The sequence below is a fragment of the Triticum aestivum genome, chromosome 4A (assembly GCF_018294505.1).
Source record: "Triticum aestivum cultivar Chinese Spring chromosome 4A, IWGSC CS RefSeq v2.1, whole genome shotgun sequence".
Classification (NCBI taxonomy): Eukaryota; Viridiplantae; Streptophyta; class Magnoliopsida; order Poales; family Poaceae; genus Triticum; species Triticum aestivum.
This window is the reverse complement of record NC_057803.1, coordinates 160,000,315-160,072,403: the sequence shown is the minus strand read 5'-3', so window position 1 is coordinate 160,072,403 and position 72,089 is coordinate 160,000,315.

The following is a 72,089-nucleotide window of genomic DNA, read 5'->3' as shown; positions in this document are numbered from 1 at the left end:
AGAGCCCCGACTTCGGTCGTCTCCCCTGGCGCAAACAATGAAACATATGTTATCATACTGAGAATTTGTTCGCACTAATCGCGAACAAGACTTGCGCATACCTTGTTTATCCTCCAACTGCCTTTTCAACTGGCCAAGTTCTTCTTCGGCCCGCTCTAGACTTTTACTCAGTCCGGAGACCTCCGCAGCATGAGAGGCAACAGGCGCTGCAGACACCTGCTTATACAAGAAGAGAGATAGATGTCATCAAGTGAGTTTCCTGCGAAAATAAAATTTGATCCTCTATCTGGTCCTTTCTTGACCGAACAGTGTATCAGGGGCTACTATCCATACTATGACACTCTTCGAAACCTCATAAATCATACCTCAAAGCCTCTTATAAGGCTGATGCAGGCTTCATTCAGTCCACTCTCAGCATACTGAATCTCCTTAATCACTGCACCCATCAGGGCACGGTGTTCATCGATGATGGAGGCGCTCTTCAGCGTCGCCAGCAAAACATCCGGCACCTCTGGCTGGACAGAGATCGCCGGTGGAACACGCACACCCCCTCCAGCTGAGGGAGGCCGCCTGCTTGATTTTGGAGCCGTATTGGTCTCCGGAACTGCGTATGGATGGGAGCCGAATTCAAGATGGCCCTCGTCGTTGACTTCCATGGGAATCTTCCCCCCCCCCATGTCTCCGGCCCCCGAAGTTTGGCCTCTAGGCGCTGCTTCACGGTCTCTTCCCCCCCTCCTTGGCCGGGGTCCCTCTAGGACGAAGCCTCAGTGTTATGCACATATTTGGGGGAAGGGGCCTTCAGGGGCGTCCCGCTCTCTACAGTATCCGAGCTCAGTGAATCCTCTGATGAGCATCGTTCGGTGAGGGACCTCGCCAGACTACAGAAAACATATCTCAGGTTAAAATATTATGCCATGATAAGTCTGGAGGCATAAGCGTGTTCGGATCTTATTGAGGGAGTCCTAGATTAGGGGGTCTCCGGACAGCCGGACTATATCCTTTGGCCAGACTGTTGGACTATGAAGATACAAGATTGAAGACTTTGTACCGTGTCCAGATGGGACTCTCCTTGGCATGGAAGGCAAGCTTGGCAATACGGATATGTAGATCTCCTCCCTTGTAACCGACTCTGTGTAACCCTAGCCCCCTCCAGTGTCTATATAAACCGGAGGGTTCAGTCCGTAGGACAACAACAATCATACCTTAGGCTAGCTTCTAGGGTTTAGCCTCTACGATCTTGTGGTAGATCAACTCTTGTAATACTCATATCATCAAGATCAATCAAGCAGGACGTAGGGTATTACCTCCATCAAGAGGGCCCGAACCTGGGTAAACATCGTGTCCCCTGCCTCCTGTTACCATCTGCCTTAGACGCACAGTTCAGGACCCCTACCCGAGATCCCCCGGTTTTGACACCGACATTGGTGCTTTCATTGAGAGTTCCACTATGTCGTCACTGTAAGGCTCGATGGCCCCTTCGATCATCGATAATGATGCGGTCCAGGGTGAGGTTTCCCTCCCCGGACAGATCTTCATATTCGGTGGCTTCGCACTGCGGGCCAACTCGCTTGGCCATCTGGAGTAGATCAAGAGCTACGCCCCTGGCCATCAGGTCAGGTTCGGAAACCTAAACTATACTGCCGACATCCGCGGAGACTTGATCTTCGACGGATTCGAGCCCATGTCAAGTAGGCCGCACGATCACGACGAGCGTGATTTAGCTCTGTCGTTGGACAGTGTTCGGGAGATCCCACCTACAACTACTCCGGCCTTCAATCCGGAGCAAATTGCGCCATCCGAAGACGGAGGGATAGACCCTGCCATGGAGGCCGCACTCTCAGTGGCGATAGAGCCGAATACTGACTTCACCCCTTACGAGAGTCGTGTTGCCGAACTGTTGGATTCGTCTCTGGCCACGGACTCCGAGCCGCCTGCATCCGTGCCTATCGAATCTGATTGGGCGCCGATCATGGAGTTCACCTCCGCGGATATCTTTCATCATTCACCTTTCCGTGATGTGCTAAATTCATTAAGGTCTCTCTCCTTGTCAGGAGAACCCTGGCCGAACTATGTCCGGCTAGAATGGGAAGCGGATGATGAAGAAATTCGCTCCCCACCCACCACCCACTTAGTAGCCATTGTCGATGATTTAATCGACATGCTCGACTTCGACTCCGAAGACATCGATGGCATGGACGACGATGCTGGAGATGAACAGGAACCACCGCCCACAGGGCGCTGGACCGCCACCTCATCATATGATATATACATGGTGGACACCCCCAAAGAAGGCAATGGCGACGAGACAGCAGAGGATGACCCCTCCAAGAAGCAACCCAAGGGCCAACGTCAGCAGCGCCGCTCTAAGTCCCGCCATAGCAAAAGTAGTGATACTGGCACAAGAGACAATAACACTCCGGATAGTGCTGAAGACGACAACAATCCCCCCCCTAGCACGATTTAGAGCAGGAGGGTGAACAAGCTAGCCCTCTAGAGCAGGCAGCAGACGGAGAATCGGAGAAGGACAATTACAAGCATCTCTTCAAAGACAAGGTGAGCCTTGACAATGAAGAATTTATCGTGCCTGAGGATCCCATCGAACAGGAGCGCTTCAAGTGCCGGCTTATGGCCACAGCAAATAGCTTGAAGAAAAAGCAACAACAGCTTCAATCTGACCAAGACTTGCTAGCAGACACATGGACCGAAGTCCTTGCGGCCGAGGAATATGAACTCGAGCGCCCCTCCAAGAGTTACCCAAAGCGCAGGTTGCTACCTCACCTCAAGGAGGAAGCATTGAAACCTACATCACCAGTGTACGATGTGGCTGACTGGCCACTTCGTGGCCGAGCCAGAGAGGTGTTTTAGCCTGAAGTTCAGCCTGCACCCCGCCGCCACTCAAACAAAATTACCAAGGCTCGGGGCAACACACGGGACCTGCAAGACGTATTGGACAGCAGGGCAAAACATGCAAGGTCGATATACGGGTCATGGGGGCACGCGCAAACACGGGACGATGACCGTCATGCCGGATACACTAAAGGTAAATCCGGTCGGGCCGAATACAGCAGACAATACTCATATGAACTGCGTCGTGATATAGCCCGGCATAGAGGCACCGCACACCCCCTATGCTTCACTGATGAAGTTATGGATCACGAATTCCCGGAGGGTTTTAAACTCGTAAATATCGAATCATATGATGGTACAACAGATCCCACTGTATGGATTGAGGATTTTCTGCTCCACATCCACATGGCCCGCGGTGATGATCTGCATGCCATCAAGTACCTCCCACTAAAACTCAAAGGACCAGCTCGGCATTGGCTGAATAGCTTGCTAGCAGACTCCATCGACAGTTGGGAGGATTTGGAAGACGCATTCCTTGACAACTTCCAGGGCACTTATGTGCGACCACCGGATGCTGATGACTTGAGCCATATAACTCAGCAGCCAGGGGAATCGGCCAGGCAATTCTGGACATGGTTCCTAACTAAGAAAAATCAAATTGTCGACTGTCCGGATGCAGTGGCCTTAGCGGCATTAAAGCATAACATCCGTGACGAGTGGCTTGCTTGGCACCTCGGCCAAGAGAAGCCGAAGTCTATGACAGCCCTCACGACGCTCATGACCCACTTTTGCGCGGGCGAGGATAGCTGGCTGGCTCGCAGCAACAACACATCAAGGAATCCGGGCACTCCGGATACCAAAGATGCCAACAGCAGAACATGTCATAACAGACAAAAGCGCCGCAACAGCAGCGATAACACCAATGATACGGCAGTCAATGCCGGATTCAGAGGCTCTAGATCCAGTCAGTGGAAAAAGCCATTAAAAAGAAGTACTCCAGGCCCGTCCAGTTTGGATCGCATACTTGGCCGCTCGTGTCAAATCCACGGCACCCCCGATAAGCCAGCCAATCACACCAACAGAGAATGTTGGGTGTTCAAGCAGGCCGGCAAGTTAAATGCCAACAAGGACAAGGGGCTGCATAGCGATGACGAGGAGGAGCCTCGGCCGCCGAACACGGGAGGACAGAAGAGGTTCCCCCCACAAGTGAAGACGGTGAACATGATATACGCAACCCACATTCCCAAGAGGGAACGGAAGCGTGCACTAAGGGACGTCTATGCGATGGAGCCCGTCGCCCCAAAGTTCAACCCATGGTCCGCTTGTCCGATCACCTTTGATTGCAGGGACCACCCCACTAGTATCCGTCATGGCAGATCTGCCGCACTGGTCCTAGACCCCATCATCGACGGATTTCACCTCACTCGAGTCCTTATGGATGGTGGCAGCAGCCTGACCCTGCTCTATCAGGATACAGTGCGCAAAATGGGTATAGATCCCTCGAGGATCAAACCCACCAAAACCACCTTTAAGGGCGTCATCCCAGGTGTAGAGGCCCATTGCACGGGCTCAATCGCACTGGAAGTGGTCTTCGGATCTCCGGACAACTTCTGAAGCGAGGAGTTAATCTTCGATATCGTCCCGTTCCGCAGTGGCTATCACGCACTGCTCGGGCGAACCGCATTTGCAAAATTCAATGCAGTACCACATTACGCATACCTCAAGATCAAGATGCCAGGACCTAGGGGGGTCATAACAGTCAATGGAAACATAGAATGCTCGCTCCGCATAGAAGAGCACACTGCGGCCCTCGCATCAGAAGCACAAAGCAGCCTTTTAAGGCAAACCACTAATTCGGCGATACAGCCCCCGGACACCATCAAGCGAGTCCGGAGTAAACTGCAACAGGATCGCCTGGCAGGTTCAGAGCTTGCCTAGCAATTCGGCCCCCGTCCCAGTCCCAGTCAAGAGACGAAATCTGTGCCACACGTACATAATTACGCACTGAAAATACCTTGGGCATAGGCGGGGGCACGATCAAGGCACGTCCCGCAATGCGGCTTAACCGCCCTAGGGGTTGTATACCTTTATTATTTTTTCTCTTTCAGGACCTAACTCTGTGGAAGCCCTTCCCGGCAGTACGATTGCCGGACACATTACGGGAAGGAACAACCAAGGAGGCAAGAAGCTAAGATGTACACGGGAACCCCCAGGTGGTCTCTAATAATAATTGATATACCCGCTTTCTACTATCCATACGCAGCTTGCCCTTGGATAGGACATGTCAAATAGTCCTATTTTCTGCTTATTGCACTACTTGTATCAGTACACTTCGACGTATTATTTAAATAACAATGCATAGCATTAGTCTATTATTGCATTATTCATCCTTTTTTCTTATATGTTCATTTACGACAACTTGCACCCGTACATTCTGGTACGGTCAGTATGCCAGGGGCTCTCGTTTACCCCATAATACGGCGTGGGAAGTCTGAAAACTTTCGATAGTGCGGCACCCCGAACTTATAGCATTATATGCATCAGCTCCGAATCATGTCTTGGGTCAATAGTTGGGTTTGCCCGGCTCCCATGCTTTGGTACCTTACGTTCCGCTATATCAGCTAAGGTAGCACTGGGAGAACTACTGCGGTTGTGTCCTGGTTCTTCCGGACGAGCACCTCAGTAGAGAAAGCCGAAAACTGACTGTCATGATAAGGCGAGAGTTGGTCGTTGTTCGAGAGGTCTCAAGTCCTTAAAGACTTTTTCCGCTTCGGGCGAGGAGTCAGCCTTGTGCGACTTAGGTGTATATAGAACCCCCAATTCGGCCTTCCAAATTCTAGGGGCTTCGCCAAAATTTAAAATTGTAGACTTCTATGGCTAAGTGAGAGTGATAAAGCCGTATAGTCCGATTGCCTGGTTCGTTGTGCTGAACACCTCCCTCGAAGGACCCAAAATTGGGATAAAGAGTGCTCAGGTTTATCCCGAACACCCCAGTACTAGTTACATGGGGGCAGAAGCCGACGACTGGCCAACTCTTAGATTTTACAAACGACCGCACAGAAGGTAATATTTTAAATTCAAAAAGCGTTGCATAGCGCAAATGAACTCGTTTCAAATAAACAGGATCACATAAGCATGTTCATTCAAAAATTACTTCTATGGCACATTGATCCGCCACAAGGCGGGAACCCTTCACGACACTGTCATAGTACATTTCGGGGCAGCAATGCTCCTTGCCTTCCGGCGGCCCCTCCTTCACCAGCTTCACGGCGTCCAGCTTCACCCAATGCACCTTCGCCCGGGCGAAAGCCCTGCGCGCACCCTCGATGCAGACGGACCGCTTTATGACTTCAAGCCGTAGGCAGGCATCCACAAGCCGCCTCACCAGACTGAAGTAGCTGCCAGGCAGGGGCTCACCAGGCCACATCCGGACTATAAGACCCTTCATGGCCTGTTTGGCCGCCTTGTGAAGCTCGACCAGTTGCTTCAGCTGGTCGCTCAAGGGCATTGGGTGTTCGGTCCCAGTATACTGAGACCAGAACAACTTTTCCGTCGAGCTCCCCTCCTCAGCTCAGTAAAACTCCGCGGCATCCAGTACACTGCGGGGAAGATCTGCGAACGCTCCTGGAGAGCTCTGAACTCGGGTAAGTAAAAGGAAAGTTTCCTTCACATGCTTCCTTTGCATAATGAATGCCTTACCCACTACTATCTTCTTCACCGCATCCATCTCCTGGAGGGCCTTGTGGGCTTCAGCCTTGGTGCTTCGTGCGCTTTCGAGCGCCTTCGCAAGCTCGGACTCTCGCGTCTTAGAGTCAAGCTCCAAGGACTCGTGTTTTTTGGCGAGAGCCTCGAGCTCTTGCTGCACCTCGCCTACCCGGGCTTCTTGCTTTTCCCGCTCAATGCGCTCCTTGGCCGCTTTGTCTTCGGCCTCGGACATCGCCTTCTTCAGGGTCGCCACCTCGGTTGTGGCCACTGATAAATTCATAATGATCCTATTACTTTACAACCGAATTCCTTTTTAATATATAGACAAGATATTGCTTACATTTGCTCTCCTCGAGCTGCCTCTTGGTAAGGCCGAGCTCTTTCTTGGACCGCTCAAGGTCCTGCTTCAGTGTAGCGACCTCTGCAGTACATACGGCAGCGGCCAGCAGTGAAGCCTGCACATGCACACAGACATATTCTGATTAGACTCCTGAGTCATTATTTGATCCTCTATTCGGCCTTTCTTCGCGAACGCCAAACAGAGCATCAAGGGCTACTGTCTATGTGGTAATATTTTCTTATATTTTGATTGCTTACCTCAAAGCCTGTTAGGAGGCTGGCTCAAGCTTTGGTCATTCCATTTTTGGCGGACTAAACTTTCTCGATCACCGCACTCATGATAGTGTGGTGCTCTTCGTCGATGGAAGCGACGCGAAGCGCTTCCAGCAAGTTGTCCGGTGCCTCTAGATGGACAAAGGAAATCGGCATGGGCGGCTTGCCCCCCTTAACGGGGGATCGCCTGTCGGAGTCCGGAACCACCGAAGGTTCCGGGGCAGTATTCGGCTGGGGGCCAAACTTGGAGCCCATGGGAGTCTTGCTCCCTTTGCGCCTAGGGTCCGGAAGGTCGCCTCGAGGCGCCCCAGGGCTACCTCCTCTCAGCTCGGTGCCTTTTGGGACAACACCTCGACGTTATCCGTAGGGCAAGGGGTGGAGGCGGTCGGAAGTGAATCACTATTCATATCTGACGAGTCCAATGAACCGTCCGACGAAGATACGTTCAGATGGGCTTGGGACGGACTGCATAATCATATGCGGCGTAATGAGAAACAGTGCAATAAAACATACCATGAATTACTATGGTGTCCGGATACTTACGTCTTCGCCAGGGGCTTCTCCCTGGGTAACCACTCGTCGCCGCTGTAGGCGGCCGTCGTGGAGCAGTCCGGAAGGAGGGTCCTTCCCTTCTTGGACCCTTAAGCCTCCCCGGTTGGGTCGGCCTACCTTTTCCTGTCTCCCCTGTCTGGGGGAGAGCTTTCCTCTTCCTCCTCCTCGTTTTTGTGGGAGGAGGGCACATCGGAGTTATCGGACGATGAGTCCGCTATAACCTTGCGCCGGAGACCCTTTCGGGTCCCCGTGGCCTTCTTCTTGGTCTTCTTCACCGGCACCTCGTAAGGTGCCGGAGCCAGCATCTCCGTTAGGAGAGCATCTGCAGGATCTTTAGGTAGGGGGCTGGGCAATCGAGCTGCTCCGCTATCTTTACCCAGTCATTTTAATGGCGTGGAAGCTTAGATCCCGCACATGATTAAACTGGCGCAAATAAATATCCTGTGAGATATGAAAAACTTACCGGATTGGGATGGCGCTTTGCGCTGAGTCCGCGGTCCTCAGTAAGGGGAGGAGGTACCTCGGCGCCCTTGAACAACACCTTCTACACGTCCTTGTGCGTCGTGTCGAAGAGCTCTCGCGGCGTCTGGTGCTTGGCCGAGTCGAACTCCCAGAGATTGAACGCCCGTCGTTGACACGGGAGGATCCGGCGGAAGAGCATGACCTGGATCATGTTGACAAGCTTGATTTTCTTGCTCATCATGTTCCGGATACGGGTCTGGAGTCCGGTCAGCTCTACCAGGGAACCCCAGGACAGGTCTTTCTCTTTCCAGGAAGTGAGCTGCGTGGGGATTCCGGATCGAAATTTGGGGGCCACCACCGAGTTGGTGTCGCGCGGCTCGGTGATGTAGAACCACCCCGATTCCCATTCCTTTATGGTCTCCACATAGGAGCCTTCGAGCCAGGTGACGTTAGGCATTTTTCCCACCATGGCGCATCCGCACTCTGCTTGCTGGCTGACCACCACCTTCGGTTTGACATTGAAGGTCTTCAGCCACAGGCCGAAGTGGGGCCTGATGCGGAGGAAGGCCTCGCACATGACGATAAACGCCGAGATGTTGAGGATGAAATTGGGGGCCAGATCATGAAAATCCAGCCCGTAGTAGAACATGAGCCCACGGACAAACGGGTGGAGGGGAAATCCCAGTCCGCGGACAAACTGGGTAAGAAAAACTACCCTCTCTTGGGGTTCGGGCGTAGGGATGATCTGCCCCACATCTGGCAGCCGGTGCACGATATCCGTGGCCAGATATCCGGCTTCCCGTAACTTTGCGATGTGCTCCTCCGTGACGGAGGAGACCATCCACTTGCCTCCCACTCCAAACATGCTTGGAGTGGTTTGAGGAGAAAGACGCGAACTTGGGCACTGGAGCTTGAGTGTGCGAGAATGGATAAGCAAGGAGGAAGAAGGCGTGGGTAAAAAGGGTGAATCCTTGTCCCTTTATAAGGGCGGAAGAGGCGATGTGCTTCCCCACTTTCCTGGTAAAATCGCTTATTCCCCAAGCGCCAAAATTGATGGCGCAGTTGGGTTACCCACGTCCGTATTGATGAGAATCCCATAATAAGGGGGACACGATCTCTGCTTTGACAAGACGTGTCAAGAAAACCGCCTCGCGATATGTGCGGTGCTGGTTGAGAAAAACGGTTCGAATAATGACCGGGCCATGACATGATGTCATGCTGTCAAAACGTGTCAGCAGATTAGATTTGTGGAAATATTATTCTCTCTACGGTGGTATGTGGAACTTGTTTTGTAGAGCCGAACACTATCCTTGTGTTCAAAATCTTCTATGGAGTATTCAGAGGAGGAACCCGCCTTGCAATGCCGAAGACAAAACTGTGCGCTCGACTCATCATCATTGAAGCCTGGTTCAGGGGTTACTGAGGGAGTCCTGGATTAGGGGGTCTCCGGAAAGCCGGACTATATCCTTTGGCCGGACTGTTGGACTATGAAGATACAAGATTGAAGACTTCGTCATGTGTCCGAATGGGGCTCTCCTTGGCGTGGAAGGCAAGCTTGGCAATACGGATATGTAGATCTCCTCCCTTGTAACCGACTCTGTGTAACCTTAGCCCCCTCCGGTGTCTATATAAACCAGAGGGTTCAGTCCGTAGGACAACAACAATCATACCATAGGCTAGCTTCTAGGGTTTAGCCTCTACGATCTCATGGTAGATCAACTCTTGTAATACTCATATCATCAAGATCAATCAAGCAGGACGTAGGGTATTACCTCCATCAAGAGGGCCTGAACCTGGGTAAACATCGTGTCCCCTGCCTCCTGTTACCATCCGCCTGGAGCTTTTCCCCTTTTAGGTGACTCGGCCTCCAAGTGCATGGAGGCCGCCCTCTTCTTTCTTCCCACTGCTGGGGTTCGTTTTCCTCCTCCTCGTCGTCCTCTTCGGAGGCATAACGGACGTTGGAGCCTTCCGATATTGTGTCCGAAGTACCGCGGCGATAAAGGTCGCCCCGGGTCTTTTTGGCCTCCTTCTCGGCCTTCTTCTTCGGCGCCTTGTACGGCGCCAATGAAGGAAATATGCCCTAGAGGCAATAATAAAGTTATTATTTATTTCCTTATATCATGATAAATGTTTATTATTCATGCTAGAATTGTATTAACCGGAAACATAATACATGTGTGAATACATAGACAAACAGAGTGTCACTAGTATGCCTCTACTTGACTAGCTCGTTAATCGAAGATGGTTATGTTTCCTAGCCATAGACATGAGTTGTCATTTGATTAACGGGATCACATCATTAGGAGAATGATGTGATTGACTTGACCCATTCCATTAGCTTAGCACTTGATCGTTTAGTTTGTTGCTATTGCTTTCTTCATAACTTATACATGTTCCTATAACTATGAGATTATGCAACTCCCGTTTACCGGAGGATCACTTTGTGTGCTACCAAACGTCACAACGTAACTGGGTGATTATAAAGGTGCTCTACAGGTGTCTCCGAAGGTACTTGTTGGGTTGGCATATTTCGAGATTAGGATTTGTCACTCCGATTGTCGGAGAGGTATCTCTGGGCCCTCTCCGTAATGCACATCACTTAAGCCTTGCAAGCATTGCAACTAATAAGTTAGTTGCAGGATGATGTATTATGGAACGAGTAAAGAGACTTTCCGGTAACGAGATTGAACTAGGTATTGAGATACCGACGATCAAATCTCGGGCAAGTAACATACCGATGACAAAGGGAACAACGTATGTTGTTATGCGGTCTGACCAATAGAGATCTTCGTAGAATATGTGGGAGCCAATATGAGCATCCAGGTTCCGCTATTGGTTATTGACCTGAGACATGTCTCGGTCATGTCTACATAGTTCTCGAACCCGTAGGGTCTGCATGCTTAAAGTTTCAGTGACGATTGTATTATGAGTTTATGTGATTTGATGTACCGAAGGTAGTTCGGAGTCCCGGATGAGATCACGGACATGACGAGGAGTCTCGAAATGGTCGAGATGTAAAGATCGATATATTGGACGACTATATTCGGACATCGGAAAGGTTTCGAGAGATTCGGGTATTTTCGGGGGTACCGGGGAGTTACGGGAATACGAGGAAGAAGTAATGGGCCTCATGGGCCAAGTGGTGGAAGAGAGGAGGCAGGGCGCGCGGCCCCCCTAGCCCAAACCGAATTGGACTAGGGGGCCGGCCCCCCTTTCCTCCTTCTTCTCCTTCTCCTTCCTTCTCCTTCTCCTCCTTCCTTTCCTCCTCCTAGTAGGAGTAGGAAAGGGGAGTCCTACTCCTACTAGGAGGAGGACTCCTCCTCCTGGCGCACCCATAGAGGGCCGGCCGGCCTCCCCCTTGCTCTTTATATACAGGGGCAGGGGGCACCTCTAGACACACAAGTTGATCAGTTGATCTCTCCCAGCCGTGTGCGGTGCCCCCCTCCACCATATTCCACCTCGGCCATATCGTAGCGGTGCTTAGGCGAAGCCCTGCGTCGGTAGCAACATCAGCACCGTCAATACGCCATCATGCTGACGGAACTCTCCCATGAAGCTCTGCTGGATCGGAGTTCGCGAGACGTCATCGAACTGAACATGTGCTGAACTCGGAGGTGCCGTGTGTTCGGTACTTGGATCGGTCGGATCGTGAAGACATACGACTACATCAACCGCGTTGTGCTAACACTTCCGCTTTCGGCCTACGAGGGTACGTGGACAACACTCTCCCCCCTCGTTGCTATGCATCACCATGATCTTGCGTGTGCGTAGGAAATTTTTTGAAATTACTACGTTCCCCAACAGTGGCATCTGAGCCTAGGTTTTATGCGTTGATGTTGTGCACGAGTAGAACACAAGTGAGTTGTGGGTGATATAAGTCATTACTGCTTACCAGCATGTCATACTTTGGTTCGGCGGTATTGTTGGATGAAGCGGCCCGGACCGACATTACACCTACGCTTACGCGAGACTGGTTCTACCGACGTGCTTTGCACACAGGTGGCTGGCGGGTGCCAGTTTCTCCAACTTTATTTGAACCGAGTGTGGCTACGCCCGGTCTTTGCGAAGGTTAAAACATCACCAACTTGACAAACTATCGTTGTGGTTTTGATGCGTAGGTAAGAACGGTTCTTGCTAAAGCCCGTAGCAGCCACGTAAAACTTGCAACAATAAAGCAGAGGACGTCTAACTTGCTTTTGAAGGGCATGTTGTGATGTGATATGGTCAAGACATGATGCTAAATTTTATTGTATGAGATGATCATGTTTTGTAACCGAGTTATCGGCAACTGGCAGGAGCCATATGGTTGTCGCTTTATTGTATGCAATGCAATTGCGCTGTAATGCTTTACTTTATCACTAAGCGGTAGCGATAGTCGTGGAAGCATAAGATTGGCGAGACGACAACGATGCTACGATGGTGATCAAGGTGTCGCGCCGGTGACGATGGTGATCATGACGGTGCTTCGGAGATGGAGATCACAAGCACAAGATGATGATGGCCATATCATATCACTTATATTGATTGCATGTGATGTTTATCTTTTATGCATCTTATCTTGCTTTGATTGACGGTAGCATTATAAGATGATCTCTCACTAAATTTCAAGATAAAAGTGTTCTCCCTGAGTATGCACCGTTGCCAAAGTTCGTCGTGCCCAGACACCACGTGATGATCGGGTGTGATAAGCTCTACGTCCATCTACAACGGGTGCAAGCCAGTTTTGCACACGCAGAATACTCAGGTTAAACTTGACGAGCCTAGCATATGCAGATATGGCCTCGGAACACTGAGACCGAAAGGTCGAGCGTGAATCATATAGTAGATATGATCAACATATTGATGTTCACCATTGAAAGCTACTCCATTTCACGTGATGATCGGTTATGGTTTAGTTGATTTGGATCACGTGATCACTTAGAAGATTAGAGGGATGTCTTTCTAAGTGGGAGTTCTTAAGTAATATGATTAATTGAACTTAAATTTATCATGAACTTAGTACCTGATAGTATCTTGCTTGTCTATGTTTGATTGTAGATAGATGGCCCGTGCTGTTGTTCCGTTGAATTTTAATGCGTTCCTTGAGAAAGCAAAGTTGAAAGATGATGGTAGCAATTACACGGACTGGGTCCGTAACTTGAGGATTATCCTCATTGCTGCACAGAAGAATTACGTCCTGGAAGCACCGCTAGGTGCCAGGCCTGCTGCTGGAGCAACACCAGATGTTATGAACGTCTGGCAGAGCAAAGCTGATGACTACTCGATAGTTCAGTGTGCCATGCTTTACGGCTTAGAATCGGGACTTCAACGACGTTTTGAACGTCATGGAGCATATGAGATGTTCCAGGAGTTGAAGTTAATATTTCAAGCAAATGCCCGGATTGAGAGATATGAAGTCTCCAATAAATTCTATAGCTGCAAGATGGAGGAGAATAGTTCTGTCAGTGAACATATACTCAAAATGTCTGGGTATCATAATCACTTGACTCAACTGGGAGTTAATCTTCCTGTTGATAGTGTCATTGACAGAGTTCTTCAATCACTGCCACCAAGCTACAAGAGCTTCGTGATGAACTATAACATGCAAGGGATGGATAAGACAATTCCCGAGCTCTTCGCAATGCTAAAGGCTGCGGAGGTAGAAATCAAGAAGGAGCATCAAGTGTTGATGGTCAACAAGACCGCCAGTTTCAAGAAAAAGGGCAAAGGGAAGAAGAAGGGGAACTTCAAGAAGAACAGTAAGCAAGTTACTGCTCAGGAGAAGAAACCCAAATCTGGACCTAAGCCTGAAACTGAGTGCTTCTACTGCAAGCAGACTGGACACTGGAAGCGGAACTGCCCCAAGTATTTGGCGGATAAGAAGGATGGCAAGGTGAACAAAGGTATATGTGATATACATGTTATTGATGTGTACCTTACTAGAGCTCGCAGTAGCACCTGGGTATTTGATACTGGTTCTGTTGCTAACATTTGCAACTCGAAACAGGGACTACGGATTAAGCGAACACTGGCAAAGGACGAGGTGACGATGCGCGTGGGAAATGGTTCCAAAGTCGATGTGATCGCGGTCGGCACGCTACCTCTACATCTACCTTCGGGATTAGTTTTAGACCTAAATAATTGTTATTTGGTGCCAGCGTTGAGCATGAACATTATATCTGGATCTTGTTTGATGCGAGACGGTTATTCATTTAAATCAGAGAATAATGGTTGTTCTATTTATATGAGTAATATCTTTTATGGTCATGCACCCTTGAAGAGTGGTCTATTTTTGATGAATCTCGATAGTAGTGATACACATATTCATAATGTTGAAACCAAAAGATGCAGAGTTGATAATGATAGTGCAACTTATTTGTGGCACTGCCGTTTAGGTCATATCGGTGTAAAGCGCATGAAGAAACTCCATACTGATGGACTTTTGGAATCACTTGATTATGAATCACTTGGTACTTGCGAACCGTGCCTCATGGGCAAGATGACCAAAACTCCTTTCTCCGGTACTATGGAGAGAGCAATGGATTTGTTGGAAATCATACATACAGATGTATGTGGTCCGATGAATATTGAGGCTCGTGGCGGATATCGTTATTTTCTCACCTTCACAGATGATTTAAGCAGATATGGGTATATCTACTTAATGAAACATAAGTCTGAAACATTTGAAAAGTTCAAAGAATTTCAGAGTGAAGTTGAAAATCATCGTAACAAGAAAATAAAGTTTCTACGATCTGATCGTGGAGGAGAATATTTGAGTTACGAGTTTGGTCTACATTTGAAACAATGCGGAATAGTTTCGCAACTCACGCCACCCGGAACACCACAGCGTAATGGTGTGTCCGAACGTCGTAATCGTACTTTACTAGATATGGTGCGATCTATGATGTCTCTTACAGATTTACCGCTATCGTTTTGGGGTTATGCTTTAGAGACGGCTGCATTCACGTTAAATAGGGCACCATCGAAATCCGTTGAGACGACGCCTTATGAACTGTGGTTTGGCAAGAAACCAAAGTTGTCGTTTCTGAAAGTTTGGGGCTGCGATGCTTATGTGAAAAAGCTTCAACCTGATAAGCTCGAACCCAAATCGGAGAAATGTGTCTTCATAGGATACCCAAAGGAAACTGTTGGGTACACCTTCTATCACAGATCCGAAGGCAAGACTTTCGTTGCTAAGAATGGATCCTTTCTAGAGAAGGAGTTTCTCTCGAAAGAAGTGAGTGGGAGGAAAGTAGAACTTGATGAGGTAATTGTACCTGCTCCCTTATTGGAAAGTAGTACATCACAGAAACCGGATTCTGTGACACCTACACCAATTAGTGAGGAAGCTAATGATAATGATCATGAAACTTTAGATCAAGTTACTACCGAACCTCGTAGATCAACCAGAATAAGATCCGCACCAGAGTGGTACGGTAATCCTGTTCTGGAAGTCATGCTACTAGATCATGATGAACCTACGAACTATGAAGAAGCGATGGTGAGCCCAGATTCCGCAAAATGGCTAGAAGCCATGAAATCTGAGATGGGATCCATGTATGAGAACAAAGTGTGGACTTTGGTTGACTTGCCCGTTGATCGGCAAGCAATTGAGAATAAATGGATCTTCAAGAAGAAGACTGACGCTGACGGTAATGTTACTGTCTACAAAGCTCGACTTGTTGCAAAAGGTTTTCGACAAGTTCAAGGGATTGACTACGATGAGACCTTCTCACCCGTAGCGATGCTTAAGTCTGTCCGAATCATGTTAGCAATTGCCGCATTTTATGATTATGAAATTTGGCAAATGGATGTTAAAACTGCATTCCTGAATGGATTTCTGGAAGAAGAGTTGTATATGATGCAGCCAAAAGGTTTTATCGATCCAAAGGGAGCTAACAAAGTGTGCAAGCTCCAGCGATCCATTTATGGACTGGTGCAAGCCTCTCGGAGTTGGAATAAACGCTTTGATAGTGTGATCAAAGCATTTGGTTTTGTACAGACTTTTGGAGAAGCCTGTATTTACAAGAAAGTGAGTGGGAGCTCTATAGCATTTCTGATATTATATGTGGATGACATATTATTGATTGGAAATTATATAGAATTTCTGTATTGCATAAAGGGATATTTGAATAAGAGTTTTTCAATGAAAGACCTCGGTGAAGCTGCTTACATATTAGGCATTAAGATCTATAGAGATAGATCAAGACGCTTAATTGGACTTTCACAAAGCACATACCTTGACAAAGTTTTGAAGAAGTTCAAAATGGATCAGGCAAAGAAAGGGTTCTTGCCTGTGTTATAAGGTGTGAAGTTGAGTAAGACTCAATGTCCGACCACCACAGAAGATAGAGAGAAAATGAAAGATGTTCCCTATGCTTCAGCCATAGGCTCTATCATGTATGCAATGCTGTGTACCAGACCTGATGTGTGCCTTGCTATAAGTCTAGCAGGGAGGTACCAAAGTAATCCTGGAGTGGATCACTGGACAGCGGTCAAGAACATCCTGAAGTACCTGAAAAGGACTAAGGATATGTTTCTCGTATATGGAGGTGACAAAGAGCTCATCGTAAATGGTTACGTTGATGCAAGCTTTGACACTGATCCGGACGATTCTAAATCGCAAATCGGATACGTGTTTATATTGAATGGTGGAGCTGTCAGTTGGTGCAGTTCTAAACAAAGCGTGGCAGGATCTACATGTGAAGCGGAGTACATAGCTACTTCGGAAGCAGCAAATGAAGGAGTCTGGATGAAGGAGTTCATATCCGATCTAGGTGTCATACCTAGTGCATCGGGTCCAATGAAAATCTTTTGTGACAATACTGGTGCAATTGCCTTGGCGAAGGAATCCAGATTTCACAAGAGAACCAAGCACATCAAGAGACGCTTCAATTCCATTCGGATTTAGTCCAAGTGGGAGACATAGAAATTTGCAAGATACATACGGATCTGAATGTTGCAGACCCGCTGACTAAGCCTCTTCCACGAGCAAAACATGATCAGCACCAAGGCTCCATGGGTGTTAGAATCATTACTGTGTAATCTAGATTATTGACTCTAGTGCAAGTGGGAGACTGAAGGAAATATGCCCTAGAGGCAATAATAAAGTTATTATTTATTTCCTTATATCATGATAAATGTTTATTATTCATGCTAGAATTGTATTAACCGGAAACATAATACATGTGTGAATACATAGACAAACAGAGTGTCACTAGTATGCCTCTACTTGACTAGCTGGTTAATCGAAGATGGTTATGTTTCCTAGCCATAGACATGAGTTGTCATTTGATTAACGGGATCACATCATTAGGAGAATGATGTGATTGACTTGACCCATTCCATTAGCTTAGCACTTGATCGTTTAGTTTGTTGCTATTGCTTTCTTCATAACTTATACATGTTCCTATGACTATGAGATTATGCAACTCCCGTTTACCGGAGGAACACTTTGTGTGCTACCAAACGTCACAACGTAACTGGGTGATTATAAAGGTGCTCTACAGGTGTCTCCGAAGGTACTTGTTGGGTTGGCGTATTTCGAGATTAGGATTTGTCACTCCGATTGTCGGAGAGGTATCTTTGGGCCCTCTCGGTAATGCACATCACTTAAGCCTTGCAAGCATTGCAACTAATAAGTTAGTTGCGGGATGATGTATTACGGAACGAGTAAAGAGACTTGCCGGTAACGAGATTGAACTAGGTATTGAGATACCGACGATCGAATCTCGGGCAAGTAACATACCGATGACAAAGGGAACAACGTATGTTGTTATGCGGTCTGACCGATAAAGATCTTCGTAGAATATGTGGGAGCCAATATGAGCATCCAGGTTCCGCTATTGGTTATTGACCGGAGACATGTCTCGGTCATGTCTACATAGTTCTCGAACCCGTAGGGTCCGCACGCTTAAAGTTTCGGTGACGATTGTATTATGAGTTTATGTGATTTAATGTACCGAAGGTAGTTCGGAGTCCCGGATGAGATCAGGGACATGAAGAGGACTCTTGAAATGGTCGAGACGTAAGAATCGATATATTGGACGACTATATTCGGACATCGGAAAGGTTCCGAGTGATTCGGGTATTTTCAGGGGTACCGGGGAGTTACGGGAATACGAGGAAGAAGTAATGGGCCTCATGGGCCAAGTGGTGGAAGAGAGGAGGCAGGGCGCGCGGCCCCCCTAGCCCAAACCGAATTGGACTAGGGGGCCGGGCCCCCTTTCCTCCTTCTCCTCCTTCTCCTTCCTTCTCCTTCTCCTCCTTCCTTTCCTCCTCCTAGTAGGAGTAGGAAAGGGGAGTCCTACTCCTACTAGGAGGAGGACTCCTCCTCCTAGCGCGCCCATAGAGGGCCGGCTGGCCTCCCCCCTTGCTCCTTTATATACAGGGGCAGGGGGCACCTCTAGACACACAAGTTGATCAGTTGATCTCTCCCAGCCGTGTGCGGTGCCCCCCTCCACCATATTCCACCTCGGTCATATCGTAGCGGTGCTTAGGCGAAGCCCTGCGTCGGTAGCGACATCGTCATCGTCAATACGCCGTCCTGCTGACGGAACTCTCCCGTGAAGCTCTGCTGGATCGGAGTTCGCGGGACGTCATCGAACTGAACGTGTGCTGAACTCGGAGTTGCCGTGCGTTCGGTACTTGGATCGGTCGGATCGTGAAGACGTACGACTACATCAACCGCGTTGTGCTAATGCTTCCGCTTTCGGTCTACGAGGGTACGTGGACAACACTCTCCCCTCTCGTTGCTATGCATCACCATGATCTTGCGTGTGCGTAGGAATTTTTTTGAAATTTCTACGTTCCCCAACAGCCAAGACCAGCATCTTCGTCAGAAGTGGGCCGGACGGTTCTTCGGGCAACGGGGCCGGACAGTGGATCCGCCCCGCCTTCTTTGTCCAGCCCTAGGGGAGTTGAGAAAAACACTTTGAGCATTTCCCTTGGGTTAGGTGGGTAAAACGCGTAAAAACTTACCGAGCTTGCAGGGCGAGACAGTTGATACCCGCGATCCTCGGCCGAGTCCGGACATGATTTGCCGGACTTGAAAAACACCTTCTAGATGTCTTCGTGCATGGAGCCAAAGAGCTTTTGCAAGGTCTGGTGCTTGGCTGGATCGAATTCCCAGAGATTGCAGGTCCGATGCTGACACGGCAGGACCCGGCGAACTAACATCACCTGGACAACATTGACAAGTTCGATTTTCTTGTCTTCCATATCTTTAATGCGTGTCCGGAGCATAGATAGTTCATCGGACTAAGACCAGTTCAGGCCCTTCTTGGGCCAGGACGTAAGCCAAAGAGGGGCTCCGGATCGGAACTCTGGAGCAGCGGCCAATTCCGTGTCGCGCGGCTCGGTAATGTAAAACCACTATTGTTGCCACCCTTTGACGGAATCATTAAAGGCACCTGTTGGCTATGTGACGTTGGGCATCTTGCTCACCATGGCGCCCCCGCGCTCGGCGTTCTCGCCGCTCAACACCTTGGGCTTCACATTAAAGGTCTTTAGCCATTAGCCGAAGTGTGGCGAGATGCGGAGAAAAGCCTTGCACATGACGATGAATGTCAAGATGTTGAGGAAGGAATTGGGGGATAGATCATGAAAATCGATCTCGTAATAATACATGACGCCGCGGACGAACGGGTGAAGGGGAAAACCTAGCCCGCGGACAAAGTGAGGGAGGAATGCAACCCTCTCTTGGGGTTCCGGAGTGGGAACGATCTGTCCCGCTGTCGGGAGATGGTGGCCGATTTTTTTGGCTAGATACACGGCCTCCTGAAGCTTTTTGATATGCTTCTCCTGGACGGTAGAGGCCATCCACTTGCCTCCTGCTCCAGATCCGAACATTTTCGGAAGGCCTTTGTGGGCGGAGAAGACGAACGCTTGGGCGCTGGAGCTCGGGCGAGGGGGAATGGATCAGGAAGAAGAGGGCGTGGGTGAAGGAGGAGTCCTTGTCCCTTTATAAGGGCGGAAGAAACTATGTGTCTCCCCACTTGCCTGGTAAACTCGCTTATTCCCCAAGCGCCATAATTGATGATGCGGTTGGGTTACCCACACACGTATTGATGAGAATCCCGTGATAAGGGGACACGATCTCTGCTTCGACAAGACGTGCCAACAAAACCGCCTCGCAATATGTGTAGTAGCTGGTTGAGAAAAACGGTTCGAATAATGACCGGGCCATGGCATGATGTCATGTTATGAAAAGTTGTCAGCAAATTAGATTTGTGGAAATATTATACTCTCTACGGTGGTATGTGGAATTTGTTTTGCAGAGCCGGACATGATCCTTGTGTTCAAAAATCTTCTATGGAGTATTCGGAGGAGGAACCCGCCTTGCAATACCGAAGAAAATCTGCGCGCCGGACTCATCGTCATTGAAGTCTGGTTCAGGGGCTACTGAGGGAGTCCTGGATTAGGGGGTCCTCGGACAGCCAGACTATATACTTTGGCTGGACTGTTGGACTATGAAGATACAAGATTGAAGACTTCGTCATGTGTCCGGGTGGGACTCTCCTTTGCGTGGAAGGCAAGCTTGGCAATTCGGATATGTAGATCTCCTCCCTTGTAACCGACTTTGTGTAACCTAGCCCCCTCCGGTGTCCTTATAAACCGGAGGGTTTAGTCCATAGGTCAACAACAATCAGAATCATAGGCTAGCTTCTAGGGTTTAGCCTCTACGATCCCGTGGTAGATCAACTCTTATAATACTCATATCATCAAGATCAATCAAGTAGGACGTAGGATATTACCTACATCGAGAGGGCCCAAACCTGGGTAAACATTGTGTCCCCTGCCTCCTGTTACCATCCACCTTAGATGCACGGTTCGGGACCCCCTACCCGAGATCCGCCGGTTTTGACACCGACAGTGGGTTCTCCATTCATCAAGTGAGCTAATGTCAAATAGTCTCTTCTCACCGGCAAGATTGAAATCATAATTGAGCTCTTTAATGGCCCAATATGCCTTATGTTCTAGTTCGAGAGGTAAGTGACATGCTTTTCCATAAACCATTTTGTATGGAGACATACCCATAGGATTTTTTATATGCAGTTCTAGAGGCTCACAATGCATCATCAAGTTTCTTGGACCAATTCTTTCTAGATCTATTAACAGTCTTTGGAAATTTAATTTAAGCTCTTTATTGCTTAGTTCTACTTGACCACTAGACTGTGGATGATATGAAGATGCAATTCTATGATTAACATCATACTTAGCAAGCATCTTACGAAAAGCACCATGAATAAAATGTGTAGCACCATTAGTCATTAAGTATCTAGGGACTCCAAACCTCGGAAAAATAACTTCTTTAAGCATCTTAATAGAGGTGTTATGATCAGCACTACTAGTTGGAATAGCTTCTACCCACTTAGTAACGTAATCAACAGCAACTAAATATGTGTATACCCATTAGAGGAAGGAAACGGTCCCATATAATCAAAGCCCCAAACATCAAATGGTTCAATAACAAGTGAATAATTCATAGGCATTTCTTGAAGTCTACTAATGTTACCAATTCTATGACATTCATCACAAGACAAGACAAACTTACGGGCATCCTTGAAGAGAGTAGGCCAATAAAAACCGGATTGCAATACCTTATGTGCAGTTCTATCTCCGGCATGGTGTCCTCCGTAAGCCTCGGGGTGACACTTGCGTAGGATATGTTCCTGTTCATGCTCAGGTACACAACGTCTAATAACACCATCTACTCCTTCTTTATAAGGGTGTGGGTCATCCCAGAAGTAATGTCTTCAATCATGGAAAAACTTTTTCTTTTGCTGCTATGTGAAACTAGGTGGTATAAATTTAGCAACAATGTAATTGGCATAATCAGCATACCATGGAGCAGTACGAGAAGCATTTATGACAGGTAATTGTTCATCAGGAAAGCTATCATCAAAAGGTAGTGGGTCATCAAGAACATTCTCTAACCTAGACAAGTTGTCTGCAACAGGGTCCTCAGCTCCTTTTCTATCAATAATATGCAAATCAAATTCTTGTAGTAGGAGAACCCATCTAATAATTCTACGTTTAGCATCTTTCTTTTCCATAAGATATTTAATAGCAGCATGATCAGTGTGAACAGTTACTTTAGAATCAACAATATAAGGTCTGAACTTATCACAAGCAAATACAACTGCTAAAAATTCCTTTTTAGTGGTAGCATAATTTCTCTGGGCGTTGTCTAGAGTTTTACTAGCATATTGGATAACATTTAATTTGTTATCAACTCTTTGTCCTAGAACAGCCCCTACAGCATAATCACTAGCATCACATATAATTTCAAAGGGTAAATTCCAATCGGGAGGCTGAACAATAGGTGCAAAAATCAAGGCTTTCTTAAGTATTTCAAATGCTTCTACACAATCATCATCAAATACAAAAGGAACATCTTTTTGTAAGAGATTAGTCAGAGGCCTGGAAATTTTTGAGAAGTCTTTAATGAACGTCCTATAAAAACTGGCATGACCAAGGAAACTTCTTATACCTTTAATGTCCTTTGGACACGGCATCTTTTCAATAGCATCAACTTTAGCTTTATCAACTTCAATACCTCTTTCAGAAATTTTATGCCCCAAGACAATGCCTTCATTAACCATAAAGTGGCACTTCTGCCAATTCAAGACAAGATTAGTTTCTTCACATCTCTGCAAAACTCGATCAAGGTTGCTTAAGAAATCATCAAAAGAAGTTCCATATATAGAAAAATCATCCATGAATACCTCAACAATCTTTTCACAAAAGTCAGAGAATATAGCAGTCATACATCTTTGAAAGGTAGCAAGTGCATTACATAAACCAAAAGGCATACGTCTATAAGCAAAGGTACCGAAAGGACAAGTAAAGGTGGTCTTTTCTTGATCCTCTTTTGACACAGGTATTTAAGCGAAACCAGAATAACCGTCTAGAAAGCAAAAAATGTGTATGTTTGGATAATCTTTCTAGCATTTGATCAATAAAAGGTAAAGGGTAATGATCCTTTTTAGTAGCTTTATTTAGTTTGCAGAAATCAATTACCATTCTATAACCTGTAACAATTCTTTGTGGGATCAATTCATCTTTATCATTTGGAACAACAGTAATACTTCCCTTCTTAGGGACACAATGGACATGACTTTTTTGAAAACAATGGACAGGACTTACCCACTGACTATCAGCAAAGGAATAAATTATACTTGCCTCTAGAAGCTTTAGTATTTCTTTTCTTACCACTTCTTTCATTTTAGGATTTAACCATCGTTGGTGATCAACAACCGGTTTAGGGTCTTTCTCCAATTTTATTTTGTGCTGGCATAGAGTGGGGCTAATGCCCTTAAGATCATCAAGAGTATATCCAATAGTAGCACGGTGCTTCTTCAGAGTTTTCAATAATTTCTCTTCTTCTTGCTCTGAAAGGTTAGCACTAATAATAACAGGATATATCTTATTTTCATCAAGATAAGCATATTTAAGAGTATCAGGCAATGTTTTAAGCTCAAACACGGGATCACCCTTGGGTGGAGGAGGATCCCCTAGAATTTTGACAGGCAAGTTGTGTTTCAAAATAGGTCCTGGTTTAAAGAATACTTCATTTATTTCCCTTCTTTCATTCATAAACATATCATTTTCATGTTCTAGCAAATATTGTTCTAAAGGATCATTAGAAGGCATGGTGACAGTGGAAACGACACCTATGGAATCACAGGGATCCCTTCTACGGTTGGTGGGCGCGGGGTTGTGCAAAGAGCGGGTCTAGTAGCTAGCACAAAGATCGTTTACCCAGGTTTGGTCCGCAAGGATGCGTAATACCCTAATCCTCCTTTGGTGTATATTCGAGTGTTCTTGAGCTTCTGAACTAGCTGCGGTGCGTGTGTAGTCCAAAAGATCTGAATCCTTCTCCAGTACGCCTTGGGCCTCCTTTTATAGTCAAAAAGGGGTCGCCACAGTGGCACACATGAGGAGGAAAGGTAAATAGTGTACAAGCTTATCGCCTGTCATTATGGGACAAGGCACATTAAATGCACTCCTTAGGTGTCATGTTGCTTTATTGGGGATGGCAACGAGGCCTGTCTCGTCCGTCGTTGTTCCGCCTTGCTCCGACATGCGTCCAGACCAACGAGGAATGCAGCGCCACGTAAGCTGGCAGGCTGCTGAGATGGCATGGTGGTAGGGACTTCACGAAGATCTGCATGCCACCATGCAGGTGCTTGACTAGCTGGATTAGCATCCACGTACTGCCATGTGGGTACCAGCCTCAATTGGTGGGTTGGCCACTGAGCTAGGGCGGTGACGGGGTGACAAGGTCTTGTCGCAGTCCCGCGTATATTCCCGGCAAGGGTCTTGTCGGGGTCTTGTGATCGCCCTCGGCAAGAGTCTTGCTGGGGCCATGTGAGTGTTTTTGGCAAGGAGCCTTGTCGAGGCCTCGGGGACATCCTCGGCAAGGGGGCTTGCAATTGTCTTGTCTTCTGTTCATCGCCTAGTCTTGTGGGCTCTTTGTCTTCACAAATATCCGCATGCCAACTATGCAGGTGCTCCCCGAGCCTTGGTTCCAATGATGTTGATGGTGTCGGTACTCTTAGCCTCAAGGGTGGCCGCGATGTTGGCGTTGTGTGAGCTGCTCCGGCAAGGCTCTGGTCGGGGCTGCGTAGGCCGCCCCGGCAAGGATCTTGCCCGGGGAAAAACCCATTTTGTTGCTCCGTCTTCTACGCCCCTGGCTGGAGCGCCGCTCTGGTATTCTTGTGCTTCTGCTTCCTCCCTTTGCCACGCCAAGCGTGGCCGCAGGTGCGGCTCTGACTGCCCGTGCACAAGTAGAGGGGTAAAAAGGAGAGCCCCTACTTTTGTACACCGACAGGAGCCCCCAGGCCTGGGCCACACATAAGCCAACGCGTTGTTGGGCCAGGCCTAGAACGGTGCGCGGGCATGCGGGGCGGAGTTTTACTGTGGTAATTACCTCGTCCATTGCGCTTCCCCACGACCCGTGTTGAATGCGTGACATGGGGGTCATGTGCGGAATGACCCGCAACATGCTTGTGTCATCCATGGCGAACAGTAGAGAGGTGGCTTGCGTGTTCTCTCGAAACGGCGGAGCCACCTCTCATTTACTCTCTCCACCTTGGAACTGTCATTCCATGTTTCCCACTATGCCTACTCCTTACGCCACATATGTCGCATGCACGGCGCGGGGTAGGTGATAGACACATGGAATACGGGAAGGCGTGCGGGGGTCGATACTCATGTGCCTTCGATTGGGCGGGGAGGGCGGTCCATGGCCTCGCTTGCTGCCACTTTAATGAGCCGGATTCGAGCGGGCTCTTTGTAACACCCATGATGCGGCTATATCTCCCACATGTCGAGACACGACTTAGAGGCATAACCGCATGGTGGTTTAGTCGCAAGTGGGGTAATCTTCACACAATCCCATGTACTGAATAAGAATGGGATAAAGAGTTGGCTTACAATTGCCACTTCACACAAATACAAGTTAAACATACACCATCCAGAATACAATCAAGGTCCGACTACGAAACCAAAATAAAAGAAGACAACCCCAAATGCTAGATCCCCGATCGTCCCAACTGGGCTCCACTACTAATCAACAGGAAACGAAACAAAACAACGATCAAGATCTTCATCGAGATCCCACTTGAGCTGGGTTGCGTCACCTGCACTGGTATCATCGGCACCTGCAACTGTTCGGAAGTATCTGTGAGTCACGAGGACTTAGCAATCTCACACCCGCGAGATCAAGACTATTTAAGATTATGGGTAGGATAAGGTAATGAGGTGGAGCTGCAGCAAGCACTAAGCATATATGGTGGATAACATACGCAAATAAGAGCGAGAAGAGAAGCAACGCAATGGTAGAGAAGCTAGAAGTGATCCTAAAACTACTTACGATCAAGCATAACACAAGAACCGTGTTCACTTCCCGGACTCCGCCGAGAAGAGACCATCACGGTTACACACGCGGTTGATGTATTTTAATTAAGTTAAGTGTCAAGTTCTCTACAACCGGACATTAACAAATTCCCATCTGCCACATAACTATGGGCACGGCTTTCGAGAGTTTAAACCCTACAGTGGTGTCCCAACTTAGCCCATCACAAGCTCTCACGGTCAAAGAAGGATATTCCTTCTCCCGGAAAGACCCGATCAGTCTTAGAATCCCGGTTACAAGACATTTCGACAATGGTAAAACAAGACCAGCAAAGCCGCCCGATGTGCCGACAATCCCGATAGGAGCTGCACATATCTCGTTCTCAGGGCAACACCAGATAGGTCAAGCTACGAGTAAAACCAGTCGTCAACTTGCCCCGAGGTGGCCCCGCGGGTTGCCCGGTTCGGACCAACACTTAGAGAAGCACTGGCCCGGGGGGGTTAAAATAAAGATGACCCTCGGGTTGGCCGTCCCAAGGGAAGGGTAATAGGTTGTTAGGCAAATGTAAAACCAAGGTTCGGCCTTGCTGGAGGAGTTTTATTCAAAGCGAACTATCAAGGGGTTCCCATAACACCCAACCGCGTAAGGAATGCAAAATCAAGGAAAATAACACCGGTATGACGGAAACTAGGGCGGCAAGAGTGGAACAAAACACCAGGCATAAGGCCGAGCCTTCCACCCTTTAACAAGTATATAGATGCATTAATTAAAATAAGAGATATTTTGATATCCCAACATATCCATGTTCCAACATGGAACCAACTTCAGCTTCACCTGCAACTAACAACGCTATAAGAGGGGCTGAGCAAAGCGGTAACTTAGCCAAACAACGGTTTGCTAGGAAAGGTGGGTTAGAGGCTTGACATGGCAATATGGGAGGCATGATATAACAAGTGGTAGGTAGCGCGACATAGGGATAGAACGAACAACTAGCAAGCAAAGATAGAAGTGATTTCGAGGGTATGATCATCTTTCCTGAGATCCCGCAAGGAAGAAGATTGAGTCCAAGAAGTAGTCGACCCAATATAGTCGAACGAATCCTCACAACTCCGGAACGAAACCGAAGCTAACGAGAGAAGCAACCCAGAAAGAAGCAAGCAACATAGTAAAAAATCATCACATAAACATGGCATGATGCACAATCAAGTATGATGCATGTCCGGTCTAAATGAGGCATGGCAAAATGCACAAACAACACTACAAGTTAAGTGGAGCTCAATATGCAACAAGTTGCATATTGCTGAAACACCATGACTTATTTAGTTCTCTCCCATTTATGTACCCAACAATATTAAATGTTGTTAAACATGGAAAGAGGTGAAACATAATAAAACTACCTATCTAGGCAAGTTTAAATGAGGTCGGAACAACAAGCAACAAGTCAGGAAAACCCTCATATGCAATTTATGGATTTGGTACTGTGATACTTCTCCAACGTATCTATAATTTTTGATTGCTCCATGCTATGTTATCTACTGTTTTGGGCAATATTGGGCTTTATTATCCACTTTTATATTATTTTTGGGACTAACCTATTAACCGGAGGCCCAGCCCAGAATTGTTTTTTTTTTGCCTATTTCAGTGTTTCGAAGAAAAGGAATATCAAATGGAGTCGAAACGGAACGAAATCAACTGGAGAAGTTATTTTTGGAAGGAAAGCTACCGGATGGACTTGGACCCCGTGTCAGGAGCCAAGGGAGGTGCTCATGAGGGCGGGGGCGCCCCCCTAGGGCGCGCCCCCTGCCTTGTGGGGCCCCCGAAGCTCCCCTGGCATACTTCTTCTGCCTATATATCTCCATATACCCTAAAAACATCCGGGAGCACAATAGATCGGGAGTTCCGCCGCTAGAAGCCTCCGTAGCCACCGAAAGCCAATCTAAACCCGTTTTGGCACCCTACCGAAGGGGGCAATCCTTCTCCGGTGACCATCTTCATCATCCCGTTGCTCTCCATGACGAGGAGGGAGTAGTTCTCCCTCGGGGCTGAGGGTATGTACCAGTAGCTATGTGTTTGATCTCTCTCTCTCTCGTGTTCTTGAGGTGGTACGATCTTGATGTATCGCGAGCTTTTCTATTATATTTGGATCCTATGATGTTTCTTCCCCCCTCTACTATCTTGTAATGAATTCAGTTTCCCCTTTGAAGTTATCTTATCGGATTGAGTCTTTAAAGATTTGAGAACACTTGATGTATGTCTTGCCGTGGATATCTGTGGTGACAATGGGATATCACGTGATTCACTTGATGTATGTTTTGGTGATCATCTTGTGGGTTCCGCCCAAGAACCTATGCATGGGGTTGGCACACGTTTTCATCGTGATTCTCCTGTAGAACTTTGGGGCACTCTTTGAGGTCCTATGTGTTGGTTGAATAGATGAATTTGAGATTGTGTGATGCATATCGTATAATCATACCCACGGATACTTGAGGTGACATTGGAGTATCTAGGTGACATTAGGGTTTTGGTTGATTTGTGTCTTAAGGTGTTATTATAGTACGAACTCTAGGGTTGTTTGTGACACTTATAGGAATAGCCCAATGGATTGATTGGAAAGAGTAACTTTGAGGTGGTTCCGTACCCTACCATAATCTCTTCGTTTGTTCTCCGCTATTAGTGAGTGACTCTTTGTTGCATGTTGAGGGATAGTTATGTGATCCAATTATGCTATTATTGTTGAGAGGACTTGCACTAGTGAAAGTATGAACCCTAGGCCTTGTTTCCTAGCATTGCAATACCGTTTACGCTCACTTTTATCATTCGTTACCTTGCTGTTTTTACATTTTCAGATTACAAAAATTCTTATCTACCATCCATATACCACTTGTATCACCATCTCTTCGCCGAACTAGTGCACCTATACAATTTACCATTGTATTGGGTGTGTTGGGGACACAAGAGACTCTTTGTTATTTGGTTGCAGGTTTGCTTGAGAGAGACCATCTTCATCCTACGCCTCCCACGGATTGATAAACCTTAGGTCATCCACTTGAGGGAAATTTGCTATTGTCCTACAAACCTCTGCACTTGGAGGCCCAACAACGTCTACAAGAAGAATGTTGTATAGTAGACATCAAGCTCTTTTCTGGTGTCGTTGCCGGGGAGGTTAGCGCTTGAAGGTATATCTTTAGATCTTGCAATCGAGTCTTTTAGTTTCTTTTTTTATCACTAGTTTAGTTTATAAAAGAAAACTATAAAAAATAGAATTGAGTTTGTCTCATACGCTTCACCTTTTTAATATCTTTCGTGAGTATGATGGAAAGGATAATTGTGCTCAAGTGCTAGAAGAAGAAATCTATAAAAAATTTGGCACTAAATATTTTAATGATGAGCATGATTGCAATGTTGTTAGTATGAATTCCTTGAATCTCCATGATGCTAATGATATGCAAAGCCACAAGCTTGGGGAAGCTAGGTTTAATGAAGAGGATATTTTTTGTCCCCCAAGCTTTGATGGGCAAATTTGTTATGATGAAAGCATGCCTCCTATTTATGATGATTATATTGATGAAAGTGGATTTGGAGAGGTCATGACTTCATTTAGAGATGATTCCACTATTCCGGAAGAGGTTCCAATTGATTATGAGAACAAAGTTGCTATCTATGATGATTATTGTGATGACTTGTATGCTATAAAGAATAATGGTATCCATGAAACTTGTCATAATGATTTTAGTTTTCAATTGGATTATGCCTCACATGATAATTATTTTGTTGAGTTTGCTCCCACTACTATTCATGAGAAGAATTTTGCTTATGTGGAGAGTAGTAAATTTTCTATGCTTGTAGATCATGAAAGGAATGCTTTAGGTGCTGGTTATATTGTAGATCATGATGCTACTGAAAATTATTATGAGGGAGGAACATATGCTTGTAGTAATTGCAATAATATCAAGTTTCCTCTCTATGTGCTTAAAATTTTGAAGTTATGCTTGTTTTGCTCTCCTATGCTAGTTGATTATTGTTCCCATAAACTGTTTGCTCACAAAATCCCTATGCATAGGAACTGGGTTAGACTTAAATGTGCTAGTAATATTCCTTATGATTCTCTCTTTATGTTACAATTCTTCTTTTATGTGAGCATCATTGAAATCATCATGCCTAGCTAGGGGCGTTAAACGATATCGCTTGTTGGGAGGCAACCCATTTTTATTTTTGTTCCTTGATTTTTGCTCCTGTTTAGTAATAAATAATTCATCTAGCCTCTGTTTAGATGTGGTTTTATGCTTTTAATTAGTGTTTGTGCCAAGTAGAACCTTTGGGAAGACTTGGGGAAAGTCTTGTTGATCATGCTGTAAAAAACAGAAACTTTAGCGCTCACGAGAATTGCTGCCATTTTTATTTGGAGAGTGATATTTAGTTAATTCTTTTTTAAGATGATTAATAGATAAATTCCTCAGGTCCAGCAATTTATTTGAGAATTTTATGAGTTCCATAAGTATACGTTTGATCCAGATTACTACAGACTGTTCTATTTTTGACAGATTCTGTTTTTCATGTGTTGTTTGCTTATTTTGATGAATCTATGAGTAGTATCGGAGTTTATAAACCATAGAGAAGTTGGAATAAAGTAGGTTTAACACCAATATAAATAAATAATGAGTTAATTACAGTACCTTGAAGTGGTGATTTATTTTCTTATACTAACGGAGCTTATGAGTTTTCTGTTAAGTTTTGTGTTGTGAAGTTTTCAAGTTTTGGGTAAGGATTCGATGTACTATGGAATAAGGAGTGGCAAGAGCCTAATCTTGGGGATGCCCAAGGCATCCCAAGGTAATATTCAAGGACAACTAAGATCCTAATCTTGGGGATGCCCCGGAAGGCATCCCCTCTTTCGTCTTCGTTCATCGGTAACTTTACTTGGAGCTATATTTTTATTCACCACATGATATGTGTTTTGCTTGGAGCGTCAATTTATTTTGTTAGGATTTGATTTATGTTATTTAGAACAAGGTTTTTCATCTTTTATTCCAATAAAAGTGGCTTTGATAGTCTTTACTATGCCTATGTTACAAGTATACATGTTGCTGTTTGAAAACAGAAAGTTTACCGCTGTTGCAATAATTCCCTAGAAAAGTCAGAATGTGATAAAATGTTGAAACCTTTTGCATATTAAGATCTGATAAATTTACTACAGTGATAATTTTCTTTCATAATTTTTGGATCTAGGGAAGTATGGATGCTGCTGCATTCTTTACAGACTGTCCTGTTTAGGCAGATTGTTGTTATGTTTGCATTGTTTGCATATGTTTGCTTCTTTAATGATTCTATTTGAGGATAGGACTATTAAATATGCAGAGGCATTTAGTATGCAATGTTGAATAATAATTTTAGTGATTTTCTACAGTAGAGTATGATAAACTTTTTGCAATGGTTTATACTAACTTATCTCATGAGTCCTTGTTGAGTTTTGTGTGGATGAAGCTTTTGAGATTTAGGGAGACCGTGATATGAGAGGAATTAAGGAGACACAAAAGCTCAATCTTGGGGATGCCCAAGGCATCCCAAGATAATATTTCAAGAAGTCTCAAACATCTAAGCTTGGGGATGCCCCGGTTGGCATCCCACCTTTCTTCTTCAACAACTATCGGTTAGTATCGGTTGATCCTAAGTTTTTGCTTCTTCACATGATGTTTTCCATTCTTAGAATGTCATTTTATTTTGCTTTGCTTGCTGTTTGAATAAAATACCAAGATCTGAAATTCTTAAATGTTAGAGAGTCTTCACATAGTTACATAATTATACAACTACTCATTGATCTTCACTTATATCTTTCGGAGTAGTTTGTCATTTGCTCTAGTGCTTCACTCATATCTTTTTAGAGCATGGGGGTAGTTTTATTTTGAAGAAATAGATGAACTCTCATGCTTCACTTAGATTATTTTTTAGAGTCTTAAATAGCATGGTAATTTGCTTAAAATCCTAATATGCTAGGTATACAAGATTAGTAAAAACTTTCTTATGAGTTTGTTGAATACTAAGAGAAGTTTGATGCTTGATGATTGTTTTGAGATATGGGGGTAATAATATCAAAGTCGTGCTAGTTGAGTAGTTATGAAATTGAGAAATGCTTGTGTTGAAGTTTGCAAGTCCCGTAGCATGCACGCATGGTAAACATTATGTAACAAATTTGAAACATGAGGTGTTATTTGATTGTCCTCCTTATGAGTGGCGGTCGGGGACGAGCGATGGTCTTTTCCTACCAATATATCCCCCTAGGAGCATGCGCGTAGTACCGAGGTTTTTGATGACTTGTAGATTTTTGCAATAAGTATGTGAGTTCTTTATGACTAATGTTGAGTCCATGGATTATACGCACTCTCACCCTTCCATCCTTGCTAGCCTCTTCGGTACCGTGCATTGCCCTTTCTCACATTGAGAGTTGGCACAAACTTCGCCAGTGCATCCAAACCCTGTGATATGATATGCTCTTTCACACATAAACCTCCTTATATCTTCCTCAAAACAGCCACCATACCTACCTATTATGGCATTTCCATAGCCATTCCGAGATATACTACCATGCAACTTTCCATCATTCCGTTCATCATGACACATTCATCATTGTCATATTGCTTAGCATGATCATGTAGTTGACATAGTATTTGTGGCAAAGCCACCGTTCATAATTCTTTCATACATGTCACTCTTGATTCATCGCATATTCCGGTACACCGCCGGAGGCATTCATATAGAGTCATCTTTGTTCTAGTATCGACTTGTAATCATTGAGTTGTAAATAAATAGAAGTGTGATGATCATCATTTTCTAGAGCATTGTCCCAAGTTAGGAATAAAAAAATAAAATAAAAAAGAGAAAGTCTATAAAAAAGAGAAGGCCAAAAAAGAGAAAGGCCATAAAAAAGAGAAGGCCCAAAAAATGAGAGAAAAAGAGAGAAGGGACAATGTTACTATCCTTTTACCACACTTGTGCTTCAAAGTAGCACCATGATCTTCATAGTAGAGAGTCTCTCATGTTATCACTTTCATATACTAGTGGGAATTTTTTTCATTATAGAACTTGGCTTGTATATTCCAACAATGGGCCTCCTCAAGTGCCCGAGGTCTTCGTGAGCAAGCAAGTTGGATGCGCACCAACTAGTTTCTTTTGTTGAGATTTCAATACATTTATAGCTCTAGTGCATCCGTTGCATGGCAATCCCTACTCCTTGCATTAACATCAATCGATGGGCATCTCCATAGCCCATTGATTAGCCTCGTTGATGTGAGACTTTCTCCTTTTTTGTCTTCTCCACATAACCCCCTCATTATTCTATTCCACCCATAGTGCTATATCCATGCCTCGCGCTCATGTATTGCGTGAAAATTTATAGGTTTGATATTACTAAAGTATGAAACAATTTCTTGGCTTGTCATCGGGCTTGTGCTTGATGAGAGCATTCTTGTGTGACGAAAATGAAACATGACTAAACTATATGATTTTGTAGGGATGAACTTTCTTTGGCCATGTTATTTTGAGAAGACATAATTGCTTAGTTAGTATGCTTGAAGTATTATTATTTATATGTCAATATGAACTTTTGTCTTGAATCTTTCGGATCTGAATATTCATACCACAATTAAGAGGAATCACATTGAAATTATGCCAAGTAGCACTCCGCATCAAATATTCTGTTTTTATCATTTACCTACTCGAGGACGAGCAGGAATTAAGCTTGGGGATGCTTGATATGTCTCCAACGTATCTATAATTTTTGATTGCTCCATGCTATGTTATTTACTCTTTTGGGCAATACTGGGCTTTATTATCCACTTTTATATTATTTTTGGGACTAACCTATTAACCGGAGACCCAACCCAGAATTGCTATTTTTGCCTATTTTAGTGTTTCGAAGAAAAGGAATATCAAACGGAGTCAAAACGGAACGAAATCAACTAGAGAAGTTATTTTTGGAAGGAAAGCTACCGGATGGACTTGGACCCCACGTCAGGAGCCAAGGGAGGTGCTCACAAGGGTGGGGGGCGCCCCCCTGCCTCGTGGGGCCCCTGAAGCTCCCCTGGTGTACTTCTTCTGCCTATATATCTCCATATACCCTAAAAACATCCGGGAGCACAATAGATCGGGAGTTCCGCCGCCAAAATCTTTCGTAGCCACCGAAAGCCAATCTAGACCCGTTCCGGCACCCTGCTGGAGGGGGAAATCCTTCTCCGGTGGCCATCTTCATCATCCCGTTGCTCTCCATGACGAGGAGGGAGTAGTTCTCCCTCGGGGCTGAGGGTATGTACCAGTAGCTATGTGTTTGATCTCTCTCTCTCTCTCTCTCTCTCTCTCGTGTTCTTGAGGTGGTACGATCTTGATGTATCGCGAGCTTTGCTATTATATTTGGATCCTATGATGTTTCTTCCCCCCTCTACTCTCTTGTAATGAATTGAGTTTCCCCTTTGAACTTATCTTATCGGATTGAGTCTTTAAAGATTTGAGAACACTTGATGTATGTCTTGCCGTGGATATCTGTGTAGACAATGGGATATCACGTGATTCACTTGATGTATGTTTTGGTGATCAACTTGCGGGTTCCGCCCATGAACCTATGCATAGGGGTTGGCACACATTTTTGTCGTGATTCTCCGATAGAACTTTGGGGCTCTCTTTGAGGTCCTATGTGTTGGTTGAATAGATGAATCTGAGATTGTGTGATGCATATCGTATAATCATACCCACGGATACTTGAGGTGACATTGGAGTATCTAGGTGACATTAGGGTTTTGGTTGATTTGTGTCTTAAGGTGTTATTCTAGTACGAACTCTAGGGCTGTTTGTGACACTTATAGGAATAGCCCAACGGATTGATTGGAAAGAATAAATTTGAGGTGGTTTCGTACCCTACCATAATCTCTTCGTTTGTTCTCCGCTATTAGTGACTTTGGAGTGACTCTTTGTTGCATGTTGAGGGATAGTTATGTGATCCAATTATCCTATTATTGTTGAGAGGACTTGCACTAGTGAAAGTATGAACCCTAGGCCTTGTTTCCTAGCATTGCAATACCGTTTACGCTCACTTTTATCATTCGTTACCTTGCTGTTTTTATATTTTTCAGATTGCAAAAATTATTATCTACCATCCATATACCACTTGTATCACCATCTCTTCGCCGAACTAGTGCACCTATACAATTTACCATTGTATTGGGTGTGTTGGGGACACAAGAGACCCTTTGTTATTTGGTTTCAGGGTTTCTTGAGAGAGACCATCTTCATCCTACGCCTCCCACGGATTGATAAACCTTAGGTCATCCACTTGAGGGAAATTTGCTATTGTCCAACAAACCTCTACACTTGGAGGCCCAACAACGTCTACAAGAAGAAGGTTGTGCAGTAGACATCATACTGTTCTACCCTAAACCATATTTTAGAGTTGTTAAACATGCAAGATGAGTGCAACATGTTAAACTAGGCATTTTTCTACCCCATTTACATATAAAGTTTATTAAATTTGGAGCTACGGTTATTAAGTTATGAAATAGATCATTTTAGCAAGTTATTTAAGCAAATTTAAACAAACAGCATTTTAAACATTTTAAACATGCATGAAAGTTGGAGATTATGAAACTATATGAAATTCTAGTCATTTTTAATATATAAATCATTTTAATCCGTTGCACCATTTGTGAGTTATTGAGTGCATGATCTAGGGGGACTTTTTTGCAAAATTGCAAAACACTGGAATAATAGAAAAAATCACGGACACGGAAAAAAACTACACCGGGCCAAATTTGCAGCCTGCCCCAACAGTTGCAGGGGCGCTGGAGGCTCACCATGGGCCTCGTCCCGTTCGGTGGAGGAGGGAGGCCGGCAGGGGCGCACAGCTGGGCCTTGGAGCCCACCAGACGAACGCTTGTGGACGTGGCACAGTCAACGCGGGCGTCGAACCCGTCGTCCTCCTCTTGAACAGAGGCAGCACAGGACTTGGACGAGCACTCCTTCTCAAAGAAGAGGAAGCAGAGGTCGGCGGCAGGGGCACAGGGAGACGCGGCTCCAGCGGGCAGGGGCCGGAGAAGGGGCGGCGGAGCTGCATGAATCCGGGCGGCACGGTCTTGGGCGTTCGGATCCACCGGCCAAGACAAGGCAAGGGCGGGGTTCTCGTCGAGGCGCTGGCCTGATGCAGAGGAAGCAAACGGGAAGGAGAAGCAGCAAGCGGGGCGAGGCCATGACTGGAGTTGGAGACAAGGTGGAGCGGTGCTGGGGACCTGCTGGAGCTCGTCGGCATGGTGGAGTCTGACGGGAGGCGGAGGTCGCGGACGGCCGATGGCAGGCTTGAGCTCCTGCAATTCCATGGCGTTCTCCTACGAAGAACAGAGAGGGAGGGAGATACTTTAGTGAGAACGAGAGAGGAACCAGGGAGGAAGGCGACATGAGGAGAAGGGAGGCGAGGCCGGCCTGGGGTGCTGGTCGCCGGCGGCGACGTCCGGTTGAGGGAGAGGCGGCGGGATTGAGGCGCGGGCGCAGAAGCTCATGTGCATGCTCGCACACGAGTGTGAGGCTCCTTCGTCGGGTGGTTCCTGGAGGCAGTGCAAGGACGAGGTGCTCGGGGATGGCGCAGGTCGCCGGAGACGAGGTGGCAAAGGCAGGAGACGAAGCTGCTCGAAGCTCTCACATGGCGGCGTTGAGGGAGCTCAAGAGGAGGCTCGGATGGATTGGCTGGATCTGAATACGAGGAAGGGAGGTGGCTGTGGTTGGCTCGATGTGGAATTCAAGGAGGATTTTTGGAGAGAGTGGCGGCGGCGGTGGGTGAGGGGATTTGGTGGATGGGACGTGAAAACGTCCGACTATTTGACCGACTATATTGTCACTATAGTTATCTGTTGGGGCGTCAAATGGACTCCGAATGCGATGAAACTTGGCAGGCGGCCTATCTACACTATAACAACACCGCATGCAACTTTCAACCCATTCCGAGAACATTTTCCGGTCACTTATAAAATACTATTTCGGAGGTGCCGCGGGCGTGTGCAAGTGTGTCTAGGCTCAGAACGGACAACAGAAGGAACTGGGAGACCCGGATGAATGCAAGTTTCAAAAACATGATGATGCAATGCACATGATGACATGATGACATGATGAAATGCAACACGCAAGCAAAAGACATGGCAACGACAGCGAATAACTGGAAGATACCTGGCGCGTCGAGCTCAGGGCGTTACACTCTTCAGGGGCGTAGAGCTAGTCTTTCGGCCTCCCCTCCCCAACTATAAAAAGGGAACTCAGGGGTAGGAGGAAGAGCATCTCCCTGCGTCTCCCCTTCGTCTCCATCCCCACCCACGGTCATGGCGAGGGGGCGTGGCCGCGGCCGTTCTTCTGTGGAGGCGACCAGGTCCTCCTCTCGCCAGAGGGCTGCAGCGGTCAAGGAAGAGCCAGATGCCCAGGGAGACGGCCATGCTCGAGGCGAGGCTGCTGGATGGGGCCACGGTCGGCAAGGCGGTCGAGGTAGACGCGGCCTTGGAGGGGGATGCCTGCGTCGTCTTCGTCTCCGTCGCCATCTCCTCCGCCAACTCCTCCTGCTTGGCCGAGTGGCCATGTCGGGGACTCGGCGCTCGAGTTTATCCTGCAGCTGTGTGGGCTGCTGCACCGCTGCCTTCGTCTTCCCTGGGCGTTCGCGAGGGTGCTGGAGATCGACCAGCCATCACGGCTGAGGCTTCACATGAAGGGGTGTTTCCATGGTGACATGTGGGTGAACACAGGGTTCCCCGCCCCTCAAGTGATGCTCCTTCGCCGGGGCTGGAAAACCTTTGCACGTGCCCATTGCTTAATGGATGGGCACGTCCTCTACTTCAAGCTAGCGGAGAGCGATTTGCTCTCCATCAAGGTCATCGGGCACTCGGGACACAGGCTAGGGTGCTGTGTGGAGAGCTCGACTAATGGCAAAAGCTCCTCTTCGGGCGAGAGTGACGAGGAGGACAGCGACAGCGACAACGAGGGTAGTGGGCGGGAGGATGACGGGTCTGACTAGGCGTCGGGCACACCGTTCCTAGGCGACACCGGCAACACCATCATCTGCATCGCCAGCTCCTTGAACTTCTCGGGGTCGTCGCCTTGGGAAGCTAGCGTTGGAGGGACGGGGAAGACGAAGAAGGCGGGTGGCGGGCCGTCAAGTCGGAGTATGATGGCCTCGACGCCTTCGCGGCGTATTGCCGGGCCGCTGCCTCGTCTTTCGGCTCTCCTCCGGCACCGTCATCACCGGCCTCCTTTCGAACGATTGTCGACATGTTCTCTTGGCATCTTCTGCTGCTCGTACCTCGCCTAGGTATTCCTTATGCCCTTCCCCCATCTTGTTCCGTTTCCTAAGGAGGGGAACAAGAAAGGGATTACGAGCATCTTATCTCTTTTTAGTTTTTAAGCCTACGGGCCTTTGTAAGATTTAAATCTCGCAACCCCCTTGCTCATGTATGCATTCCGTATGAATTTTACTTGTTAGCAATGTATTAATGAGGAGAAGGGTGTTTGCTGGGTTTTGTTTGCGTGTGGGCGAGGGCCACACCAAGGAACGAGTCCTCGTTATCTTAAGATAAACATTGTACCCCGGCAACAGGCCTTGCTGTCCTTCTGCTCTATAGCTCGGCTACACTCATGCCCTTGGCGGAGGTAGGGGCCGAGTAGGATTAGGCCCTTCACTCGTCCCCTTCCCATCGTGCTACAACCAAGTTCCGGCACAAAGTAAGTTTTTCGGACACGGGACAGAGGGAGCAAGGTGGTATGAGAGCGAGCGAAGTCTCGTATGTTCAAGTTTCATACGGAGGCACAGGGTGGGGGAAAAATTATCTGATGTCGCAACCCCCGGCAACCTTAGCTTGCCATGATCGGATCCTTAGACCTACAGCCCCCGACAACATTGGCCTATCGGGGTCGGGGCGTTGGCCTGTTCTCTTTCTTCCAAAATAGCTTAGTAGAAATGTCCATGCACCCTGCGAACCAAAAAGGACGGGAAGGAACAGAGAGATGCATACTCGACCTCTATGCTATGGGTTAGTCACCGCCAAGCACTATCAACCCTAACACAGAGAGAGACTCAACCTAGCATGCATGCTAAAACTAAGGGCGCCAGCGCTTCATTTATTTATGCTCAGGGTCTCTGCCTGGCTTTGTACAAAGGGTTACATGCCTTGCCGGCAAGTCTTGTACAAAAGGTGGTTTGCCAGGGAGCCCGGCAACCGCGCCTTATGGGTAAAACTTCCGAAGATGTTTGATGTTCCAGGAGTTTCTCACTGGAATACCATCTTCGGTCTCCAGGCGGACTACGTCGGGCCTGGTGACTCGTATTACCCAATAAGGGCCTTCCCACTTTGGCATTAACTTGTTGGAATTCTTGGCCGACTGAACATGCTGAAGAACAAGGTCGCCTTCCTCAAAGCTTCGGGCATGAACCTTGCGGCTATGATAGCGGCGCAAGGCTTGCTGGTAGTGTGCAGCTTGCACAGCCACCCGAAGACGATCTTCCTCAAGGACCGTTGTGTCATCTTGCCGCAACTGCTCTTTCTCAAGCTCATCATAAGCGAGCACTCGAGGTGACCTGTGCGTGAGTTCCGTGGGGTGAACTTCTCCTGCCTCGTAAACGAGGGAGAAAGGGGTCTGGCCGGTGGCTCGATTTGGTGTCGTTCTGATTGACCAAAGAACCGCCGGCAATTCATCAATCCAGCACCGTCCGCACTTGTGTAGCCTGTCAAAAGTTCTTGTCCAGAGGCCTCGCAATACTTCAGCATTCGCCCTCTCAGCCTGGCCGTTGCTTCATGGGTGTGCAACAGAAGCAAAACAGACCTTGATGCCGAGGTCCTGGATGTACTGCATGAAGGTGCGGCTCGTGAACTGCGTGTCGTTGTTGGTGATGACTCTATTTGGCACATCAAAACAGCAGACTAGTCCCTTGAAGAACTTGACGGCCGACTATGCTGTCACCTTTCTCACTGCCTTCACCTCCGGCCACTTTGTGAACTTGTCGATTGCAACGTACAAGTACTCAAAACCCCTGGCAGCACGGGGAAAGGGGCCTAGTATGTCGATCCCCCAGACCGAGAATGGCCAGGAAAGAAGGACTGTCTGGAGAGCTTAAGCTGGTTGATGATGCTTCTTTGAATGGAACTGGCACGCTTCACACTTGGTTACTAAGGCCGTTGCATCCTGGAGGGCAGTGGTCCAGAAGAAACCTTGCCGGAATGCCTTGCCGGCAAGGGCCCTTGACCCTATGTGGGAGCCACATATGCCTCAGTGGATCTCTGCCAACAGCTCCAGTCCTTCCTCCCGGGGAATGCACTTCAATTTCACACCGTTCGGCCTTTTATGTACAGAACGTCGTCGACGAACTGATACATGGCAGAACGACGGGCTACTTTCTCCGCCTCTTCCTGCTCCTCAGGAAGTTCCCCTGTTTGGAGGAATTAGACGGTAGGTTGTGCCCAAGTCGGAGCCTAAGGCTCGATGACAAGGGCTAAAGGTGTTTCCTCTGCCATGGGAGCAGCTGTCTCTACGGCCAGGGCTTGACGCCCTGCCAGAGTCTGTTACCCCATGGCAGGCCCAGCGTCCATAGCAACGTCTTTGCCAGCGGCTCCTGGGAGCTCAGGGGGGAAAGTACTTGCCAGGGCCTGATTTCCTTCGCTTGTTCTGCCCTGTCGATGGTTCAACGGATGGTTGAGTTAATCGAAGCACAAAAATACCTGGTTCCACAAGCAATTTGAAGGCAGCGCGTTTCGACAAGTAGTCGGCGATGCCGTTCTCCACTCAGGGAACATGCTCCACTTGTATACCGTCAAAACGCTCTTCCAGCTTCCTCACTTCATCTACGTAGGCCTCCATCAATGGGATTTGATAATCTTTGTTAACTTGCTTGACAACAAGCAGTGAATCACCCCTGGTGATGATCTTCTTGATTCTGAGGTCTGCCGCGATCCTGAGACCGGCAAGTAACCCCTCGTATTCAGCAGTATTTTTTGTTGACATCTCCTTGGCAAAGTGCATCTAGACTACATACTTGAGGTGCTCTCCGGTGGGTGCGACGAGCAGCACACCAGCACCGGTGCCTTGCAGCGAGAAAGCCCCGTCAAAGTACATAATCCAGTCGCGACTTGTTTCCTTGCCGGGGAGAGTGGTCTCCTGAATCTCTTTGTCAGGCGTTGAGGTCCATTCCGCAATGAACTCCGCCAAGACTCTACTCTAAATTGTCGAAGTGCTTTGAAACTTCAAACCTAAGCTTGATAGTTCCAAAGCCCATTCCACAATCCTCCTGGTTGTGTCTGGGTTATGCAATATCCTTTGCAACGGGAAGCGGGTGACGACAGTGATTTCGTGTGCTTGGAAGTAATGATGCAGCTTCCTCGAGGCCATAAGGAGGCCGAAGAGCAATTTTTGCACACCAGAGTACCTTGGCCTAGCCCCTGCAAGAGGGAGCTGACAAAGTAAACCGGGTGCCGCATCATCTTCTTCTTCTGCACTATTTCATTCGGTTGCGTCGCTTCTGCTTCGCCAGCGCCAGACTCTGTCGGGGGCCTTACCTTACCGGCACCCGGCCCTGCCAGGGGGAGCTCTGTTTTGCCATCCGCCAGCCCTGTTGTTGCCATTTCCTCTTCGCTGACCTCCCTCTGTGCCACTAGCGCGGTGCTGACCACTTGGTTCGTTGCCGCTAGATATAGCAGCAATAGTTCTTGTGGTTTTGGCGCAACCAGTATTGGCATAGAGGAGAGGTACTTCTTCAAATCCTGTAGGGCCGCCTCGGCCTCTGGGGTCCATTCCATTGGGCCCGCCTTTTTCAAGATTTTGAAAAAGGGAAGGGCATGTTCAGCAGACTTGAAGATGAATCTGCTCATGGCGGCAATGCAGCCAGCGAGCCGACGTACATCCTTGATCTGCCTAGGTGCCTCGATCTGCTCAATGGCCTTGATCTTGTCTGGATTCGCCTCGATCCCACGCTATGACACAAAGAACCCGAGAAGTTTTCTGGACGGAACGCCTAAGACACACTTCTCAGGATTCAGTTTGAGGTTGATCTTGTGCAAATTTGCAAACATCTCTTCCAAATCTTGTACGAGTGTTGCCCTGTCCTTGGTTTTGAGCACTATGTCATCCATATAAGCTTCCATGTTTCTATGTAGCTGGGGCTCAAAACCAATTTGGACTGCTCTTGCAAACGTTAAGCCAACACTCTTCAACCCGAAAGGCATTCATAAGAAACAATATGTACCACATGGGGTGATGAATGTTGTCTTCTCTTCATCTTCTCTCGCCATGAAGATCTGGTGGTATCCTGAGTAGGCGTCAAGGAACGATAACAAGTCGCACCCGGCTGTGGATTTAACAATCTGATCAATGCGCGGCAACGGGAAAGGGTCCTTCGGACAGGCCTTATTGATATCTGTGTAATCAATACACAGCCTCCACTTCCCATTTGCCTTGCGCACCACCACCGGATTGGCCAACCATGTCGGATGAAGTACTCCCCTCACCAAGCCTGCCGCTTCTAACTTCCTAATCTCCTCCGTGATGAACTCCTACCATTCCAAAGCTTGCTTCCTGACCTTCTGCTTGACGGGTCGCGCATGAGGACAGACAGCAAGATGGTGCTCAATCACCTCCCTGGGAACGCCGGGGATGTCGGATGCTCTCCATGCAAACACATCGACATTTGCCCACAGGAAGGTGACGAGCGCGCCTTCCTATTTGCTGTCAAGGGAGGATCTTATGGTGAAGGACCCTCCCATGCCATCCTCCTTGATGGACACCTTCTTGGTCTCTGGTGGTGCAGCTCTGGATTTCTTGCTCTTGCCGGTGGAGCCGTCTGGCACGTCCTCGATGGGAGCACGGCACTCCGAAGAGGTGCACTTGCCGGAGTGGGTGCGAGAGGTCTTGTCGGTCTTCTTCCCTCCCGGGGCTTAGGCGGCAGGAGCAAGTGCCTTGGCGGCAGTCGCTGCAACTGCCTCCCGGTAGAGTTGGTCAGCGCAGATCAGCGCATCCTTCTTGTCGGAGGGGACGGTGATGATAGTCATCGGCCCAAGCATCTTCAGCGTGTTGTAGGCGTAATGTGAGGCCGACGTGAACTTAGCTAGTGTCGGGCGGCCGAGGATCCCATTGTAGGGCAAGGGGATCTCGGCTACATCGAAAAAATCCTCTCTGTCATGTAGTTTAACTCGCCTCCAAATGTCACAGGCAGCATGATCTTACCCTTCGGCTGACTCCTTCCTGGGTTGACCCCTTGAAATGTGCCCATCTCTTCGAGGTCTCCATCAGGAATCTGTAGCCTTTTGATCACAACAAGCGAGATCAAGTTCAGACCGGCCCCGCCATCAACTAGCATTTTTATCACCTTGAGGTTGCATATTGTTGGCGAAACCAACAACGGCAAACACCCGACCGCAGTTGTGCGATCAGGGTGGTCCTCAGTGTCAAAAATGATAGGCGTGCTGGACCACTTCAGTGGCTTTCAAGCATCGAATGATGGTTCTGCTGCTGTGATCTCACGCGCCCACTGCTTGAGCTGGCGGTGAGAGGTGTGCGGCGAGGTGCCACCATCGATGCACATGGCCTCCGTAGCTTTCTGGAACTCATGCATGTCGTCCTCGCCATGACCGTCGTCTTCCTGCTTCTTGTCGCGGCCCCGGGCGGGCCTCTCTTGCTGGTTATCCTTGCCGCGGCGACCTCCTTGGCTGCCACGCTTCTTGCCGGATCCTTCGGCACCATCCTGGCCCTTCTCCTTGTCCCGCCTCTCATACTCAGCCTTTTGCTTCTCAGCAAGCAGCTCAACTTGCCGGCAATTCTGGAGGTCATGGCCCTTGGTGCGGTGGATCTTGTTGTACTGCTTGTCGGAGCCTCCCGGCTTGCCGGCAACCGCCAAGGCCTGGCAAGCGGCGCACCCGGCAATTTCCTCGCCGGGGTCGTCTTCCTTGGCCTTCTTGGTAGCGCCGTTGTCCTCGGATCCCTCGACGGCAAGCACGGTCTTGCCCTTGTGCTTCCTATTGTGGCACCGGCCTTTCTTCATCAGGGCGGCTGTGTCTTCGTCTGTGGATTCGGTTTCCGGACTGGCATCCTCGCCGGGGTACTTCCTCCCCTCTTTAGCTCGAGCGCACCTATCGGCCAGAACATAAAGTGTGGCCACATGTTTGACCTTGTTCATCGCCAGCTCTTCATGCATCTTGCGGTTGCGCACATTCTGATGGAATGCACTGACCACGGCAGCGGGATGAACATCTAGGATGTTGTACTGCACCCAGCTGAACCTCTGTATGTATTTGCGCAGGTTTTCACCTTCCTCCTAGGGGATGATATGCAAATCGCTTGCCTGGCCATGAGCTTGGTGGCCTCCAGTGAAGGCGCCAACGAACTCATGACACAAATCCGGCCAAGAAGAAATGGAATCCGCTGGCAAGTGCATCAACCATGACATGACATTGGGTTTAAGTGCCAATGAGAAGTAATTGGCAAGCACCTTGTCGTTGCAAGCTCCAGCAGCTTGCATCGTGATGGTGTAGATGTTGAGGAACTCCGACGGGTGGGTCTTGCCGCTGTACTTCTCACCAACGTCGGGCTTGAATGTGCAGTGAGAGGGCCACTGGAACTGCCGTAGCTCACGGGTAAAGGCTTGGCAGCCCACCTCGTAGGGTAGGCCACCAGAGCCTCCCAGTGCTGGATGGTCCATAGAGGGCCCCGCCTGCCTATCTGAATGGTGGCGTGCTTCACATCGGCGCTCGATGGTGGTTCGAGCATCTTCATGGGCTCGCTCCCGAAGAACTTGGCACTGATCGCGGTGGGTCCATGGATCGGACAATGCTATGGAAATGTTATCACAAGCGTCATCACGACAGACCGACACCCGTGGTGGCTGGCATGGGGGAGGAGAGTGCACCGTGGCCGCAGCACCTCCGATCTTTCCACCACTGGCATGCGGTGGCTCAACGGAGCGCCGGCCTGAGGGCCCCGCTGGTCGCGGCTCATCTTTGTTGGCAACGCCGACGAGGCTCCGGATGGTGGCTCTCCACTCGTCGAGCTTTTCCGCAGCAGGAGGAAAGTCGAGGAGCAAATGCGCGCGCCAAAGCTTCCGCTGGCATGGGTGGCGGCAAAAGCTGCATGGACTGTCACGCGCTCCGACTTCTAACCACGTTAGAAGGAGCTCTATCACGGCCTTGCGGCTGTGTGCCATTTTCGCCAGCGCCTCGGCATGCATGCTGGCCTTCTACATCCCGCGAATGAGGCGCAGGACTCTTCCCACAGCGGCGCCCGGGGTAACCGGCATGGTGACGCTGCTCGTCGCACACAATTTGGGAAGAGCATGTCGTGGGCGCCGGCATAGGCGTCTTGTAAGTCGTCGCGCCGCCTATGGGTGGCACGACGCCGCCCTTCGAGGGGCCCGCGCCGCCTGTGGGGGGGGGCCGGCTCTGTCTTTGGATTTGGCGGCATGTGGCCCATCGTCTCGCGCACGAACGATGCCGCTCGCTAGGCTTTGACTGCTAGAGCGATGTGGGTGTTCGCGGGCCGTGCCTCGGCTTCTGTACACGACCGCCCCACCACTCGCCTGCACTGGTACAAGCCGTTCGGCTCCCGATGAACTGATCGCTGTGATCGCCTTCTTCTTGGGAGCCATGGCGATGAAGAACTGCTAAACTAACTGCTAGACCGGATTTTCACAACTACGCCCCCTACCTGGCGCGCCAACGATGTCGGTGGAAACGACACCTATGGAATCACTGGGATCCCTTCTATGGTTGGCGAGCACGGGGTTGTGCAAAGAGCGGGTCTAGTAGCTAGCACAAATATCGTTTACCCAAGTTCGGGCCGCAAGGATGCGTAATACCCTAATCCTGCTTTGGTGTATATTCGAGTGTTCTTGAGCTTCCGAACTAGTTGCGGTGCATGTGTAGTCCAAAAGATCCGAATCCTTCTCTAGTACGCCTCGGGCCTCCTTTTATAGTCAAAAAGGGGTCGCCACAATGGCACACAGGAGGTGGAAAGGTAAATAGTGTACAAGCTTATCGCCTGTCATTACAGGACAAGGCACATTAAATGCGCTCCTTAGGTGTCCTGTTGTTTATAGGGGATGGCAACGAGGCCCGTCCCGTTCGTCGCCGTTTCGCCTTGCTCCGACACGCGTCCAGGCCAACCAGGCATGTAGCGCCACATAAGCTAGCAGGCTGCTGAGATGGCGTGGTGGTAGGGTCTTCACGAAGATCTGCATGCCACCACACAGATGCTTGACTAACTGGATTAGGATCCACGTACTGCCACGTGGGTACTAGCCTCAGTTGGTGGGTTGGCCGCAGAGCTGGGGCGGTGACGGGGCGGCAAGGTCTTATCGCGGTCCCACGTATATTCCCAGCAAGGGTCTTTCTGGGGTCTTGTGATCGCCCTCGGCAAGAGTCTTGCCGGGGCCATGCGAGTGTTTTCGGCAAGGAGCCTTGTCGGGGCCTCGGGGGCATCCTCGGCAAGGGGGCTTGCGATTGTCTTGTCTTCTAGTCATCGTCTAGCCTTGTGTGCTCTTTGTTTTCACAAAGATCCTTATGCCAACTATGCAGGTGCTCCCCGAGCCTTGGTTCCAATGTTGTTGATGGTGTCGGTACTCTTAGGCTCAAGGGTGGCCGCGATGTTGGCGTTGGGTGAGCTGCTCCGGCAAGGCTCTGGCCGGGGCTGCGTAGGCCGCCCCGGCAAGGATGTTGCCCGGGGAAAAACCCCGTTTGTTGCTCTGTCTTCTGCGCCCCTAGCTGGAGCGCCGCTCTGGTATTCTTGTGCTTCTGACTGCCCGTGCACAAGTAGAGGGGTAAAAAGGAGAGCCCCTACTTTTGTACACCAACACACGACAATAGAAGCAAGACCAATAATTTCATATTTACTCTGGAATTCTTTATCATGGGGTTGTCTACGAAATTTAGCAAATTAAAATCATGAGACATATGCCCTAAACCAATAGAAACAATATCCTTTTGCAGTCTATCTTAGCATTAATAGTATTCAAGAAGGGTCTACCAAATATAATGGGACAAAAGTCATCTTATGGGGAACCAAGAACAAGAAAATCAGCAGGATATTTAACTTTCCCACACAAGACTTCAACATCTCTAACAATCCCTACCGGTGAAATAGTATCTCTATTGGCAAGCTTAATTGTAACATCAATACCTTCTAACTCAGCAGGTGCAATATCATGCATAATTTCTTCATAAAAAGAATGAGATATTGCACTAGAACTAGCACCCATATCGCATAAGCCATGATAGCAATGATCTCCTATTTTAACAGAAATAACAGGCATGCCTACAAATAGGTCTATGTTTATTCTTAGTATCGGGTCTAGCAATTCTAGCAGCTTCATCACAAAAGTAAACAACATGCCCATCAATATTATCGACCAAGAGATCTTTAACCATAGCAATACTAGGTTCAACATTAATTTGCTCAGAGGGTTTGGGTGTTCTAATGTTACTTTTGTTGACCACAGTTGAAGCTTTAGCATGATCCTTCATTCTAACAGGGAAAGGTGGTTTCTCAATATAAGCGGTAGGAACAATAGGATCAACATTATAAGTGATAGTCTTTTCTTCAACTTTAATAGGTTCAACTACTTTTACTTCAATGGGAGGATGATATTTAAGCCACTTCTCCTTAGGTAGATCAGCATGAGTAGCAAAGGATTCACAAAAAGAAGCTACTATCTCAGAGTCAAGTCCATATTTAGTGCTAAATTCATGAAAGCATCGGTATCCATAAAAGATTTAACACAATCAAACTTAGGTGTTATACTGACTCCTTACCTTCGTCAAGTTCCCAATCTTCAGAGTTGCGTTTAATTATTTCCAATAAATCCCAGTTGAATTCAATAGTCTTCATCATAAAAGATCCAGTACAAGAAGTATCGAGCATGGGGCGATTATTGGGAGAAAGCCGAGCATAAAAATTTTGAATGATAATTTCTCTTGAGAGCTCATGATTTGGGCATGACTATAACATTGACTTAAGCCTCCCCCAAGCTTGAGTGATGCTTTCTCCTTCGCAAGGCCAAAAATTATATATATAATTATGATCACGATGAACCATATGCATAGGATAAAACTTCTGATGAAATTCCAATTTCAATCGGTTGTAGTTCCATGATCCAATATCATCACATAGCCTAAACCATGTCAATGCCTTTCCCTTCAAAGATAAAGGGAAGACCTTCCTCTTGATAACATCCTTGGTCATACCTGCAAGCTTAAATAATCCACAAACTTCATCCACATAGATTAGGTGCAAATCGGGATGCAATGTTCCATCTCCTGCAAAAGGATTAGCTAGCAGTTTCTCTATCATACCCAAAATAATTTCAAAGTAAACATTTTCAGTAGGTTCAGTAGGTTGAGGAGCAACTCTTTGCTCTACTGGTCGAGGTGAAGATACCCCGAACAAGCCCCTCAAAGGATTACTTTCCATAGTAACAAGTGACAGTAAATTTCAGCACACTATCTAAATTTTTCCTTACCAAATTCCACCTACCAAAGGCGCTTCACTCCCCGGCAACGGCGCCAGAAAAGAGTTTTGATGACCCACAAGTATAGGGGATCTATCGTAGTCCTTTCGATAAGTAAGAGTGTCGAACCCAACGAGGAGCAGAAGGAAATGATAAGCAGTTTTCAGTAAGGTATTCTCTGCAAGCACTGAAATTATTGGTAACAGATAGTTCTGTGATAAGGTAATTTGTAGTAGGTGACAAGTAACAAAGGTAAATAAGGTGCAAAAAGATGGCTCAATCCTTTTTGTAGTAATGGACAAGCCTGTGCAAACTCTTATATAAAGGAAAGCGCTCCCGAGGACACATGGGAATTATCGTCAAGCTAGTTTTCATCATGTTCATATGATTCGTGTTCGGTACTTTGATAATTTGATATGTGGGTGGACCGGTGCTTGGGTACTGCCCTTACTTGGACAAGCATCCCACTTAGGATTAACCCCTCTTGCAAGCATCCGCAACTACAAAAGAAGTATTGAGGTAAACCTAACCATAGCATGAAACATATGGATCTAAATCAGCCCCTTACAAAGCAATGCATAAACTAGGTTTAAGCTTCTGTCACTCTAGCAACCCATCATCTACTTATTACTTCCCAATGCCTTCCCCTAGGCCCAAACAATGGTGAAGTGTCATGTAGTCTACGTTCACATGACACCACTAGAGGAAAGATAACATACATCTCATCAAAATATCGAATGAATACCAAATTCACATGACTACTTATAGCAAGACTTCTCAAATGTCCTCAGGAACAAACGTAACTACTCACAAAGCATATTCATGTTCATAATCAGAGGGGTATTAATATGCATAAAGGATCTAAACATATGATCTTCCACCAAATAAACCAACTAGCATCAACTACAAGGAGTAATCAACAATACTAGCAACCCACAAGTACCAATCTGAGGTTTTGGGACAAAGATTGGATAGAAGAGATGAAGTAGGGTTTGAGATGAGATGGTGCTGGTGAAGATGTTGACAGAGATTGACCCCCTCCCGATGAGAGGATCGATGGTGATGACGATGGTGATGATTTCCCCTATCCGGGGGGATGTTTCCCTGGCAGAACAGCTCCGCCGGAGCCCTAGATTGGTTCCGCCAATGTTCCGCCTCGTGGTGGCGGAGTTTTGTCCCGAGAGCTTGCTTATGATTTTTTCTAGGGTGAAAGACTTCATATAGCCAAAGATGGGCACCGAAGGCCTGCCAGGGGGCCCACGAGACAGGGTGCGTGCCCCCCCACCCTCGTGGATGGTGGGTGGCCCCCTCTGGTGCTTCCTTCGCCCAATATTTTTTTATATATTCTAAAGATGACTCCCGTGGAGTTTCAGGACTTTTGGAGTTGTGCAGAATAGGTCTCTAATATTTGCTCCTTTTCCAGCCCAGAATTCCAGCTGCCGACATTCTCCCTCTTCATGTAAACCTTGTAAAATAAGAGAGAATAGGCATAAGTATTGTGACATAATGTGTAATAACAGCCCATAATGCAATAAATATTGATATAAAAGCATGATACAAAATGGGCGTATCAATCCTTTCTAGAGAAGGAGTTTCCCTCGAAAGAAGTGAGTGGGAGGAAAGTAGAACTTGATGAGGTAATTGTACCTGCTCCCTTATTGGAAAGTAGTTCATCACAGAAATCAGTTCCAATGATTCCTACACCAGTAAGTGAGGAAGCTAATGATGATGATCATGAAACTTCTGATCAAGTTACTACTGAACCTCGTAGGTCAACCAGAGTAAGAACCGCACCAAAGTGGTATGGTAATCCTGTTCTAGAAGTCATGTTACTTGACCATGACGAACCTACGAACTATGAGGAAGCGATGATGAGCCCAGATTCTGCAAAATGGCTTGAGGCCATGAAATCTGAGATGGGATCCATGTATGAGAACAAAGTGTGGACTTTGGTTACTTGCCCGATGATCGGCAAGCCATAGAGAATAAATGGATCTTCAAGAAGAAGACTGGCGCTGACGGTAATGTTACTGTCTACAAAGCTCGACTTGTTGCAAAAGGTTTTCAACAAGTTCATGGAGTTGACTATGATGAGACCTTCTCACCTGTAGCGATGCTTAAGTCCGTTCGAATCATGTAGCTATTGCCGCATTTTATGATTATGAAATTTGGCAAATGGATGTCAAAACTGCATTCCTTAATGGATATCTTAAAGAAGAGTTATATATGATGCAACCAGAAGGTTTTGTCGATCCAAAAGGTGCTAACAAAGTGTGCAAGCTCCAGTGATCCATTTATGGACTGGTGCAAGCCTCTCGGAGTTGGAATATACGCTTTGATAGTGTGATCAAAGCATATGGTTTTATACGGACTTTTGGACAAGCATGTATTTACAAGAAAGTGAGTGGGAGCTCTGTAGCATTTCTGATATTATATGTAGATGACATATTGTTGATCGGAAATGATACTGAATTTCTGAATAGCATAAAAGGATACTTGAATAAGAATTTTTCAATGAAAGACCTTGGTGAAGCTGCTTATATATTGGGCATCAAGATCTATAGAGATAGATCAAGACACTTAATTGGACTTTCACAAAGCACATACCTTGATAAAGTTTTGAAGAAGTTCAAAATGGATCAAGCAAAGAAAGGGTTCTTGCCTGTGTTACAAGGTGTGAAGTTGAGTCAGACTCAATGCTCGGCCACTTCAGAAGATAGAGAGAAAATGAAAGTCATTCCCTATGCGTCAGTCATAGGTTCTATCATGTATGCAATGTTGTGTACCAGACCTGATGTGTGCCTTGCTATTAGTTTAGCAGGGAGGTACCAAAGTAATCCAGGAGAGGATCACTGTACAGTGGTCAACAACATCCTGAAATACCTGAAAAGGACTAAGGATATGTTTCTCGTTTATGGAGGTGACAAAGAGCTCATCTTAAACGGTTACGTCGATGCAAGTTTTGACACTGATCCGGATGACTCTAAGTCACAAACCGGATACGTATTTTTATTGAATGGTGGAGCTGTCTGTTGGTGCAGTTCCAAGTAGAACGTCGTTGCGGGATCTACATGTGAAGCAGAGCACATAGCTGCTTCGGAAGCAGCAAATGAAGGAGTGTGGATGAAGGAGTTCATATCCGATCTAGGTGTAATACCTAGTGCATCGGGTCCAACGAAAATCTTTTGTGACAATACTGGTGCAATTGCCTTGGCAAAGGAATCCAGATTTCACAAGAGAACCAAGCACATCAAGAGACACTTCAATTCCATCTGTGACCAAGTCAAGGAGGGAGACATAGAGATTTGCAAGATACATGCGGATCTGAATGTTGCAGACCCGTTAACTAAGACTCTCTCACGAGCAAAACATGATCAGCACCAAGACTCCATGGGTGTTATAATCATTACTATGTAATCTAGATTATTGACTCTAGTGCAAGTGGGAGACTAAAGGAAATATGCCCTAGAGGCAATAATAAAGTTGTTATTTATATTTGCTTATATCATGATAAATGTTTATTATTCATGCTAGAATTATATTAACCGGAAACTTAATACATGTGTGAATACATAGACAAAATGAGTGTCACTAGTATGCCTCTACTTGACTAGCTCGTTAATCAAAGTTGGTTAAGTTTCCTAGCCATGGACAAGAGTTGTCATTTGATGAACGGTGTCGCATTGTTAGAAGATGATGTCATTGACTTGACCCATCTGTTAGCTTAGCACTATGATCGTTTAGTTTATTGCTATTGCTTTCTCCATAACTTATACATGTTCCTATGACTATGAGATTATGCAACTCCCGAATACCGGAGGAACACTTAGTGTGCTATCAAACATCACAACGTAACTGGGTGACTATAAAGATGCTCTACAGGTGTCTCCGGTGGTGTTTGTTGAGTTGGCATAGATCGAGATTAGGATTTGTCACTCCGTGTATCAGAGAGGTATCTCTAGGCCCTCTCGGTAATGCACATCACTATAAGCCTTGCAAGCAATGTGACTAATGAGTTAGTTATGGGATGTTGCATTACGGAATGAGTAAAGAGACTTGTCGGTAACGAGATTGAACTAGGTATTGACATACCGACAATCGAATCTCGGGCAAGTAACATACCGATGACAAAGGGAACAACGTATGTTGTTATGCGGTTTGACCGATAAAGATCTTCGTAGAATATGTAGGAACCAATATGAGCATCCAGGTTCCGCTATTGGTTATTGACTAGAGATGAGTCTCGGTCATTTCTACATAGTTCTCGAACCCGTAGGGTCCGCATGCTTAACATTCGGTGATGATCGGTATTATGAGTTTATGTGTTTTGATGTACCGAAGGTAGTTCAGAGTCCCAGATATTATCATAGACATGACGAGGAGTCTCGAAATGGTTGAGACATAAAGATCGATATATTGGAAGGCTATGCTTGGACATCGGAATGGTTCCGGGTAAGTTCGGGCATTTACTGGGGTACCGGGGGGTTACCGGAACCCCCCGGGGAGTGTATGGGCCTTAATGGGCCTTAGTGGGAGAGAGGAGGAGGAGGCCAAGGTGGGGGCGCGCCCCCCCAAGCCCAATCCGAATTGGGGTGGGGGCTGGCCCCCTTTCCTTCTCCCTCTCTCCCCCTTCCTTCTCTCCTACTCCAACAAGGGAAAGGGGGAATCCTTCTCCCACCAGGAGTAGGACTCCCCCCTTGAGGCGTGCCATAGAGGGCCGGCCCTCACCCTCCTCCACTCCTTTATATATGGGGGAGGGGGCACCCCATAGAGACACAAGGTGATTGTTTAGCCGTGTGTGGAGCCCCCCTCCACAGAATTCCACCTCAGTCATATCATTGTAGTGCTTAGGTGAAGCCCTGCGTCGGTAACTTCATCATCACCGTCATCACGCTGTCGTGCTGATGAAACTCTCCCTCGACCTCAGCTGGATCTAGAGTTCATCGGACGTCACCGAGCTGAACGTGTGCAGATCGCGGAGGTGCCGTACCTTCGGTGCTAGGATCGGTCGGATCGTGAAGACGTACGACTACATGAACCGTGTTCTCATAACACTTCCGCTTATGGTCTACGAGGGTACGTAGACAACTCTATCCCCTCTCGTTGCTATGCATCACCTAGATGGATCTTGCGTGTGCGTAGGAATTTTTTTGAAATTACTGCGTTCCCCAACACCGTGTGCTATTCGCAAACCAGATTGCATATTTTTGTTAACACATACTATAGTGAGATCAATTGAGTGTGCTACCTCTATGATATAATAATAATAATAACAAAAAATAGTTCATATTCATTGATTGAGATGACATCATATCAAGGTCAACATATTAACGGTTCTTACATCAACAGAAAACCAGGCATAACGCACAAATTCAGTACACGCGACAGTTCTAAGTCGAACGAATTAAGTTGCAGGGTAGGCATAAAGACTAGTCTTACGGCTTAATTCCAATGTACATGGGGAACTGGGATCACTATGTTGACCCAGAATGAACTTGGGTTTTATGATGATTTTATGCTGCTCTGTTACATGGGTGTGTGATCCCTTGGCTAGAAACTCATCAAATTCATGGTACTCGTCCTCATTGGCAACATCATCGACACCCACTACCCTTCTCTTCCCATGCGTCACTAAATGGCAGTTCTTATGCAAGGGGTCATCCACAAAGAAAATCTGGGTAGCATCACTGACAAGAATGAATGGGTCCGCGTGATATGCCATCGTTGTCCTATTAACAGAGGTCTTCCTGTACTCATTAATCCTTACCTGACCAACAGGGATCCATGTGCACCTGAATAATGTCACCTTAACTTTCACATAGTCAAGCTCCCAAATCTCTTTGATGGTTCCATAGTATACCCTTTTATCAGCTTCATTTACAGTCATGCATTATATTCAAACAAAGCTGTTCTGATATGAGGTCTTCTGATCACGTTCCTCAGTGTAGAATGTGTATCCATTTATGTCATATGCTTGGTACGTCAACACTGTAGGTGATGACTTTTGTGCCAACCATGTAGCAATGTCATCGATGGATCCTTGTGCCAAATGATTCTTCAGCCATTCTGCGTAGTTCTTAGTGTCCTCCTTCATCTCCACATTTGATGAAGGCACCATTGGTAAGAAGCTTTGGCGTATCTCCGCCAAGTGTTATTCAGCATAAGCGCTAAGAACTGGGATGTTAAGCAGTACCGTCAAATGGGCTTTCTCTGCCAATTCTCCGGGTGCAGCCATTTGCGTGCCAGCAAGGGTCGGCTTACCTTTCAGCCTTCCCTCGTGGCGAGATAGGGGCAAACCTATAGGTCTTTGTTTCATGTATTCGGTGCAAAAATCAACCACCTCCTCCACGGTATAACCTTGTAGGATGCTTGCCTCTGGATGGTTTCGGTTCTGACAAAAGCGCTTCAGTATTCCCATGAACTGCTCGAAGGGATACATGTTGTGAAGAAACACTGGACCACAATACTTTATCTCGTCGACAAGGTGCATAGTGAGATGGACCATGACATCAAAGAATGATGGTGGGAAAAAATCTCTAGGTTGGACAATATTCTTGCAATATCATCTTGCATATGATCCAACTCTTCAGGATCTACAACTTTCTGCCATTGTTGGTTGAAGAAATCACAGAGGTCAATGAGTGTGTTTCTTATATCTTTGTCCATCAGATTCCTGATGGCCACCGGGAGCATTTGTGTCAACATTACGTGGCAATCATGTGACTTCATGTGTCCCAACTTCATTTTACACGAGCTCACATCCACGAGACTTCTGATGTTTGCGCGGTAGGAAGAGGGTGTCTTAATTGGCAACAAATAGGTGAAGAACCGTGTTGCTTCTTTTGTACTGAAATTGTAACTCTGGCGAGCTTTGATGAATTTGTCATCATCTTCTGCTTCACTCTTGTGTTTTGATTGATCATCAAGCATATCGAGCCGTGAACCGTCACCATCCTTTCTTTTACCTTTAATCTTGAGAAGAGTACCAAGGATGCTTTCACATACGTTCTTCTCTACGTGCATGACATCGATGCAGTGGCGTACACATAGAATCTCCCGGTAAGGTAATTTCCAGAACACCGATTTCTTCTTAAACACTTGACCCTTGGGTGTTTGTTTCACCGTCAAAGGGTGGTTCTTTCCTAGCACAACATTAATTTTTTTAGCAATGTTGTGGACCACCTCCCCGTCATAGGGTCTTGGGCCCGCACCTGCCTCTGTCGTACCATCAAATTCAGCTTTCATCTTTCGATATGGGTGAGGTTTCCGTAAGAGCCTATGATGACGCAAATGCACTGTTTTGTGCGAGTTGGGAAGTCTTTTGCTAGTTGTCCATCCATGCATGTGACACACCCTACATCTCCCTTTGTTTTCTGTCCCAATGTGTTGCCTAATGCCGGCATATCTTGAATGGTGTGCACCAACATCGCATGTAGATCGAAAATCTCCTTTCTGTAAGCATCATAACATTTTACAGCAGGCGCATCTATCCACACTGTCAGCAATTCTTCTACCAGTAGCTGAAAGTAAATGTCGATGTCATTTCCAAGTTGCTTCAGGCCTTGGATAATCATTGACATCATAATGTATTTTTTCGTCATACACAACCAAGGAGCTAGGTTATATATGCACAGAAGAACCGGCCATGTGCTGTGATTGGTGCTCATATCGCCAAAAGGATTCATCTCATCAGTACACTCCCCGAGCCTTATACTTCTAGGATCCTTGAAAAAAAATTCAAACTTGTTGTTGATTAATTCGCACTAAGCCCCATCTTTCAGGTGCCTCATAAACCTATCCACAATTCACTCATCATGATGCCACCGCAACCTCTTTGCCTCTCTACGGTTTCCAAACAAACGCCTCAACCTTGGAATTAAAGGCAAGTACCAAACAACCTTGAACGGGATTCATGTCTTGATCTCATCGTCCAATTTGTACTTGTCCTTTGCTCTCCTGCGCTTGTATCGTGCATGCTTGCATGTGGGACATGCACGCAAATCTTTGTACTCACCATGATACAATATACAATCATTCACACAAGCGTGTATCTTCTGTACTTCAAGTTCCAATGGGCAAACAATTTTCTTTGCTTCATTCATGCTTCTGGGGAGCACATTATATTCCGGAATAATTTCTTTGAAAAGACCTCACATCTCTGTGAAGCCCTTGTTTGATAGATTGTTTGCTGCTTTAAATCTAAGAAGCGCCAGGGTGGCACTCAACTTCGAATATTTCTTTTTGCAACCTGGATACAATTCTTTCTTGGAGTCCGCATCAATGGTTGGCAGACTTGTACCCAATCATACCCTTTTTGGACCCTTGAAATCTACAATCATAGCAGCAAAATCTGGCACATCAAGATTGTCGTTATCTGCATCGAAGTCTTGGTTTTCCAGTGGGCGTTTCGGCTTTCCGGTGTTTCATTGGTAGCTTGACGCCTCTGCCCTGATGTTAGATTCAACATCCATGTGACACTGATCGGGGTTTGGCATCTCGCTGCCCTGGGTATTTTCATCCGTGACCTCCTCTTTTCACTGTGTTTGGTCCAACGTGTATATCCATCCATGAATCCCCTAGAGACTAAGTGCATCTGGACATCTACAACTTCATGTGACTCTGTATTGGCACAATCAGTACATGGACACGGGATGTAATCAGCATCACCAATTCTCCTCTTTGTACTTTCAGCCAAATTCATGAACTCTGTCATGCCACTGATAAAATCTGCGGTTTTCCAATTCTTCATCCATCAAGATCGTTCCATCTGCAACACACGAATGGTAATTAAAAAAACAACAACATTAATACACGAATTAACTGCTGCCCAAAGATGCGTGCATAAATCACAAGGTTTTATTTTCATAATTACTGAGGGCGCTCCATGTTGTTATCCAGACGTGCAATGACAAAAATTAATGGCCAGTCAATTTACACATAGAGTAATAGTACAACACTACCCTTAGGAATTGAATACCTTAATTAAGCCACTCACGAAAAGAATACCTTAATTAATTAGCCGCGCGGCGACCTCCACCCAGCAGACAGAGAAGAGCGATGCGGCGGCACGCCGAGACAGCAGGTTCGAGGAGCAAAGCTTAGTGCGGCTGCCACCTAAAGTTTGACCTCCACTATGCCGCCATCGACTATGATGGATGTGCTCGAATCACGCCACCACCGACCTCGATGGTTGAGCTCCTCCTATCTCCCGCCGCAGACCGAGGATTCACCTCCTTAGACGCCGCCACCGCCCACCGACCGAGGATTGACCTCTTCTCCGGTAGCCGCTGCCTAGGCCGCCGCCGCCATCTCTATATGTAGAGCGGCTGTTTTTTTTACCGATATCCGTAGAGCGGCTGTTTAAACGGTATCTCAATGTAACTCAATTATATGGACAGGGTAGTACATCACATACGGTTATGTAACGGCAACCGTGTCTAACCTACATTGTCTTCTCACACGGATTGGTGCGGAAATCATGTGTGACGTTGTAATACCTAACACAAATGACATGTATAAACAGCGTGCTGTATACAACATATAGTGCCATAAGTAGTTCCCGGTTGTTAGCTTATCTCCACAGTTTCCCCCATTTCCTCCCAAATCCCTACATAGCCTCCAAATTCCCTCACGTGGTGTTGACATTGGGGGAATGCGGACGAGTGGTGCTGATGGTTTCACTGCAGTTGCTCCTGCCCGTATCGCCGCCACGATGGCGGTCGCCGCCGAGCACTTGCCTAAGGTCATCAAAAGGCAGGTGTATTACGGATCCGAATCGTCCTGTCAGGTTCCAATCTATCCCGATCTTTTTTAGCATGTCCAAGTATACCTCCTTGCTAAATCCGTCCTGAATGACCCCCCCCCCCCCACAAGAAAGCGATATGTTGCCAGATCCGGAGCATGACTCCAGACTCCCGCAACACAAGTTCAACTCTGAGTTTTGCGCCACTGAGAAGTACCAAAAGCTGAGTTATGTGCACGGGCACACTCCCGCTCGACGTGTATGCACAAAGGGAGTCGACATTGGCAGGCGGTTTCTCAGTTTCCCTTAGAGGTTAGTGCTAATTAAGTTCATCATTTTACTTTAGTTAATGCCACCGTTCATTCTGAATACTATTTAACATTGGCAGGGAAAGAGGCTTGTGCCTTTGTTAACTGGCTAGATGAAGAATGGTATGGAAGGGCTTGGAGTGTTATCACCAAGCTCTCAGAAGATAACGTAAAGCTGAAGAAGAAACTGGCTGATCTGGAACGTACAATCAGTATGATGAAGCAAGAAAGAATCAATCACAGGCAACAGAGGAAAGCAAGAGACAAGAAGGAACTAGCATGTGTAGTTGTGGTTGTCGCGTTAGCCATGTTCTATGCGCTGTTTGCAATGATGATTAGGGGTTTTGTTTGACAGTATTGCTAAAGCACATCTACATGTGCTCAAAGTAATGCACATCTAGGTCCTCTGCCATTGATGTTACGCGAAGATTCATGCAGATATTTTTCTTTGTTTTTTTTCTTTTCCTTTCTAGTTTGGTTATTACTGGCTTTATCAATAAGAAGAGCTCAATGTATTTCTTGCCAACTGTCCTACTCCGTTCGTACCGGTACCGGTGCATAATCCCAAAACTCGTTCCTTGTTTTTGTCCTGAAAAAGGAAACTAGCCAAATAGCCAATAGGAGTCTTGTGCAACCCTGGGAATTTGGAGCGACTAGGTACAAATGATTGCAGTTGATTATATCAACGGTTAGGGATTTGTCTAGCTCCACCTCGATAACCTCCTCCTCCTCCTCCGGAGCACAAGGTTCTGAAGATTTCCGCCTCCATATCACCGTCAAGCGGCTAATCGACCATCGATGTTTAGCCCACCAAGCTTGGTGTCGACTGAGTGGAGGAGCGGTGACCTTCCTGGGACCAGAGCGGCGGCGACCTACCATCTACTACTCTTCCTCGTTGCCGGGGGGAGCCGGCGATGTCCTTCGTCTGCTCCTGCGACAGTACGTCCAAGAGAGCTTTGGAGCGCGCACGGAGCGAAGCAGCCGATGTCCTTCGTCTGCTCCTGCGACAGTACGTTCAAGAGAGCTTTGGTGCACCGGGAGGCCATGGTTGGAGTAGTGCCGAGAGAAGGAAGGGACCGAAGGAGAATGGTTGTGGGTCTTTGGCTATGGCTAGGAACTGGGGCTGAAGTTAATATAGAGGGCGAATGGCAATGAGCCACGGCAGACGGATGGACGGCTGGCGCCGGAGTAGGTTCGTCAGTAGCCGCGTGTCATTAATGTGGGTGGCGGACGAACGGATGGTCGTGGTGTTGTTAACACGGAGCAGTCGCTTGCACCGGGATGCCGCGCGGGTGGCGCTCTCTCGGCCGTCACGTTGCTGCAATGTCGGCGCAAGTGAGAGGTCGCGTCGGGCGTGACACGATGCAGCATTGACGTTCTGGAGAGACGGTGACCATTTCAGGCGGGGAGTGATAACCCACAAGTATAGGGGATCACAACAGTTTTCGAGGGTAAAGTATTCAACCCAAATTTATTGATTCGACACAAGGGGAGCCAAAGAATATTCTCGAGTATTAGCAGTTGAGTTGTCAATTCAACCACAGCTGAAAGACTTAATATCTGCAGCAAAGTATTTAGTAGCAAAGTAGTATGGAAGTAACGGTAATGGTGGCAAAAGTAATAGTAGTAGTTTGTAGCAGTCGTAACAATGGCAACGGAAAAGTAACTAAGCAAAGATCAATAAGTGAAAAGCTCATAGGCAATGGATCAATGATGGATAATTATGTCGGATGTGATTCCTCATGCAACAGTTATAACATAGGGTGACACAGAACTAGCTCCAGTTCATCAATGTAATGTAGGCATGTATTCCGAATATAGTCATACGTGCTTATGGAAAAGAACTTGCATGACATCTTTTGTCCTACCCTCCCGTGGCAGCGGGGTCCTATTGGAAACAAAGGGATATTAAGGCCTCCTTTTAATAGAGTACCGGACCAAAGCATTAACACTTAGTGAATACATGAACTCCTCAAACTACGGTCATCACCAGAAATGGTCCCGATTATTGTCACTTCGGGGTTGCCAGATCATAACACATAGTAGGTGACTATTGACTTGCAAGATAGGATCAAGAACTCACATATATTCGTGAAAACATAATAGGTTCATATCTGAAATCATGGCACTTGGGCCCTAGTGACAAGCATTAAGCATAGCAAAGTCATCCCAACATCAATCTTAGAACATAATGGATACTAGGGATCAAACCCTAACAAAACTAACTCGATTACATGGTAAATCTCATCCAACCCATCACCGTCCAGCAAGCCTACGATGGGATTACTCACGCACGGCGGTGAGCATCATGAAATTGGTGATGGAGGAAGGTTGATGATGACGATGGTGACGGATTCCCCTCTCCGGAGCCCCGAACGGACTCCATATCAGCCCTCCCGATGAAGATTAGGACTTGGCGGCGGCTCCATATCATAAAATGCGATGAATCCTTCTCTCTAATTTTTTTCTCCCCAAACGTGAATATATAGAGTTGGAGTTGACATCAGTGGAGTCTCAGGGGGCCCATGAGGCAGGGCCGCGCCCTGCACCCTCATGGACAGAGTGTGGGCCCCCTAATGCTGATTTTTTGCCAGTATTTTTTATTAATTCCAAAACGTGTCTCCGTGGATTTTCAGGTCATTCTGAGAACTTTTATTTCTACACAAAAATAACACCGTGGCAATTCTGCTGGAAACATCGTTAGTCCGGGTTAGTTCCATTCAAATCATGCAAGTTATAGTCCAAAACAAGGGAAAAAGTGTTTCGAAAAGTAGATACGTTGGAGATGTATCAACTCCCCCAAGCTTAAACCTTCGCTTGTCCTCAAGCAATTCAGTTGACAAACTGAAAGTGATAAAGAAAAACTTTTACAAACTCTGTTTGATCTTGTTGTTACAAATATGTAAAGCCAGCATTCAAGTTTTCAGTAAAGATTATGAACTAACCATATTCACAATAACACTTAGGTCTCATGTTTACTCATATCAATGGCATAATCAACTAGCGAGCAATAATAATAAATCTCAGATGACAACACTTTCTCAAAACAATCATAACATGATATAACAAGATGGTATCTCGCTAGCCCTTTCTGAGACCGCAAAACATAAATGCAGAGCACCCCTGAAGATCAAGGACTGGCTAGACATTGTAATTCATGGTAAAAGAGATCCGGTAACAGTCATACTCAATGTAAATTAATAGCAATGCATGTGAATGACAACGGTGCTCCCCAACTGGTGATTTTTAATAAGAGGATGATGGCTCAACATAAAAGTAAATATATCGGCCCTTCACAGAGGGAAGTAGGGATTTGCAGAGGTGCCAGAGCTCGAGTTTTGAAACAGAGATAAATAGTATTTTGAGTGGCATCCTTTCATTGTCAACATAACAACCAAGAGATCTCGATATCTTCCATGCTACACATATTATAGGCGGTTCCCAAACAGAATGGTAAAGTTTATACTCCCCCACCACCAACAAACATCAATCCATGGCTTGCCCGAAACAACGGGTGCCTCCAACTAACAACAATCCTGGGGGATTTTTGTTTGCAATTATTTTGATTTGAGCATGGGACTGGGCATCTCGGTTACCAGCCATTTTCTCGTGAGTGATGAGCGGAGTCCACTCATCATGAGAATAACCCACCTAGCATGGAAGATATAGACAGCCCTAGTTGATACATGAGCTATTCGAGCATACAAAATAGAATTCCATTTGAAGGTTTAGAGTTTGGCCCATACAAATTTACTTAGAACGGTAGGTAGATACTGCTTATAGGAAGGTGTGGTGGACTCATATGGAATAACTTTGGGGTTTATGGAAGTGGATGCACAAGCAGTATTCCCGCTTAGTACAAATGAAGGCTAGAAAGAGACTGGGAAGCGACTAACTAGAGAGCGACAACAGTCATTGTCGGTGTCAAAACTAGCGGATCTCGGGTAGGGGGTCCCGAACTGTGCATCTAAGGCGGATGGTAATAGGAGGCGGGGGACAAGATGTTTACCCAGGTTCGGGCCCTCTTGAAGGAGGTAATACCCTACGTCCTACTTGATTGTTCTTGATGATATGAGTATTACAAGAGTTGATCTACCACAAGATCGTAGAGGCTAAACCCTAGAAGGTAGCCTATGGTATGATTGTCTGTTGTCCTACGGATTAAAACCCTCCGGTTTATATAGACACCGGAGGGGGCTAGGGTTACACAAGGTCGGTTACAAGGGAGGAGATCTACATATCCGTATTGCCTAGCTTGCCTTCCAGGCCAAGGAGAGTCCCATCCGGACATGGGACGAAGCCTTCAATCTTGTATCTTCATAGAACAACAGTCCGGCCAAAGGATATAGTCCGGCTGTCCGGAGACCCCCTAATCCAGGACTCCCTCAGTAGCCCCCGAACCAGGCTTCAATGACGATGAGTCCGGCGCGCGATATTGTCTTCGGCATTGCAAGGTGGGTTCTTCTCCAAATCCTGAATATCTAAGTAGTGTCCGGCTCCCATAAATGTTGGACTTCTTGGCTTCTGTGCCCAATAAGGGCCATCTTCCACGCGTCGAGCGAATGCGAGGAGCCATGGCGTTTTTACATTTGCCCCCCTCACCAGGTAAGTAAATCGCCTATTAAAGGGATGGGGATTCTTAGATCCAATCCACACCATCTTCCCATGGAGAGAGTCCATCAGAGCGCGCTCGTAAAAACCATTCCATCATGGCTGGCCATCGCAGCTCCTCCTCTCGCTCCCATAGCCCCAAGCCCGGTGATTGGGAGATGTGTTCCGTCCCACATGGCCGATTAGTAGAGTTGCAGACCCAGGGATTTCCCCCTCCAGCGTATATGGTTCCCATCAGAGCCGGGCTCGCCACTTATAATGGCGTGGAGCAAGCCGAGAGCTTCCCCAATCCCTCCAAGGGGGAGCGGGTATGCCTTGTCCCTTACTAACTAAGGGGACTCGGATTTCCGATTCATCCGTTCCTCCATGGACTCCTGGAGTTTACGGCCTCCAGTTGCATAATTTCACCCCCGCTTCCATATTACACACCGCCGGCTATGTTGCCATTTGTGAGCTGTTTTGGGGCTGCAAGGCACATTTCGAGCTGTGGAAAAGGCTATTCTGCCTTGTGCCCCACACACAGAAGGGGTCACTTTATCAAGTGGGCGGAGCCGAAATATGGTGCATCCCCGAGACCGGATACCCATCCGGTACTCCAAAGAAGACGCCCGAAGACTGGCCTTCAGAGTGGTTTTACATGGAGCATGTCCCTCTTCCAGACCCTGTTCGGCGGGGTCTTCCTGAGTTCGACAATGCTCCTCTGAAGAAACGTCGAAGTTGGAGCCCACAGAGCCCCCAGGAGTAAGATAACGGAGAAGTCATTTATCTGATGAACCGGATTAAAGCACTGGCTCAATCAGGATTGACAACAATCGAGGTTATGTCAATATCCATAATGCGGGGGGTGCAACCACTTCAATATCGAGGGCACCCCCTGTGGTGTTTTAACGGGGAAGACGATGCCACCCGTTACGGGCGCAAGGGACCGGACTCACCTGCTGCTTTAGCAAAAGTTCTGTCCGAGTTATTCAAGGGAGAGGAGGAGGAGTTCATCCACATTAAACCACGGGACGGATTCTCCATGTACAACCCTCCAAGCTGGGTGAGTTGTACCCTTTTTACTCTCAACCTTCCTGCATTCTTCACCGTAGGTACTCACCTTGCCATTTCGCAGCAGGAACTACGAAAAGCGATAAGGGAGGTCAACAGCCCAGCTCCACAACTAGAGGACCCTGGCCGGGCCCTCGATCCCGGACTTGAAGAGGATCCGGACATATTCGTGGAGCTGATAGACAGGCAATTCTATCAATTGAGCTGCGATGACGCCATGGTGGCCATAACGGCCGACTATCCGGGACTACTCCCTGCGTCGCACGTAAGAAAAACCAAAGTCCCAACTCCCAAAAAAGGATTCCCTTTTATGCACTTCACCTACCGTACACGTATGGTGTCTTACAGGGAAGGCCTTCGGGACGCCGTGCGAACCTGCAGCAACTCGCCAACAAGAGGCGCCGAAGCCGGGTAGGCAAAAAAGGAAGGCGGTCAGGACAAAGATGCCAGCACAGAGGTATAACACAAAACCTCATTCCGTGGTTGTCATCTTGCTTAAAGTATAATGACATCCGTGTTTCCTAGAAAAAACGCCCGCCGGACTATATCCGGAGAGGCTGCCGATCACGCCTCGACCAGTCTGGCTCCAGGGCCGGACATAGAGGCGGATGCTAACGCGAGGCAGACGCCGGATGTTCCTCCTACAGAGGATGCGGACAGACTATCTGCTACAAATTCCAAAGTGGAGAGCACCATGAATCACAGGCGTCGCCGGGCCGTACTCCGTGACGCTTGTTTCTCACCAGAGGCATTTGATGCCTTCAATTCCGGAGATGCGTACATCTGTGCTGCTCAAAATGGTCTAGCCAGAGCCACGGACAAGTATGTAAGGGATATACGGGTAAGTAAATCTGACGATTATATGTATTAGTAGCCCCTGAGACTTGAAACAGTTGACACAATTGATTTAAGGATCATTTATTTGAGTATGTTCTTACAGAGAAGAATTCCCAATTGTCTCAAGAGCTGGAAGAGTGCAAGGCCCAGCTAGGGGCCGTTGTTGCCGCGTTGAGGGAGTCCGAGAAGGGTCCCTCTGGTAACACATGTTTCCCTTGCAAAGAAGGCAGGTACCAGGTAGTATGCGGCATTTATGCAAATCTAACAATAGATGTTGCAGGTGACCCCGGAGTGAATCCGGAGGCCGTAGTGGTGAATGGGGCACGTGCTGATCGACAGCTAAATGCTGGTGAGCGCGTGCTTACGCGAGTCAGGCAGGAGAAAAACAATCTCCAAGACGCCAATACCCGGCTGGGCGAGGAACTGAAAGATGTCCGAGCCCAGCTAGCGGACTCCGTGAATGAGAATAAGCAGCTTCGATGCGGCATTTTTAGTAAGTGCTTGAACGAACTTTTAAAGGAGTTCGGCGAAGAAGCCAGCTGACAGAGTTGTGTCTGCAGGTATGCTGATGGGTTGTCCCGCGGAAGAGATGCCCGGGTCTTCGGGTGATCTTCTACCAGAGCTCTCACAACTGCATGAGCAAGTTCGGCAGGTGATGCAGGGTATTGCCCAAGCCTTGTGGCCGGCCGCATCCCTACCAGGAGGCATGGGAGAGCTTGTAGAAGCTCAAGGGAGCGCGGCGGCGCTTCCGATTATGGAAGATATCAGCTTGCCGACAAGGTGCGAGGGAAGCCTGGGCTATGGTGAAGACGGGATACACCAAAGCGGACCCAAACCGCATGGCCGAGGTCGGACCTGTGGGGCCTGATGGGAAGGAGATTCCCGTCAGTTTAGTGTATGATCAAGTAGAATTAGCCGCAAAGTATTCACAACAGGATTGTAGGCTAGACAGCCTGTTGGATGGTATAGAAGAAGAATTTAATCAGTCTTAGTGACTGTGTACTTCAAGTGACATATGTAATGTCCCAAGCCGGATTGTAAATCATTTGTCATGGCGGACCTTTTCGCTTCGACCTTTGGACCCGATAGTCCGGAGTGTATCTGAATACCTGCTCGATTATGTAAAAACCGGGGTATTGCATGGAAACCAGGCGTAGGGGTCATAAGTGCTTGAACAGACAAGTACCCAACTAGCTATGTTATATTACATGGTAGTAAGAAACATCTTCCAGGGAGAATAGTTCTGTTAAGGGTTCCTTTCCCTGGGTACGCATGCCCTAATGTGCATGTCCGAACTGAGAAGGAACGCAGGCTTAAAACATTTGGGGGGTTTTTAGTAATTTAAATGAAAGCCATCTTTTGTTCACCGACCGAATATTCCCTTAAGAGCGCTAGATTTCGGCTTCACCCAGTCCGAGGTACACATCCGGCTGACCCCGCAGTAACAATCGCATAGGTGCTCCCCTTATGCCCCAGCCGAATTAACGGGAATGTAGGGCATAAATACAAGAGCCAGGGAACCCAACTTGGCCAAAACTTAAGTCATATCGATGCATATAATGGCGAAAAAGGTACATGCCGAAGAATAACACATGTGCGGGGCATAAAGCCCGGAAAGGTAATTAGATTAAGCTTCTGTATAGGAAGCCCCCAGGTATATTGAGCGCGGTTAGCGCGTCAAGATTGTGTAACCAAGACATAAATTATCCCCTTAGGGCCTTGAAGAGAAAAGAGAGAAAGAAACAGATGCGCAAAAAATTCATGGAGGTAAGGAGATGAACATAGAGTCCAGCGCTAGGCGTAGAATCTTCGTAGTCTGGCTGTGTTCCATGGGTTTGGCTCGAGTCGATTATCGATGCATCCCGCAGACGGTACGCTCCACCGGTCAGAACTTGGTCAATAATGAAGGGACCTTTCCATTTGGGCTTGAGCTTGTTCTTTTCTTCTCCGGCAGGCGTAGAACTAGTTCGCCAATGTTGTAGGTTTTGGCCCATACTTCTCTGCTTTGATACCTTCGAGCCTATTGCTGATAAAATGCGGAACAGGCCTTTGCCACGTCGCGCTCCTCCTCCAGGGCATCCAAACTGTCCTGCCGATCGATCTCGGCCTCTCTTTCTTCGTACATGCGCACTTGAGGTGAGTCATGAATTATGTCGCAAGGCAGCACCGCCTCAGCGCCGTACACCATAAAAACAGTGTGTATCCAGTAATGCGATTCGGCGTGGTCCGCAGCCCCCATAGTACAGAGTCGAGCTCCTCTACCCAATGAGTGTCTGATTCCTTTAATGCCGCTCATGATAAGACCATTCGCTCTTTCGACTTACCGTTAATTTGCGGATGATAGACATAAAGCATAATCGAGCTTGATGCCCATGTTGCTGCACCAAAGTTTCACCTCGTCGGCTGTAAAGTTCGTGCCGTTGTCAGTGATGATGCTGTGGGGGACGCCATAATAGTGTACAACCCCGGATATGAAGTCTATCACCGGTCCGGATTCAGCCATTTTGACAGGTTTGGCTTCTATCCATTTGGTGAATTTATCCACCATGATCAGTAAGTATTTTCTCTTATGGGTTCCCCCTTTGAGGGGTCCGACCATATCGAGCCCCCAGACCGCAAAGGGCCAAGTAATGGGGATTGTTTGGAGGGCGGTAGGTGGCATGTGGCTTTGGTTTGCAAAAAGCTGGCAACCGACACAATGTTATACCAGATGATGTGCATCTGCCTGGACCGTCGGCCAATAAAAACATGTACAGAAGGCCTTGCTTACAAGGGCCTGGGCTGCGGCGTGGTGGCCGTCGAGTCCGGCATGGATTTCTGCCAAAAGCTTCCGCCCTTCCTCTTCGGAGATGCACCTTTGAAGGACTCCGGTTGTGCTTTTCTTATAAAGCTCTCCCTCATGGACCTTTTGTCAGGACCCCGACTCAATGCCACATCGATCTAGCATGTAACACCTCATATCACTTTGCGGCCTCACGCACGGTAACCCCACGGGTGTCGCCTTACCTTTGCCCGGGACCGTTTGCGCCTTTTGGCACACGTATATGACAGTGTCGCTAGCATCCATATGATAAGGAGCCCGGGCTGACATGGCTAGTCGTAAACCCAAAGTGGCACTAACTTACAGGGACAGCCATCCATGACCCAGCATCGAACGTGTCGGTCATCAGCGAGTGAATCCAGGCTGTAGCACTGGGCTAACAGGACTCCGGTGAACCGGGCTGTAGCGGGCTAACAGGACTCCGGTAATCATCGCGTGACATTTCCCCGAAGGGACAGACACAGGAACGAAGAAGGACACATGCCGGCCAGCCTAAGTGTTCCGGAGCAGTAGCAAGCTACCAGGGCTCAGAGGAACACTAGGAGACATTTCCTGGTAAGAGAGACTACTAAGGATAAACAACTAGATAGTCAGATCCCACACATAGCAATACACATTACACGTACGCATAACATGCAAGTATGTGCTGTACAACATGGCATCACAGCATAACTCAACAACTCATATAGATAAGGCTCAAAGAGCCATCATAGCATTTATTACAAACAGGGGTCACATGACCCAACATTCAGAGCAATCAAGCAACAAACGGAAGCATTACATGTCTGAGTACAAACATCTATAAATGAAAAAGGCTGAAAGCCTGACTATCTACAACGTCCGATCAAGATCGTAGCTGAGGTACAAGCTACTTGTCGAAGTCCATGAGAACACTAGTAAGACCGAAGTCTCCGCTGCAAAAACATAAATAAAGCAACATGAGTACAAAGGTACTCAGCAAGACTTACATCAGATCCTATCATACATGCATGTGTATCAAGAAGGTAATGTGGGGTTTAGTTGCATCAAGCCAGCTTTGACTCTGTGGCTATCCTGTTCTACGACTACCAGAAACTCTTGAGGTGAGACAACGTACACGAGTCCACTAATCACCACACAATACACTACTATGGATTCATCCCCGTCTCCCTACGAGAAGGCCATCCATAGCACTCACACTTGTCTTGAGCATTTTATAGTATCCACTTCAAGTTGTCTATGTACCATGTAAGCATCCAAGAAGTCCATAACCGCGGACCCGGCTATTCGAATAGATCATGTTAACCCTGCAGGGGTGTACTTCTTCACACACGCTCTCGCCACTTACCGCCATGTACACGTCATGTATCTCGGCAACCTTCAAGCGGAAGCCTGGCGAGGGTGTCGGCCACGACCTGACTAACCACACAAGACTCTAGTCCAGGTTTATCGCCTATTCGGGTTCCATCCGCAAGGAGATCCGGCCGGGGTGTCGCTCACGGCCCCAAACGATGTGAGCAGGGTTCCCAAGCCCACCATCCGGGTGCCACTTGGTACACCGTGCCACCTGTGCCTAGTCTGTCCCAAGCCCACCCTGCCGGGTGCCACTTGGTAGAAAAATAGCACTACCTACAAACACCAGAAACTAGTTGCGACTCCTGGACAGAGACCAAGTTGGTTAATAAGTCGAGAGGGGTCGAGTTACCGGAACCCAATGTGTGGTAGTATCGAGTCATTGGACAACATACATAGAACTCAGTGCTTAAGGACGGTTCCAGTGAGACAACCCACCATGTACTCCTACATGGCCTCTCACCGCTACCTTTACCAAATCGTGTTCACACACTTCACTCTCAGCATCAGAACATATCGTAACACTCCAATTCATTCCCAATGAATCAGACCTGATACAACTCTAAGCAATAGCAGGCATAGCATGGTAGGAACACAACATGGCTCAATCAACTCCTACACATGCTAGTGGGTTTCAACTATTTACTGTGGCAATGACAGGTCATGCAGAGGAATGGGTTCAACTACCGCAGCACAAAGTAGCAGATGAATCGTTGTTGTCCTAATGCAATAACTGAGAGCAGGAGCGAGAGAGTAGGATTGTATCGAAATGAACAAGGGGGTTTGCTTGCCTGGTAAATCAACAAGGGAGGCACTGCTTCACAGACAGGTACTCTGGAACGGTCTCCGGAGCAGGACCTATCGAGAAGGAACAGTGTCGGCAATCAATACACAAACATATGCAACAATATGATGCATGAACATGCCATGAAGATGTGATGTTGTTTGAGCTAATGCAACTAGTATTCATTTGGTTGAAATCCATTTGAACCAAAGGTTCAAATGCATCTCCAAATTAAGCTCTTTATATAAGCCATTTTAGTGTTTCACTTATACAGTAGGTATAAGTTGGTTTGTCATGCATGAAACTGGTACAGATGGAAAGATTGCATTTTTCTGATAATTTTTCATATATAAATTATTTCAATCTAAGCTACGGTTGAATTTCTATGAATTTTTGAAGTTTTGAACATTTTCTGGAAATTCCTGATTTATTTTAATTCCAGAAAATAAATAATTGCGTCAGCATGACGTCAGCACGACGTCAGCAGTCAACTGCGGCTGACTGGGGTCAAACCTGACGTGTGGGGTCCACACGTCAGTGACAGGGGGTTAAACAGGGTTAGTTTAATCCTAATTAAAAAGGTTAGTGGCGCTGGGGCCCACTGTCAGTGTTAGTGGCTAATTAGGTTTAGTTAATATTTAACTAAAATTAGCAGGGCCTGGCCCCACTAGTCAGCGACCCTGGGGGGTCAAACCCCAGGTCAAACAAGTCAAACCTGCCGGCGGTTAGTCGCCGGCGAGATCCGCGGCGTACTTGTGCCCCGGGTTTCCTCTGTGGTGCTCCAAATGGCGCGCGGCTAGGCGCGTTGGAGAGCCAGCTCGATGGCGCGTCGGGCGGTGGCCGTGGCTGGGCCTGGGGTGGCCGGAGTCGATGGCGGTGAGCTCGGCTGCGGCTGCCGGAGTTCGGTCGTGCATGAGAGCGCGTTTGGAGCGCGAAAACGGAAGAAGCAAAGCACTAGGGATGCTCTACGTGGCCCTACGAGCTGGTTGGACTCGCCGGGGTGACCAAATGGTCACCGGAGCTGCGTCGACGGCGAGCTCGGCGGTGGCGAAGGTTCGGCCATGGTGGGAACGACAGCCAGAGGGCGAGCGCGACCAGGGAAGAGATGGGAGAAGAAGCAGGGCTCATAGAGGACTTGCAGGCTGCTCGTTGTGGCCGGGGACGCGCTGGAGACGACGAGGTGGCGATGGCGATCTGCGGCGGCCGGAGGTGAAGACGATGGCGATGGCGGCGTTCCAGGGCGTCCAGTGCCGTGCGTCTCGTCGAGGAGGCGTAGCCCACAGTGGCGGAGCGCGTGGACACGACGGAGGGACGAGGGGGAGGCGGTGGCCGCGGCAACGGCGAGCGGTGGCATCGATGGCGTTCGGCCGTGAGAGAGAGAGAGTGACAGAGGAGAGGACAAGAGCGAGGGAGAGAGCGAGGGACAGTGCGAGAGAGGTCGGGGTAGCTGCATGGCGTCTCCGGGGCATCCAGACGAGGAGGGGAGAGGGCAGGCAGGCAGAGAGGGAGGTGGCGTGGCGCAGCGGAGCGCGCGCACGTCGGGCACGCGCCCGTCCTCCTGTCGGGGAGGAAGACGACAGAGGAGGGGCCAGTGGGCTGGGCCGGCGCTGGCTGCTGCTGGGCTGCACAGGGAGGAGGCCCAGGTAAGTATCCCTTTTTATTTCTGTTTTCTTTTCTATTCTTCTGACATATGTTTTGATTTAGTAATAATACTAAATCAATTTATTTTCTTATGCCAATTTTTATAGAAGCTAGTGGTATTATTCCAGAGCTCCTTTATCAATGGCATAATTTTTGGACCATATTTTATATATATAACAATATATATCCAAAGCAAATAATTATCGGATTAATCCAAATGGCCAAAATTAAATATCCATGAGCTCCTAAAATATTTGTTTGAATTTTACCTCTGACCAATATTTTCAGAGAGCAACATGAACATTTCCTTGGACCTTTTTGGAACAATTTTTATTTGGGTCATTTCCAAAAATGATTCTGAGGGTTTCACAAATCCCCATTTCAAATTGAAATGGAATTTAAACATGATGCACACATGACTAGCTAGCCTCGAGCATACCAGAACTAGGGATGTGAC